Genomic DNA, 72,089 nt, shown 5'->3' on the forward strand with positions numbered 1-72,089 from the left:
GGATCAAAGCCCCTACCCCCTGAGACCCGGCCGGTCGCACACACCCCCGGGAATTGGCGGAATTCCCTGCTGCGCGATAGCCATCTCCTACTGCGGGTAAGGTGGGAACTTCTACTGTAGCTATGTGTGGGATCGGATCTGAGCCGGGGCTTCAGGGGATGTTCTCTCATGCATCAAGGGAATCTCAAGAATGTACTATGTGTAATAAAGCAATAAACCGGTGTATAAGAGACCAGGTCTCAGAGATGCAGTTAGAGCAGCTCGTGACGATACCTTGCTGTCTGATCTGATGTGTTCTGCTCCGACGGAATAAAACTTTGTTTCCTGCCTTCCAGTCTCCGGCGCCTGCCTCTTTCATTGGTAAATTATCGAGTGGTATGAGAGGCGATTACCGCCGGGCAAATACTTGAAAGGTTATCGACTGAAACTGCCGCTACCATTTAACACAACCGCCTGACCTTCTACACTCCCACCCGCCAGCTTTGATCGACCAGCCACGCCCTCGCCACCGTTCCACGCATCCGAAGAACCACCATGGGAGGAAGATCCTTCTCCTACCTGGCAGCCAAGACATGGAACTCCCTCCCCATCCACCTCTGCCAGACCCAAGACCACCTCTCCTTCAGGAAGCAACTCAAGACCTGGTTGTTCGAGCAGTAGCAGACCCCCCCCCCCCCCAAGCGCCTTGAGACCCTCCGGGTGAGTAGCGCGCTATATAAATTTCTTGATTGATTGATTGATTGATTGATTCTCAGTTTTGGGTCTTTTTACCAGTAAGGCTGCTCCATTTTGTGAAGTTGCTCTCTCAATAGCTGTGCTGAGAACTTTATCTGGATAACCTCTCTCCTTGAATCTGTGTACCATGGCGTTTCTCTCTTTCTCATAGCTTGCATTGGTGTTGCAGTTACGCTTTGCTCTTATCAGTTCTCCATATGGAATACTCCATTTAAGTTTATGTGGGTGATGGCTTTTAGCATGTAGGAGACTATTCCCTGCGGTAGCTTTTCTGTGCAGGGTAGTGAACATGGCCAATAGGCAAAAGTCCGATCTCTCACTCTAGCAGGAACATAATCACAAGCATTATCTTGACATTTTATTGATGCCTGAAAGGGGTGTGTGTGTGTGTGTGTGTGAATATATATATAGGGAGAGAGATATCTCTCTCTCTTTACATATATGTATATATATATATATATATATATATATATATATATATATATTGAAACAACAATCCAAGTGCAGGTAATGCACAAAACAAATTTACGGACTCCAATTTTGCTGGTGCTGATAAGTAGAATTTATTTCAAGCTTGTGCTGCCCATGACGTGTTTCGGCCACGCCCTGTGGCATATATATATATATATATATATATATATATATATCCACATGCAAATTGCTCACACAATGAAGCGCCCACTAAACGTTAGATTTCACCTTGTTTAATCAGCAGGCAGCAGCGAATAGCCAACGCACAGTGCAAGCAAAGTTTCTTCCAGCCTTTTGCCTACGCATTTCTGGAAACATTCATCCCTTCTTCAATGGCAGGCTGGGGAGGAAAGTAACAGCTGTCTTGCATTTCTTGCTCTTTTTTAATGTTCGTAGTCCCGCCTACTCGGGCGTGCACGTTGCAAGGCATCGTGGTTAATGTAGTCTTGAATAAGTGAAAACCTTCGTGATTGCAGCTGTCACTACACCTTCCAATAATAAAATCCTTCAGGTTGCATATGCCTTGTTGCGCCGCTTTTCGCTGCTTCTTTTGTGCCAAGCTGAGTAGGTGACGTTGTTCCTCACTGGTGTTCTCCTCTTCAAACACCGGACCTGCACCGAAGAAACCATAGGTTTCAGGGGCGTTATAGTTAGCTGGACATTTCCCTCGTGCAAAACCATTGAAATTCCCCCGTTATAGTTAGTTCAGCTAACTATAACTCGCGCCCGCGCAATGCACTGCTGATGACGTCACATATTACATATAACATCACTCATGACATGGTCAGTGACATCACTGATGACATCACTGATGACATCTCAAATGACATCACTGATGACGTCATCCAGTGACTGTGTGTTTCTGTAAAGTTTAATTTTGTTTTATATATATGCCAAGCTGTATTGGGGAATGAGTGGGTGTATAAGTGTCTGTATGGAGGATTTAGTAGGTGCGCTACTGACTGTATAAGTGAGTGATTAAACGTATCTTACTGAATGCATGGGTTAGTGACTAAACTGAGTGAATGTCTGTATGCGTCTGTCTGTTGGTGTGTAAGCGGCTGCATGGGTTTGTGTATAGCTATATGAGTGTCTATATGAGTTATTTTTTGGTTGTCTGAGTATCTGTATGGGTGCCTGAGTGTTTGTGTGGGTTGGATGTGTGTGACTCTGTGCATAGATGTGTGAGTGGGTGATTCACTGGGTGCATGGTTTCAAGACTTTGTCTGTGATGTACTGTATGGGTGGGTGAATATGTGTATGGTTGTGTTAGTGAGTGAATATATATTTGATTAGTACATGTGTGATTTAGTACATATGTGAACGGCAGTATATATGTATGTTGGAGTACCGAGATGACTATAAGTGAGAGTGTGTGATCGTGTGAGTAGTTGTATGGATGAGTGTGTGGTTGTATCATTGAGTCTAAAAGAGCATAAGAATGTGCTAGTATTTGTATGAGTAATTGAGCCAGTGTGTGTGTATAACTGTATAGGTGAGTAAATGGCAGTGTGATTAATTATTTGCATGACTGAGTACGTGTGTGAGTAACTCTATGGATGAGTAGTGGTGTGTGAGTGTCTATATAGGTGTATGAGTACATATGATAGTCCTGTACTGAGTGACCATAAGTATGAGTGACTGTACGGGTGAGTGCGTGGATGGGTGTGTAGACCTAAGACTCTGTGATGGGGTATGTACTTATTGGTATTGGAGTATCTATGGTTTTGAGAGTGGCAGTATGTAATTTAGAGTGGGTGTATCAAAGGTTATATTAGATTGTGAGAAGATGCATCAAATGATCACATGGATGACGTCATCAGTGATGTCATCAGTGATGTCATTTGAGATGTCATCAGTGATGTCATCAGTGATGTCACTGACCATGTCATGAGTGATGTAATATGTGATGTCATCAACAGTGCATTGCGGGGGCGCGAGCTATAGTTAGCTGAACTAACTATAACGGGGGAATTTCAATGGTTTTGGACGAAGGAAATGTCCAGCTAACTATAACGCCCCTAAAACCTATGGTTTTTTCTGTGAATGTCTAAGGTTTTTTAAATGCTAATTCCAAACTATAACATACCTGAAACCTATGGTTTTTTAAGTGAATTCCAAAGGTTTTTTAAATGCTTATTCCTATCTATAACTTATCTCTAAACCTATGATGTTTAATGATTTTCATAGGGTTTCTAAATCTTTATATTTCAGTGTATCAATTACCTTAAATTATTTTTTTATATTGTTTTTCACCATTTTTATACGTTTTTTTCACTTCATTCTTTTAAAAATAAAAAATATTATTTGTTTTTAATGAATTTTTTGAAAAAAAATATTTGTAAATTTTTTAAAACTATTTTTATCTATTTTTTAAATATTTTTGAAACTATATTTTGAATAGTTTGTTATTTTTTTTTTTTACAAGTTTTTTTGGGATTCACGCACCCTATGCGTAACTTTCTCGATCCCTGCGTGGAACATAGTCGCCATTTTACGATGGTAGTGTAGGATCTGCGTACGGTATGCTTTGGGTACGTATTTTCGTCCTTGATTGCTATGCGACCGGTACACGAATCCAAGCCCATACGCGACACGTACGAAGTACGTTACGCGACACTCACGTGCTTCTGCGTGATGTCATATACGTGCTCGACGCGGTGGATGCACGAATTCCGCGAAATTTCTTAATGTTTTAAATTCTATATATAAGTATTTAACACACATATTAGAGCAAGACATTATCTAAGCTAATCATAAAAATAGTATACTTTTGGTTTTAATAAACTTAAATTACTTTTTATTGCGATTTCGCAAAGTCTTGTAGAGCCGCTCAAGAACAAAACACTTAAGCTTGATGTTTATCTCCCAAAAATTTCAGTTTTTTTTCCTTGGAGTCGTGCACCCAACGTGTTAGGAACCGCGCACCCTACGCGAGAGAAATCGTGCACCCAACGCATTAAGATGCGCGACTCCTAATTTAACCGTAAAAAAAAAAATAGCCCCTATCACTAATTTTTATTATCCCCGGGGACCCCATCCCCCGGGGCTTATAAAAACATGTTGGGGACCGTGGGGGGAGCCCCAACACCCCCACGGTCCCAGCCAGCTCCCCGCGTCCTTCGGGAGCCGGCATTGCTTTTCCACATGGGGAGCTGCTGACATGCAGCTCCCCATGTGGAAAAGCAATATGGTTTGGATTTTGAAAGAGAGAGCAGATTTCCCTGCTCTCTCTTTCAAAATTCAAATTAAGTTTGCTATGGGACGGCGGGAGACTCCCGCCCTCTCATAGCAAACAACAGTGTCCTGGAGGTTGGCACCCCAGGACACTGTAGGAGCTTGCCCTGGGGGGTGGCGGTCCCCAGGGCCCTCGAAGGCTCCAGGAGAGGGGCCACGCAGCCCCCCTCCCTCAATGAATAAAGCCCCGGGGGTGGTGGTCTCTGGGGCGCGGGGCCCCCTTTTAATTTTTTACGCATTTTGCCCACGGGATTTAGCATCCCGGGGGCTAATTATTAAGGAAGCGCGAAAGCCCGCGCTTCGTTTTTGTTTTTTTTCACGGCCGGATCCGCGCACACTGCGTGCATTTTGCCATTAAAAAAAAAAGGGGCCCTGGGAGTTCTTCTGGGACCCCCTAAGCAACACTAGAGGGTCAGAGTATTTCTACCCTGCCCCCTTTACATCTTTCACACACTTATTTCCCCTACTTCTTCAGCCTCGCTTCTACTGAGGCACAAAATGGCTGCCAACAGTTCCTGGTTTCGAATGGTGACAGACACTTGACAGCCAATTAGCATTCAGCGCGTGATCGGGAGAGTGCGCACACGGTTCGCAGAGAGTGCACTCAGGGTGCGCGGATCCTCCGAGGCCATAGATATATATGTACTTTTAACTCTAATTTTCTCAGGAACACCATTTAAGCAAAATGCACGAGTCTGAACTGAGGACTACCTTTTTGCCAAATTTGGTGTAATTCCGTTCAGCAATTCGGGCTGTAGCTGCGTCAAAAGGTCCTACGGGAGGGACCCCCCTTTTTTCTCAGCCCCCGCTTGATGAATCACCCTGAAACTTCCAGGATAGGAGCGGACCGGAGCTGGCCAAAAGATTGGAAAATTTCGCGAAGATTCGTCAACTGGCGCCAGACTTATTGGTAATAGAATGTTGCGTATTTCCTATGGAAAATAGGTCCTAACTATAACTACCTACTGGCGACCGCCAGTGGGTAATATATATATACTGAAGCAAACAAGGTTGGTGCGTGGAAGGGATTCTGGCAGCATCACAGGCTGTCAAGATCGTGCAATTTGAAGATGTCTTTTTCAAATTTTTAACATTTATTTGAGAAACAGCGGCGAAATCACCCTTACCTGACTGTTTAAGAAAATAATTCCACCTTAACATCGTGCTTGTGCAAAGAAATATTACCACCAAGGATTAGAACTTTGTAACTTTCACCGTGTATTATACCAACATGCACAGCACTATGGGAGTAGTAGTTTGACAATCACAGTCACGTGCTGCACTATTTCAAAAGCATACCCAAGCGCACCTGGGCGCTTGTGTTTCCAGTCCGTGAACAAGGCATCATGCCGAAACGTTGGGCAAATGGAAGCGGGCGCCTGAAAATTCTGAAATAAAAGCACTTCAATTGTATTGGGCCTCAACTTGTGTGTTTTCGATTGAGAGAAAGTAATGGGCTTCCCCATGCCCATCTGTGAGGCCGCCCTGAAGGGCCAGAAGCTCCGGTAACTGGGGAACGCCTTTGCGCTTCTTTGAAATGTTAATTGAGGAGCTAGGCTCACTCGCACCTCCCAGCCTACAAAGGATCGCCACTGAAGCAAACAAGGTTGGTGCGTGGAAGGGATTCTGGCAGCATCACAGGCTGTCAAGATCGTGCAATTTGAAGATGTCTTTTTCAAATTTTTAACATTTATTTGAGAAACAGCGGCGAAATCACCCCTACCTGACTGTTTAAGAAAATAATTCCACCTTAACATCGTGCTTGTACAAAGAAATATTACCACCAAGGATTAGAACTTTGTAACTTTCACCGTGTATTATACCAACATGCACAGCACTATGGGAGTAGTAGTTTGACAATCACAGTCACGTGCTGCACTATTTCAAAAGCATACCCAAGCGCACCTGGGCGCTTGTGTTTCCAGTCCGTGAACAAGGCATCACGCCGAAACGTTGGGCAAATGGAAGCGGGCGCCTGAAAATTCTGAAATAAAAGCACTTCAATTGTATTGGGCCTCACCTTGTGTGTTTTCGATTGAGAGAAAGTAATGGGCTTCCCCATGCCCATCTGTGAGGCCGCCCCGAAGGGCCAGAAGCTCCGGTAACTGGGGAACGCCTTTGCGCTTCTTTGAAATATATATATATATATATATATATCAAAACACAAGGTGCCCGGAGAGAAGGAAGCCCACAACAGGTAGGTTTAGCCAAAATTCTTTACTCGGAGGGAACAACAAGGAAACAAAGTTCGCCAGCACAGGAGTGTCGTCCAAGCCGCCTGACGCGTTTCGTGGTATTCACTTCTTCAGAGGCGATGGATTGGTTGAACGTGAGGCAAATCAAATTTCAGGCATTTAAATGTCAATTTCATGCTCCGCCTCCGTGGGCGTGGTCACAGTTCGTGGCATGATGGTAGTTGCAGTGCCTTATATTTCTGCAGTGAGCTGACGTTGCCCCGCATTAAAATAGTCAAATGAAGCCAACAGTGGGGGGTGCCGCAAACCAAATGCCCTCGTTGACGCTGAGTGTCTCCAAGCAATAGGCACCTGTCCCTTGAACAACGGCGTCGATTGGCGTCGCTGCAGGGGTGCAGAAACACCAGTGCTTCCTCCGCGGCTCAGGCGAGACCGCTAAACATCAAAACACAAGGTGCCCGGAGAGAAGGAAGCCCACAACAGGTAGGTTTAGCCAAAATTCTTTACTTGGAGGGAACAACAAGGAAACAAAGTTCGCCAGCACAGGAGTGTCGTCCAAGCCGCCTGACGCGTTTCGTGGTATTCACTTCTTCAGAGGCGATGGATTGGTTGAACGTGAGGCAAATCAAATTTCAGGCATTTAAATGTCAATTTCATGCTCCGCCTCCGTGGGCGTGGTCACAGTTCGTGGCATGATGGTAGTTGCAGTGCCTTATATTTCTACAGTGAGCTGACGTTGCCCCGCATTAAAATAGTCAAATGAAGCCAACAGTGGGGGGTGCCGCAAACCAAATGCCCTCGTTGACGCTGAGTGTCTCCAAGCAATAGGCACCTGTCCCTTGAACAACGGCGTCGATTGGCGTCGCTGCAGGGGTGCAGAAACACCAGTGCTTCCTCCGCGGCTCAGGCGAGACCGCTAAACATCAAAACACAAGGTGCCCGGAGAGAAGGAAGCCCACAACAGGTAGGTTTAGCCAAAATTCTTTACTTGGAGGGAACAACAAGGAAACAAAGTTCGCCAGCACAGGAGTGCCGTCCAAGCCGCCTGACGCGTTTCGTGGTATTCACTTCTTCAGAGGCGATGGATTGGTTGAACGTGAGGCAAATCAAATTTCAGGCATTTAAATGTCAATTTCATGCTCCGCCTCCGTGGGCGTGGTCACAGTTCGTGGCATGATGGTAGTTGCAGTGCCTTATATTTCTACACTGAGCTGACGTTGCCCCGCATTAAAATAGTCAAATGAAGCCAACAGTGGGGGGTGCCGCAAACCAAATGCCCTCGTTGATGCTGAGTGTCTCCAAGCAATAGGCACCTGTCCCTTGAACAACGGTGTCGATTGGCGTCGCTGCAGGGGTGCAGAAACACCAGTGCTTCCTCCGCGGCTCAGGCGAGACCACTAAACATCAAAACACAAGGTGCCCGGAGAGAAGGAAGCCCACAACAGGTAGGTTTAGCCAGTGGCGTAACGAAACTTGAGGGGGCCCCCCTGCAAAGAATATGGAGGGGGCCGCCCCCGCTCCGGATTCAGTCAGGAGTTCTCAGGTCGGGGGCCTGCTGCGCATGCACCAGTGGCGGCTGGTGAATTCTAAAAGTGGTGGAACGAAAAGCTGAGAACCAAGTTGAAGAAGGAAGTGAGTACAGCAAGCACACCAAAGTGAAAGGGGTGTGTTCGGGGTTGGCTTTCCCAAGTGGGCCCTTTAACCACTCAAATTTCAGCTTTAAATAAATTCAGTCATTTGTCTCCAAAATATCAGCTTGTCAGTTTATGAAAGCAGACACGTTTTGCTATTAAATACCAGCTTTGCCTTCTTGAAAAATAATTTCAATTTACATAAATCAAGAAGTTATCTTTTTTGTGAAAAAGTTCAATTATTGTCATGAACCACTAAAACACATGATAGATTCCGCCTTGTTTGTTTGTTTGTTTGAAAAGTTTTATATAGCGCTGGCTAGACCCGGAGGTATCAGAGCGCTTTACATGAAGTAGGACATTGTTTCAGAACATTGTTACATCAGTTGTTGGAGTTACAAAAGTTACATGAATTACAAAAGCATAGCATAACATTAGAAAAAAAAACGGTAAGGGGGAAAGTACTTCAGGTGACACAGGAGAGTCAGGCTGGAAAAGGGAAGGCAGACAAAGAATCACGGAGGGAGGAGGTGGGGGAGGGAAAAGAAACACAACGTGGAGACGAGGAAAACAATGTCCGATGTCCGGCTGGGTAGGTGGCGGCCAAGGGGTGAACCAGAGCCAAACTCCTCTATAGCTGCATAGGACAGCTCCTCCGGGCATCACCCAAAGTTGCTCGGGCACCGCGGTGCGTACAGACAGTTTTGGATTCCACCTTGAATATCTATGTGTCATTGTTTCATGTCATATGCGCCAATCTTATGCCAAGAATTACCGCCATTATGCCGAAGCAAGTATGAGGACTGTGCACCACGCAATCAGACAGGAATTACCACTATTATGCCAGCGCCCGCATTTTACCTGGTTTGGGCTCCATTATACCATGGGTGAGCACATTGGGCCGATATGTGCCACCATTATGGCAGGGCCAACATTATGTCATGTTATTTAATTTATTAAGTACACAATCATGGAACATTGCTGGTGTTGAAATGGGGTAGCTCTGTAGAATCTCACTAGTGGCTGTGACAAGCTCCCCTCTTTACCTAGTGATAGTTTTTTCTACACAAAGGCATGTCGCAGGCACAATGGAAAAGAGAGAGAAAGATATGAACGGCTTCCTTGTTTGTCTCTAACAGTCCACCCCCTCTCGTCACAGCCCTTCCCACAGTACACAAGGACACCCATATGTCCCCTGTACCCTTCTACAGGTCAAATGCATATCAACCATCCTGGAATGGTTACTTATTTAGGGAAGTATGGGGAGAAATTTTAGAGAATAAAAATAGCTTGATCTTTATGCGTGATGCGGGGTATGAAATTGACTATGGGGCACTTGAGTACAGTTCTCTGCAGGACAGCTGAGGGTCACGACTTCAGAGCCCACTGTGTTTACTCCCTGCCCTGTGTTAATTCAAGTCTATGTTGTGCAACCTTATTTACGCCCTGTAGTATTTCATTGTCTCTCATTCACCACTGTCCACCTACTGTATTTACACCCTGTAGTATTTCATTGTCTCTCATACACCACTGTCCACCTACTGTATTTACACCCAGTAGTATTTATTTGTCTCTCATTCACCACTGTCCACCTACTGTACTTACACCCAGTATTTCATTGTCTTATTCACCACAGTCCACCTACTGCATTTACACCCAGTATTTCATAGTCTCTTATTCACCGCTGTCCACCTACTGTATTTACACCCGGTATTTCATTGTCTCTCATACACCACTGTCCACCCACTGTATTTACACCCTTTAGTATCTCATTGTCTCTTATTCACCGCTGTCCACCTACTGTATTTACACCCAGTATTTAATTGTCTCTTATTCACCACTGTCCACCTACTGTATTTACACCCTTTAGTATTTCATTGTCTCTCATACACCACTGTCCACCTACTGTATTTACACCCTGTAATTCATTGTCTCTCATACACCGCTGTCCACCCACTGTATATACACCCTGTAGTATTTCATTGGTTCTCATTCACCACTGTCCACCCACTGTATTTACACCCTGTAGTATTTCATTGTCTCTTATTCACCACTGTCCACCTACTGTATTTACACCCTTTAGTATTTCATTGTCTCTCATACACCACTGTCCACCTACTGTATTTACACCCTGTAATTCATTGTCTCTCATACACCGCTATCCACCCACTGTATTTACACCCTGTAGTATTTCATTGGTTCTCATTCACCACTGTCCACCCACTGTATTTACACCCTGTAGTATTTCATTGTCTCTTATTCACCACTGTCCACCTACTGTATTTACACCCTTTAGTATTTCATTGTCTCTTATTCACCACTGTCCACCTACTCTATTACACCCTGTATTTCATTGTCTTATGCACCACTGTCCACCTACTGTATTTACACCCTGTAATTCATTGTCTCTCATACACCGCTGTCCACCCACTGTATTTACACTCTGTAGTATTTCATTGGTTCTCATTCACCACTGTCCACCCACTGTATTTACACCCTGTAGTATTTCATTGTCTCTTATTCACCACTGTCCACCTTCTGTATTTACACCCAGTATTTCATTGTCTTATGCACCACTGTCCACCTACTGTATTTACACCCTTCATTTCATTGTCTCTCATACACCACTGTCCACCCACTGTATTTACACCCTGTAGTATTTCATTGTCTCTCATTCACCCTTGTCCACCTTCAGTATTTACACCCAGTATTTCATTGTCTCTTATTCACCACTGTCCACCTACTGTATTTACACCCTGTAGTATTTCATTGTCTCTCATTCACCCTTGTCCACCTACTGTATTTACACCCAGTATTTCATTGTCTCTTATTCACCGCTGTCCACCTACTGTATTTACACCCTGTAATTCATTGTCTCTCATACACCGCTGTCGCACCCACTGTATTTACACCCTGTATTTCATTGTCTCTCATACACCGCTGTCCACCTACTGTATTTACACCCTGTAGTATTTCATTGTCTCTTATTCACCACTGTCCACCTACTGTATTTACACCCTGTAGTAGTTCATTGTCTCTCATTCACCACTGTCCACCTACTGTATTTACACCCTGTAATTCATTGTCTCTCATACACCACTGTCCACCTACTGTATTTACACCCTGTAATTCATTGTCTTTCATACACTGCTGTCGCACCCACTGTATTTACACCCTGTATTTCATTGTCTCTCATACACCGCTGTCCACCCACTGTATTTACACCCTGTAATATTTCATTGTATCTCATACACCACTGTCCACTTACAGTATTTACACCCTTTCGCATTTCATTGTCTCTCATACACCACTGTCCACCTACTGTATTTACACCCTTTAGTATTTCATTGTCTCTTATACACCACTGTCCACCTGCAGTATTTACACCCTTTATTTCATTATCTCTCATACACCACTGTCCACCCACTGTGTTTACACCCTGAAGTATTTCATTGTCTCTCATACACCGCTGTCCACCCGCTGTATTTACACCCTTTCGTATTTCAATGATTCCTTCATGTCTTTCTTCTCTCAGCATCCATTAGCCATCTTGGAACAATAAATTCATAATAAACTACAGCAAAAGAAACATACAATGGTACAGCCAATAGTCCTCCAACCAACGTCAGACCTATTGGCTTTGCCAACGCTTATTAGATATGACATCTTACATGGATTCTCCCCTTCCGACCCACAATGTCCTTCCATTCTTATGTGTATCCTACTCTCTCCCATATGACTCTGGTGATAGTTTGCTACACTCCAGTCCCATTCATTACCCTGAATATATCTCTATTGTTTTTAGCATTTCGTTGCTGTTCTGGGCTCATTCTATGCATTATTAGACTTTAAGTACCAATTCATAACCTGCTCTTTATTGGATTCTTCAATAAAAAATATTACCAATGTGAATAACAAGAAATAGAATTCATAGCAAAACAAACATAAAATAAAAAGTGCACAGCATGGGCAGAAACTGGATACCTAAAATGTATTTAAAAAAAAGAAAATGAAGGTTCTGTGCTGTGGAACCTGGGAATGACTTTCCCCAACTCTATAGTACTCTGGAGGCCCCTAAAATGTGAGTTTTTCAGTTAAGCTGGAGTCAGTGGCGTAGCACGAGCCTCACGCGCCCTCAATTAAGGAGGTGAAAGTGCCCCCTGGCTCCTGGTTGGGTATGAAAGACAGCTATAGTCAGTGTGCCCCTCCCATTCCTAGGACCCGATGCCACTGCACATGCTGAACCATTGGTATGTACGCCCATGGCCAGAGTCTAAAAGTAAATAAAGGGCTGATGATAAAGCGAGTTAATAATACTAGGCAGGTGCCTAGGGTGCCAGCACCAGACAGCTCCAAATTGACACCAAAAGCATCAAATATTACCAATTAATTCTAAGGAGGGAGCAAAAAACATAAAAATAGAATTTTGCTGAAGGCTCCAGATAGTTTTGCACTTGGTCTCAAATGTGGCTCAAAAATGTGCAACAACCACAGACATGTTCTCCCTTCCTTTGCAGCTGGGAAGACCACTGATACAAATGGAATGTGGCATAACAGCCAGAGATGCTGGCTTTGGAACTGGGGGATCATGCTCGAGTCTCAGCGTTGGTTCAACATCCTGTGATTCTGGGCAAATCACTTAATAACCCCGTGCTTAAAAAATAAGTGTGGCCTTGTGTAACCCTCCAACAGTGCTCCTCATCTTTACGTAGGGCCTCTCTCATATGCATTTCATTTGTTGTGTAGCGCTACTCATATCAGTGTAGTGTGTGTCAGTACTTTACACCACGCACACATTATACAGAGACAGTGAATCATACAAGTATGTAAATCAGTCTACAGGGAATGTTACATAAGCCAATGAGGATTACAAGGTGTAGGAATCACATGTCATCCATACTGGTGGGCAGTATATTTTAAGAGGGTTTGGTCTGGGGAAACACAAGCTCAGGATTTAAAGAGTATTCCATGGGGGTCAGCTTTACTGATAAAAATGTATATCTGCCCACACTTACTCATTTTAGCAACATTAGAATAATGAAAGACTGGATAAGTTCTAACTATATCACAAAAAAAGAAAGCGAAGTTCTAACTATACCATTCATGTTTGTCTGCAGCTGTTTGATGACAGGTCATTGGTCACTGTCCTATGTTAGGATTGTAACTACTGAACTGCAAGTAGCACAAGGATCTCTGTGACAAAGGCAGTAACCCACTGAGCTTCCACATAAAATACAGCTCATCTGCATTTAAAAACTACTAACAGACAAATGATTTCTCTCCAGCAGGATCATTTAGCACCAGCGTTATCTGGGCATTTTGCATTGTCTTATTGTTGTCCTGCATCAGCCATGATAATGATAAAAACTGTTTAAATGAAGCACACACAAAGTATGTGTCCTGCTGGGCCTGTGCATATTTTAAAAAGAAAAACAAATGGTAACACATTCTCTTACCTACACCATTAGTCAAACTTTGTGTCACGGCCTGATGTGATAAGCAGCTGCAGGGGTCAGGAAAGGTGATAGGAATAAACAAACTTATTTTTTCCTGCGCTGCATAGAAAAAGAAATATCCATGTAATGTAACTGGTGCTCGTGTAAAGCGCTCCAATACCTTGGGGGCGAGCTTACGCTATATTGAACTATTTAAAAAAGTATTCTCTGTCATTTTCTACACTACATCCATTTTCAAACATTCTTGAGCCATTTTTTTTTCTCTCTTCTGTGGAGATCTGGGAACGTTTCCATGTTCACTATCAGCATCGGGGACACTGCAGGCCACAGAGGAAACAAACACTCTGTGCCATCCAGGGAGACTGCGAAGCCAATTGCATTTCCAATGCTTGCTTACCTTCCAATGTGTCCCAGCAGAGTCCTGTCCCTGGAGCTGCAAACCTTCTCCGCCAACACTCTGTTGCCTCGTCCCTTCTCAGAGGCTGTGCCAGTGGGGAATGCTCTCTCGGGGGCCCCCACCCCCATCCCTTTTCCGGCCGGGCTCTGACTGAAGAGAAACAATGTAACTTGTTACTTTGTTTCTCTTCAGTCCTGCCCTGGGTCAGCGCGAGGAGCTCTGAGCAGGCTGCAGACTGCACCTGCTTTTTACAGCAAGCATTTCTCTCCCAGCTCTTTACTGAAGAGCTGAGGGGGCCCCCTTCACCTAACCGAAGACTGGGGGCCCCCCCGCACCGCGGGGGCTGCGGGGGTGTTTGTTATGCCCCTGGGTTTAGCCAAAATTCTTTACTTGGAGGGAACAACAAGGAAACAAAGTTCGCCAGCACAGGAGTGTCGTCCAAGCCGCCTGACGCGTTTCGTGGTATTCACTTCTTCAGAGGCGATGGATTGGTTGAACGTGAGGCAAATCAAATTTCAGGCATTTAAATGTCAATTTCATGCTCCGCCTCCGTGGGCGTGGTCACAGTTCGTGGCATGATGGTAGTTGCAGTGCCTTATATTTCTACAGTGAGCTGACGTTGCCCCGCATTAAAATAGTCAAATGAAGCCAACAGTGGGGGGTGCCGCAAACCAAATGCACTCGTTGACGCTGAGTGTCTCCAAGCAATAGGCACCTGTCCCTTGAACAACGGCGTCGATTGGCGTCGCTGCAGGGGTGCAGAAACACCAGTGCTTCCTCCGCGGCTCAGGCGAGACCGCTAAACATCAAAACACAAGGTGCCCGGAGAGAAGGAAGCCCACAACAGGTAGGTTTAGCCAAAATTCTTTACTTGGAGGGAACAACAAGGAAACAAAGTTCGCCAGCACAGGAGTGTCGTCCAAGCCGCCTGACGCGTTTCGTGGTATTCACTTCTTCAGAGGCGATGGATTGGTTGAACGTGAGGCAAATCAAATTTCAGGCATTTAAATGTCAATTTCATGCTCCGCCTCCGTGGGCGTGGTCACAGTTCGTGGCATGATGGTAGTTGCAGTGCCTTATATTTCTACAGTGAGCTGACGTTGCCCCGCATTAAAATAGTCAAATGAAGCCAACAGTGGGGGGTGCCGCAAACCAAATGCCCTCGTTGACGCTGAGTGTCTCCAAGCAATAGGCACCTGTCCCTTGAACAACGGCGTCGATTGGCGTCGCTGCAGGGGTGCAGAAACACCAGTGCTTCCTCCGCGGCTCAGGCGAGACCGCTAAACATCAAAACACAAGGTGCCCGGAGAGAAGGAAGCCCACAACAGGTAGGTTTAGCCAAAATTCTTTACTTGGAGGGAACAACAAGGAAACAAAGTTCGCCAGCACAGGAGTGTCGTCCAAGCCGCCTGACGCGTTTCGTGGTATTCACTTCTTCAGAGGCGATGGATTGGTTGAACGTGAGGCAAATCAAATTTCAGGCATTTAAATGTCAATTTCATGCTCCGCCTCCGTGGGCGTGGTCACAGTTCGTGGCATGATGGTAGTTGCAGTGCCTTATATTTCTACAGTGAGCTGACGTTGCCCCGCATTAAAATAGTCAAATGAAGCCAACAGTGGGGGGTGCCGCAAACCAAATGCCCTCGTTGACGCTGAGTGTCTCCAAGCAATAGGCACCTGTCCCTTGAACAACGGCGTCGATTGGCGTCGCTGCAGGGGTGCAGAAACACCAGTGCTTCCTCCGCGGCTCAGGCGAGACCGCTAAACATCAAAACACAAGGTGCCCGGAGAGAAGGAAGCCCACAACAGGTAGGTTTAGCCAAAATTCTTTACTTGGAGGGAACAACAAGGAAACAAAGTTCGCCAGCACAGGAGTGTCGTCCAAGCCGCCTGACACGTTTCGTGGTATTCACTTCTTCAGAGGCGATGGATTGGTTGAACGTGAGGCAAATCAAATTTCAGGCATTTAAATGTCAATTTCATGCTCCGCCTCCGTGGGCGTGGTCACAGTTCGTGGCATGATGGTAGTTGCAGTGCCTTATATTTCTACAGTGAGCTGACGTTGCCCCGCATTAAAATAGTCAAATGAAGCCAACAGTGGGGGGTGCCGCAAACCAAATGCCCTCGTTGACGCTGAGTGTCTCCAAGCAATAGGCACCTGTCCCTTGAACAACGGTGTCGATTGGCGTCGCTGCTGGGGTGCAGAAACACCAGTGCTTCCTCCGCGGCTCAGGCGAGACCGCTAAACATCAAAACACAAGGTGCCCGGAGAGAAGGAAGCCCACAACAGGTAGGTTTAGCCAAAATTCTTTACTTGGAGGGAACAACAAGGAAACAAAGTTCGCCAGCACAGGAGTGTCGTCCAAGCCGCCTGACGCGTTTCGTGGTATTCACTTCTTCAGAGGCGATGGATTGGTTGAACGTGAGGCAAATCAAATTTCAGGCATTTAAATGTCAATTTCATGCTCCGCCTCCGTGGGCGTGGTCACAGTTCGTGGCATGATGGTAGTTGCAGTGCCTTATATTTCTACAGTGAGCTGACGTTGCCCCGCATTAAAATAGTCAAATGAAGCCAACAGTGGGGGGTGCCGCAAACCAAATGCCCTCGTTGACGCTGAGTGTCTCCAAGCAATAGGCACCTGTCCCTTGAACAACGGCGTCGATTGGCGTCGCTGCAGGGGTGCAGAAACACCAGTGCTTCCTCCGCGGCTCAGGCGAGACCGCTAAACATCAAAACACAAGGTGCCCGGAGAGAAGGAAGCCCACAACAGGTAGGTTTAGCCAAAATTCTTTACTTGGAGGGAACAACAAGGAAACAAAGTTCGCCAGCACAGGAGTGTCGTCCAAGCCGCCTGACGCGTTTCGTGGTATTCACTTCTTCAGAGGCGATGGATTGGTTGAACCTGAGGCAAATCAAATTTCAGGCATTTAAATGTCAATTTCATGCTCCGCCTTCGTGGGCGTGGTCACAGTTCGTGGCATGATGGTAGTTGCAGTGCCTTATATTTCTACAGTGAGCTGACGTTGCCCCGCATTAAAATAGTCAAATGAAGCCAACAGTGGGGGGTGCCGCAAACCAAATGCCCTCGTTGACGCTGAGTGTCTCCAAGCAATAGGCACCTGTCCCTTGAACAACGGCGTCGATTGGCGTCGCTGCAGGGGTGCAGAAACACCAGTGCTTCCTCCGCGGCTCAGGCGAGACCGCTAAACATCAAAACACAAGGTGCCCGGAGAGAAGGAAGCCCACAACAGGTAGGTTTAGCCAAAATTCTTTACTTGGAGGGAACAACAAGGAAACAAAGTTCGCCAGCACAGGAGTGTCGTCCAAGCCGCCTGACGCGTTTCGTGGTATTCACTTCTTCAGAGGTGATGGATTGGTTGAACGTGAGGCAAATCAAATTTCAGGCATTTAAATGTCAATTTCATGCTCCGCCTCCGTGGGCGTGGTCACAGTTCGTGGCATGATGGTAGTTGCAGTGCCTTATATTTCTACAGTGAGCTGACGTTGCCCCGCATTAAAATAGTCAAATGAAGCCAACAGTGGGGGGTGCCGCAAACCAAATGCCCTCGTTGACGCTGAGTGTCTCCAAGCAATAGGCACCTGTCCCTTGAACAACGGCGTCGATTGGCGTCGCTGCAGGGGTGCAGAAACACCAGTGCTTCCTCCGCGGCTCAGGCGAGACCGCTAAACATCAAAACACAAGGTGCCCGGAGAGAAGGAAGCCCACAACAGGTAGGTTTAGCCAAAATTCTTTACTTGGAGGGAACAACAAGGAAACAAAGTTCGCCAGCACAGGAGTGTCGTCCAAGCCGCCTGACGCGTTTCGTGGTATTCACTTCTTCAGAGGCGATGGATTGGTTGAACGTGAGGCAAATCAAATTTCAGGCATTTAAATGTCAATTTCTTGCTCCGCCTCCGTGGGCGTGGTCACAGTTCGTGGCATGATGGTAGTTGCAGTGCCTTATATTTCTACAGTGAGCTGACGTTGCCCCGCATTAAAATAGTCAAATGAAGCCAACAGTGGGGGGTGCCGCAAACCAAATGCCCTCGTTGACGCTGAGTGTCTCCAAGCAATAGGCACCTGTCCCTTGAACAACGGCGTCGATTGGCGTCGCTGCAGGGGTGCAGAAACACCAGTGCTTCCTCCGCGGCTCAGGCGAGACCGCTAAACATCAAAACACAAGGTGCCCGGAGAGAAGGAAGCCCACAACAGGTAGGTTTAGCCAAAATTCTTTACTTGGAGGGAACAACAAGGAAACAAAGTTCGCCAGCACAGGAGTGTCGTCCAAGCCGCCTGACGCGTTTCGTGGTATTCACTTCTTCAGAGGCGATGGATTGGTTGAACGTGAGGCAAATCAAATTTCAGGCATTTAAATGTCAATTTCATGCTCCGCCTCCGTGGGCGTGGTCACAGTTCGTGGCATGATGGTAGTTGCAGTGCCTTATATTTCTACAGTGAGCTGACGTTGCCCCGCATTAAAATAGTCAAATGAAGCCAACAGTGGGGGGTGCCGCAAACCAAATGCCCTCGTTGACGCTGAGTGTCTCCAAGCAATAGGCACCTGTCCCTTGAACAACGGCGTCGATTGGCGTCGCTGCAGGGGTGCAGAAACACCAGTGCTTCCTCCGCGGCTCAGGCGAGACCGCTAAACATCAAAACACAAGGTGCCCGGAGAGAAGGAAGCCCACAACAGGTAGGTTTAGCCAAAATTCTTTACTTGGAGGGAACAACAAGGAAACAAAGTTCGCCAGCACAGGAGTGTCGTCCAAGCCGCCTGACGCGTTTCGTGGTATTCACTTCTTCAGAGGCGATGGATTGGTTGAACGTGAGGCAAATCAAATTTCAGGCATTTAAATGTCAATTTCATGCTCCGCCTCCGTGGGCGTGGTCACAGTTCGTGGCATGATGGTAGTTGCAGTGCCTTATATTTCTACAGTGAGCTGACGTTGCCCCGCATTAAAATAATGCGTGGAAGGGATTCTGGCAGCATCACAGGCTGTCAAGATCGTGCAATTTGAAGATGTCTTTTTCAAATTTTTAACATTTATTTGAGAAACAGCGGCGAAATCACCCTTACCTGACTGTTTAAGAAAATAATTCCACCTTAACATCGTGCTTGTGCAAAGAAATATTACCACCAAGGATTAGAACTTTGTAACTTTCACCGTGTATTATACCAACATGCACAGCACTATGGGAGTAGTAGTTTGACAATCACAGTCACGTGCTGCACTATTTCAAAAGCATACCCAAGCGCACCTGGGCGCTTGTGTTTCCAGTCCGTGAACAAGGCATCACGCCGAAACGTTGGGCAAATGGAAGCGGGCGCCTGAAAATTCTGAAATACAAACACTTCAATTGTATTGGGCCTCACCTTGTGTGTTTTCGATTGAGAGAAAGTAATGGGCTTCCCCATGGCCATCTGTGAGGCCGCCCCGAAGGGCCAGAAGCTCCTGTAACTGGGGAACGCCTTTGCGCTTCTTTGAAATGTTAATTTAGGAGCTAGGCTCACTCGCACCTCCCAGCCTACAAAGGATCGCCACTGAAGCAAACAAGGTTGGTGCGTGGAAGGGATTCTGGCAGCATCACAGGCTGTCAAGATCGTGCAATTTGAAGATGTCTTTTTCAAATTTTTAACATTTATTTGAGAAACAGCGGCGAAATCACCCTTACCTGACTGTTTAAGAAAATAATTCCACCTTAACATCGTGCTTGTGCAAAGAAATATTACCACCAAGGATTAGAACTTTGTAACTTTCACCGTGTATTATACCAACATGCACAGCACTATGGGAGTAGTAGTTTGACAATCACAGTCACGTGCTGCACTATTTCAAAAGCATACCCAAGCGCACCTGGGCGCTTGTGTTTCCAGCCCGTGAACAAGGCATCACGCCGAAACGTTGGGCAAATGGAAGCGGGCGTCTGAAAATTCTGAAATAAACACACTTCAATTGTATTGGGCCTCACCTTGTGTGTTTTCGATTGAGAGAAAGTAATGGGCTTCCCCATGCCCATCTGTGAGGCCGCCCCGAAGGGCCAGAAGCTCCTGTAACTGGGGAACGCCTTTGCGCTTCTTTGAAATGTTAATTGAGGAGCTAGGCTCACTCGCACCTCCCAGCCTACAAAGGATCGCCACTGAAGCAAACAAGGTTGGTGCGTGGAAGGGATTCTGGCAGCATCACAGGCTGTCAAGATCGTGCAATTTGAAGATGTCTTTTTCAAATTTTTAACATTTATTTGAGAAACAGCGGCGAAATCACCCTTACCTGACTGTTTAAGAAAATAATTCCACCTTAACATCGTGCTTGTGCAAAGAAATATTACCACCAAGGATTAGAACTTTGTAACTTTCACCGTGTATTATACCAACATGCACAGCACTATTGGAGTAGTAGTTTGACAATCACAGTCACGTGCTGCACTATTTCAAAAGCATACCTAAGCGCACCTGGGCGCTTGTGTTTCCAGTCCGTGAACAAGGCATCACGCCGAAACGTTGGGCAAATGGAAGCGGGCGCCTGAAAATTCTGAAATACAAACACTTCAATTGTATTGGGCCTCACCTTGTGTGTTTTCGATTGAGAGAAAGTAATGGGCTTCCCCATGGCCATCTGTGAGGCCGCCCCGAAGGGCCAGAAGCTCCTGTAACTGGGGAACGCCTTTGCGCTTCTTTGAAATGTTAATTTAGGAGCTAGGCTCACTCGCACCTCCCAGCCTACAAAGGATCGCCACTGAAGCAAACAAGGTTGGTGCGTGGAAGGGATTCTGGCAGCATCACAGGCTGTCAAGATCGTGCAATTTGAAGATGTCTTTTTCAAATTTTTAACATTTATTTGAGAAACAGCGGCGAAATCACCCTTACCTGACTGTTTAAGAAAATAATTCCACCTTAACATCGTGCTTGTGCAAAGAAATATTACCACCAAGGATTAGAACTTTGTAACTTTCACCGTGTATTATACCAACATGCACAGCACTATGGGAGTAGTAGTTTGACAATCACAGTCACGTGCTGCACTATTTCAAAAGCATACCCAAGCGCACCTGGGCGCTTGTGTTTCCAGTCCGTGAACAAGGCATCACGCCGAAACGTTGGGCAAATGGAAGCGGGCGCCTGAAAATTCTGAAATACAAACACTTCAATTGTATTGGGCCTCACCTTGTGTGTTTTCGATTGAGAGAAAGTAATGGGCTTCCCCATGGCCATCTGTGAGGCCGCCCCGAAGGGCCAGAAGCTCCTGTAACTGGGGAACGCCTTTGCGCTTCTTTGAAATGTTAATTTAGGAGCTAGGCTCACTCGCACCTCCCAGCCTACAAAGGATCGCCACTGAAGCAAACAAGGTTGGTGCGTGGAAGGGATTCTGGCAGCATCACAGGCTGTCAAGATCGTGCAATTTGAAGATGTCTTTTTCAAATTTTTAACATTTATTTGAGAAACAGCGGCGAAATCACCCTTACCTGACTGTTTAAGAAAATAATTCCACCTTAACATCGTGCTTGTGCAAAGAAATATTACCACCAAGGATTAGAACTTTGTAACTTTCACCGTGTATTATACCAACATGCACAGCACTATGGGAGTAGTAGTTTGACAATCACAGTCACGTGCTGCACTATTTCAAAAGCATACCCAAGCGCACCTGGGCGCTTGTGTTTCCAGTCCATGAACAAGGCATCACGCCGAAACGTTGGGCAAATGGAAGCGGGCGCCTGAAAATTCTGAAATAAAAGCACTTCAATTGTATTGGGCCTCACCTTGTGTGTTTTCGATTGAGAGAAAGTAATGGGCTTCCCCATGCCCATCTGTGAGGCCGCCCCGAAGGGCCAGAAGCTCCGGTAACTGGGGAACGCCTTTGCGCTTCTTTGAAATATATATATATATATATATATATATTCACTGAAAAAACCATAGGTTTCACACATGTTATAGTTAGCGGAAATTTTACTGATAAAAAACCAATGAAATTCCCCCGTTATAGTTAGTGCAGGCAACTATAACTCACGCGACCGCAATCCTCTGCTGATGCTAATACTGTATTTAGACACTTATTTGCCCATGTCTTCTTCCATACATTTTTAGCTATACATATATTACAAATATTTTTTTTTCATAAAGACACATATGTCATCAGCAGAAGATTGCGGTCGCGTGAGTTATAGTTGCCTGCACTAACTATAACGGGGAATTTTATTGTTTTTTTATCAGTAAAATTTCCGCTAACTATAACATGTGTGAAACCTATGGTTTTTTCAGTGAATTTGCAAGGTTTTTTAAATGCTAATTCCTAACTATAACGTGTGTGAAACCTATGGTTTTTTCAGTGAATTTGTACGGTTTTTTAAATGCTAAGTTACTTTACGCCATTCGTGGCGTGCGCGCCCACTTAACGCAGTTCGTTCCGTGCGCACCGTGCGCCCACTTTACGCAGTTATTGCCGTGCACGCACGGTGGGCACGCGGTGCGCTACGCGCACCGCGTGCCCACGTTACGCTAGATGGGCCATGTACGCACGATGCGCTTCGCGCACCGTGCGCACATGGAGGACATATGATGCACTTCGTTTTGAAAGGTAATATTTTAATTTTTCGTATATTTTATAAGCCATGCACAAATGGTGCCCTTCGGGCACCATTTGCACACGGGGTGGAGAGAGTGTGGATAATTTTTTTTTTTATTATTTTTTTTTTAAATATTTTAGTTTATCTCATCTCTAATAAGCCATGCACAATTGGTGCCCTGCGGGCACCAATTGCACATGCGGTGGAGAGAGTGTGGATAATTTTTTTTTTTTTTTAATTTTTTACCGTACGCGTACGGTAAGCGTAATCGGCGAAATTACCGAAAAATAAAAATTCCGTTTTTGGCCTTGGGGGATCTTTGGGGACTCCCTCAACATGGCTATGTGTGTGGGAGCTGTCTAAACAGCCCCTTTACATGTTTTTGGGCTTTATATTTTAGAAATCACTCTCAGTGCGAGAGAGAAAATGGCGGCCGCCGCTTTCTGGTTTCGGCCGATTCGAATGTTTACTAAGATCTAAGAGCCAATCAGAATCGCGCTCGCGCACGCCACCGTACGCGTACGGTAAGCGTACCGTAGGCGCACCGTAAGCTGGCTCAGATATATATATTGATTTAAAGGCTATTTTCTCAGAATCTACTGAACAGATTTACATCAAACCTACAAAAGGCACTTCCTTGTCCTGAGGACTACCTCTCTGCCAAATTTCTAGTAATTCTGTTCAGCCGTTCGGGCTGTAGCCCTGTCTAAAGGTCCTCTGGAAAAATGCATGGGAAAAACGCGTTTTGGGACCCCCCTTTTATCTCAGCCCCCGCTTGACGAATCCCCCCGAGACTTTCAGGGTTGGAGCGGAGCGTAGCGCCCCACCTATTTTGAAAAATTCGCGAGGATTCGTTGACCGGCGCCAAAGTTATTCAAAATAGAATGTTGCGGATTTCCTATGGAAACAGGGTCCTAACTATAACTACCTACTGGCGACCGCCAGTAGGTAATATATATATATATATATATATTACCTACTGGCGGTCGCCAGTAGGTAGTTATAGTTAGGACCCTGTTTCCATAGGAAATCCGCAACATTCTATTTGGAATAACTTTGGCGCCAAAGTTATTCAAAATAGAATGTTGCGGATTTCCTATGGAAACAGGGTCCTAACTATAACTACCTACTGGCGACCGCCAGTAGGTAATATATATATATATATATATATTACCTACTGGCGGTCGCCAGTAGGTAGTTATAGTTAGGACCCTGTTTCCATAGGAAATCCGCAACATTCTATTTGGAATAACTTTGGCGCCGGTCGACGAATCCTCGCGAAATTTTCAAAATAGGTGGGGCGCTACGCTCCGCTCCTACCCTGAAAGTCTCGGGGGGATTCGTCAAGCAGGAGCCGAGAAAAAAGGGGGGTCCCAAAACGCGTTTTCCCCATGCATTTTTCCATAGGACCTTTAGACACAGCTACAGCCCGAACGGCTGAACAGAATTACTTGAAATTTGGCAGAGAGGTAGCCATAAGGTCAAGGAAGTGCCTTTTGCAGGTCTGGTGTAAATCTGTTCAGTATTTCCTGAGAAAATAGCATTTAAAAGCATATATATATGTGGGCGGAGCCTAACCACACATCTCATCCTGAGATCTGATTGGCTGTCAGCACTTCATCCAAGAAGTGTTGGCAGCCATCTTGGGACCAATATACATGATAGCACCTCATTAAAAAGCATTGCAGTTAATAGAAGGTTTTAAGACTTTAGTTACATTATAAATCATTTGTTGATGGTACCATACTCATTTTAGGAATTGTGGTATGTTCTAAGGTGATTTCACCATGTGAAAAAGCCTTCTGCTGGGATATCATGATTGAGAGAAAAATATTTTCTCATGCTTTTACCACAGAGGTTTGGAAGGTGATCTATAGGCTAAACTGAGAGCTTATTTTCAGTAAATTCACATTATCTTTCTCAGTCATGTGAGAATGAAGTCTGACATTCTCAGTAAAACATGTACATCCAACAAGGGCAGAGACTGTCAGTTGATTCCTTTGTGTTCTACTGCAGCTTCCCAGAGTGTTCCAAAGAACTACTAGAGCGCTAACAGTCCTACTTATGATAAACGTATGGCACACCTGAAGCCATCTTGCTTGGATTAAAGTGGTAACTCTTAAAACATTTAATTTAAAAAGGAACAAAATGAGGGGGTTCATTTTTCCATAAAAAGTATGATTAGTGCTGCAGAAAGAAAAATTAGGGCACATTTTGAGTGACTTCTCAAATCCTCTTCTATTTCATTAAAAAATTCTGACATGCAGACTGAAACATGCACTTTCAATACCAGCAGCAGTTTTCCCTGGTGAGCAGTAGCTTTACTACAGTGATCTAATGAGCAAAAAGAGTGCTAACATTCTGAATTTATGGCAAATGTGTGACACATCTGAATGCCTTCTTGATGGAATCAAAGTAAAAAACTGAAAGTATTTCCTACTGAGGAGACTGCAGTAAATGAGGAAGTTAGGAAACTTCATAACAAATAAGTCTCCCAAGATGGCCACCAGAGACAAAAGAGCCCAAATGTAGCCCAAATATCACCCAGATGTAGCCCAAGTATAGCCCAATGACAGAATGTCCCAGAATGTTCTTAAAAACAACTAGAGCGCTTACTGTCTTCATTATGACAAAAGTATGGCACACCTGAAGCCATCTTGATTGGAATAAACTGGTAACACTTAAAACATTTAATTTAAAAAGAAACACAATGAGGAGGTTCATTTTGCCATAGAAATTATGATTAATGCTGAAGAAAGAAAATGAGGGCACATTTTGAGTGACTTCTCAAATCCTCTTCTATTTCATTAAAAAATTCTGACATGCAGACTGAAACATGCACTTTTAATACCAGGAGCAGACTTCCATGGTGCAGTAGTTTTACTACAGTGATCTAATGAGCAACTAGAGTGCTAACATTCAGAATTTATGGCAAATGTGTGACATATCTGAATACCTTCATGATGGAATCAAAGTAAAAAACTGAAAGCATTTCCTACTGAGGAGACTGCAGTACATGAGGAAATTAGGAAACTTCATAACAAATAAATCTCCCAAGATGGCCACCGGAGACAAAAGAGCCCAAATGTAGCCCAAAATCACCCATATGTAGCCCAAATATAGCCCAATGACAGAAGTGTGCAAAACACTTATTATTTTGTGTTTTTGCAGTGTTATATAGTGCAGACTTGTCAGGTATTGGTGTGCTTTACATGAGCATTGGTTACATCACACAAGAACAAATTCATTTTGGTTGTAGACATGGGGAGACTAAGTGATTTGACCAGAATCACAGAATGTCGAGCTGAAGCAGAAACTTCAACCTGGTTCCCCAGTTGCAAAGTCTGCAGTTCTGGAAGTAACACCACATCCTCTCCCCTAAGTGCAACATTTAATCAAGTGGTCAACTGGATAAAAAAACATAAAGATAACAAATAATTTTAAAGTGCTTTGTCGCTATTTGAAAACTCAGAAAATATGTCCTTATTTTAGTCTTTTAGAGCACTAACCATAATTTTGATGCCAATAAGACCCTCTCATATATGTAATTTCTAAAGGAAATGCTCTAGGTATTACAGTTTTGATTACATCAAGATGATGTCAGGCGTTCCACACTTTTGTAATAAATATAGAATGTTAGCAATCTAGTTGTTCATTAGGATACTGTTGAGAGGCAGAGGCCAGGGGCACGGACTCTGAAAATTGAAGGCAGGTAGGAGGGTGCAAAGGCAACAATTTAACCACACTGAGCAGGCAGGAAGGGCCGTGGAAGCACAACAGACTATGGAGGGCAGTGGAAAGGGGGGCAGGGGCAACAAACCAACAATACAGGACTTGCAAGAGAGGCTGTTGGAGGGAAGATCTATTACGGGTCAAGGAAGCTAGGGGCGGTCCCCAGATCCCCGGGAGCCACCACAGAACTGAGCAGGAGAGTGAGTCAGGGACAAAAGGGGCACCTTAATTTGAGCCGGGGTGCCTAGGAACGCTTGCTCCAAAAATGAAGAAAACAGACATATGAGACATGGAATTGGAGGCAGAATACAATGGCAGTTTAATGAGAAGATGCAACTTCAAAGAAACCGCAGAATAGAGACATAAAGTACAAAATACAGAATCCAGATAATCATACAGCTGTCATAATATTCTCTGTATCTCAATTAATGTACTGACAGAGAGAGAGAGAAAACACATCTATAAATGCATCATGGGAAACAAGTTACACCAAGGAAAATGTTACCTAGGAACACTCACGTTTACTCTTAGAGCAAGCATTCCTGCAATTACAATACAAAATCTTTTAAATGCAAAAGTAAAGAGAACAATGGTTAAACATAACATGACATTTCATATAGGTAAAATAGAATAAGATACTTCAAGCAAAGCAGAGCAAGACATTTTAAGCAAAGGAAGACAAGAGCTCCCAGCTCTTGGGGAAAACCTGCACTGCCTGTTAACCTACATACAGACGGCGAGGTAGTCCGTCGATATCTGTGGGTGCTCCCTTTTTATATCATTTTGTGGGCTCCTTTGCACGCTACATCTACCTACGTATGCTACCCAAAAGCTTCGTCTGCAGATTTTACCAGACATTTCGTCATTTACCCACTTAATGCTGACAATGGACTGGGTGAAAAGGTCAGTCTCTCAGGCCAATCGCTTATCGTAAGTTCCATAGAGCAAGCAGAAAATAATGGGTATTGTACGGGAATTCAATATATTCATGTATAAAATCTCCTCAGTTCTCCTAACTTGACGCTCTGCGGTTGCCACTTCCTTAAAAGCGGGAAACCTGCCCAGGAAGCAAGTACCAGTCCAGGATGCAGCCTACTGTATGTCGACAGCTTCAGGGGGATGTTGAACTTTGATACCGAGCACGGAGCACTCGGGTAGGGTGGGGGCTACTAGTTTGGATCAGAAGGCCTCGCAGACCTGCCTTCAGACTACTATACACTAAAATTGCAGAGCTATGGTCAATTTAACAAAGAGGCCTACATATTGAACAGAAGGGCCTACACAGGGGTTTTATGCTGGCTGAGTGGTAAGGATGTCTCAGGATAATTATATAGCAACACAGGACCCGCTGGTCAATTTAATACGGCCTACAAATGCAGCTGGCAGGGCAAGGACAAGGGTCTCATACTTCAGGTGTGGACAGAACGGGCCAGGGGCCCCCTGTGATACAAAATCTACCCTCCTTTAAGGCTGTGGCAATGTAATAGACCATTGTGGGCAGAAGGAAGAGGCAATGGTAGTACAACCATACATGCCAACAGACCCGATTCAGCCAGGAAACGTCCAATGTTTTTAAGCTCAAATGGGCTTTATTTGATCTGTCTCCTGTCTACAATATCCTCTTTTTCAATGTAACTCAAAGGGGAAAATCAATACCCCAGTTTTTTTTCAAAATCTCCCTCTTACCAAGTTCAAAATGTTCGCAAGTATGGTACATTGGATCATGGAAGGAAATGGGATAGGGACATGGACTTGGATAACAGAGGACAGGAGGGACATGGAGAGGTGCACCAAACTGACCCTGCAGGGCAGCCATCAGGGTTTGCAGCAGCACAATACACCACACAGGGCATGCAGGACGGGAGTGCAGCACAACAATCCATAGAAAGCAAGAGGGAGGGGACAGGACCATGCACATGGACAACAGAGAACAGAGGGGCAAGAGGCAATGGTAGCTAGCTGACCATAATGGACAGACAGGAGAGAAAGCTGCAGCATAACAGACCATAAAGGGCAGGAGGGACGGATCAGGGGCATTACAATGGAACAGACAAGCCAGGAGGGAGGGAGTAGGGCTGGGGGCAAGGGGGCAGGGCAGGAGCAGCAAGATAGCCATGGAGGTCAGGCAGGATGGGCACTAGAAGCAAGACACACCATGAAGAGCAACAGTGAGACTGTGATGGCATACACACAGACCATGGAGGGAAGGTGGGAGGGGGTCAGGGGCAGCTAACTGACCACACAGGGAAGGTGGGAGGGGCCATGGCAGCACAGAAGACCATGCATGGCAAGTGGGAGGGTTAGTGGCAGCACAATGGCTATGATGGGCAAGAAGGAGGGTGGAGGGGCATGCACAAAGGACGATGGAGGATAGAAGGGAGGGTCAGGACCTGTGCACAGACAAGAAAGTTCAGGGGAAGGGACGTCACAACAGACCACACGGGGCAGGCAGGAGGAGCAGTTGCAGCACAACAGACCAGGGAGGGCAGAAGGGTGTGGCAGTACAATGGACCATGTAGGACAGGAGGAAGAGGATAGGGGCATGGCATGTGGACAGGCAGGGTGGAGGTGGCAGGGACAGGTTACAGTCATCTGACAATGCTAGGCAGGTGGGAGGGGAGTGGCAGCTCAACAGAACACTCAGAGTAGATAGGAGTGGCAGGTCCATGGGACATGGTGGGCAAAAAGGATGGAGCAGGGGCATGCACAAAGACATCGGAGGGCAGGGGGAAGGAGAATAGGGGCAGCAAGCTAAGCACAGAGTTTAAGCAGGAGGTCAATGATGGGGCATAGAATTGGGCAATGGAGGGCAGGAGGAGTGGACTGGTACATCATACTAAATTGAGGGCAGTGGCAGCACATCAGACCATGCATGGCAGGAGGGAGGAGGCTAGTCCATGGATTCACACAACAGAGGATAGGGAGGAAGGGGATGGGGCAGCAAGCTAACTGTTCAGAGAAGGCGGGTATTAGGAACTTTATTGTTTTTAAAACATTGTGTCTGTGCGAACTACTTAAAATATGAACAAGTATGCAGCATAATCTCACTTTTATTCAGGAAGAAGAGGACGTTTGTGACTGTGACTCCGGGCTCACTTGGCAGAAACACCCCCTGACCCTCCACCCCCTATCGCAAAATGTAATGCCCGTGAAAAGGGTAGGTGAACACAGTGTTATATAGAACATAGTCCTGAGAGCACGATTGAAAATGAAAACTAGATATAGTGTATGGTATAAACTATGCACCAAAAAGTGTGATATAAGATGAACCTGGCGTGAAATATAATATGCAATACATTGTGCGCAATGACAGATTCATTGGAGAGCGCGAGATAGCACAGGCACTAGCGCGTGCTATGCGATATGCGCCTTGGAGTGTAATATGCACAGGGCAGTGTTGTGTAACCTAACTAGTCTCTAAAGTTGTAATATAAAATATGTGCTGGGGAGTGTAACGTTGCATATGCACTGTGACAAAGATATGGATCCCAGATTGTAATATGTATGGCATAGCACTGTGCGTTATAACATAGGCATCGAGAAAGGCACGTTAGATGGGGCAATATAACCCTTGCGAAGACAAGTGTGGCATGACATATTCACGGGGTGGTGTTACAGTGCACATGGGCTAGAGAGTGTCATAGCATATGCACTAGCTAGTGGAATACAACACAGAGGTGTGTGGCACTCGGCAGGCAATGGTGGGTGTAACACAGCATTGGGCTCTGTCAGGAGCACGCTGTGACTCTCAAGTGATGTTCGTCCCCTTTCCAGAGAGTAAAATAAAAAGTATTACACATCCGGCAGTGGATGTGTGTTTTATTAACCGTGAGGGGGGTTTCTTGCATAGTTTTGGTCGAATTTTTGTCGAATCCCCTTTGAATGGCTTGGTGTGCATGTGTATTAAATGTGCCCGTCAATAGCTACCCATGTTTGTATAAATAAACGACAAGGGTGTCTACCAGGATTAGGCACGGTAGGGCATCAGACATGTCAGAGCTTCACTAGTGGTGTAAATACATTCCACGTGGATTCATTGCATGCATAGTCGCCTTTTAATGAATATCACGCAAATCGTCATGGTGATAGGTACGTACGGTTTGTCCAGCATGTCCTAGGTGTGTCTATAAATATATATTTTTTAAAAATAATAAAAAACAGTGGCCGGCCCTGGGGATTGGGGTCAAAAAAATATAATTAGGAGACTGGCCCTGGGGGATGGGGTCATCAGGGCCAATAAATTAGAATAAGAAGGGGAACCAAACAGCCCCCCTTCTTAAAAAACTAAAATAAATAAAAGACTGGCATCGTGCCGGAGGCCATGCCCCCTCCGTGCAGCACTCTGCAAACGCGCCCTCAACAGGCATCTCCAGTATGCGTCAGGGAGCTGCGCTGCAGCCAGGTGTTCTGAGGCCAAGCCCCTTTTTACACCTCTCTGCAACGCAGCTCTGTGGCGCTTACTGGAGGTACCTAGTGGTCTAGTTTGACCCTAGGGACCCTTAGGATTCAAGGGGACTTAATCTCTCAACTTAGAACAGCCACAGGGCGCGTTTACACAGTGGTGAAGGGAGGGGACGGGGCCTGAGGTGACGTGTGCAAACACGCACTATGGCACGTTTTAAATTGGGGATATAATTTCCCTTCAATACTGAGGGCCCCTGGGGGCTAACTAGCCCACCAAGTGCTTCCAGTAAGCGCCACTGAGCTGCATTGCAGAGAGGTGGTCCAGGCCGTGCCACTTTTTACACCTCTCTGCAACGCAGCTCTGTGGCACTTACTGGAGGTACCTAGTGGGCTAGTTGGACCCTAGGGACCCTCAGGATTCAAATGAACTTAATCTCCCAACTAAAAATGGACACAGGGCGTGTTTACACAGTGGTGAATGGAGGGGACGGGGCCTGAGTTAACGTGTGCAAAAACGCCCTGTGGCCTGTTTTAAGAGGTAGTTTTAATCTCCATGCCCTATTATATACTAGGGGCTTACAGAGGAGGTCATGCTAATCACAGGGGGACCCCAACGCATAATGTTCCCTAGTGTATGTAGGTGTTTTCACTGTATTCTAAGTGTCTTTTAACATAGCACTGGCTCTAGGACTGGTTAGTCAGACTCAGTTACCACCAGTATCCGTCTGAAAAAGTTGAGGGTACAGGATGATTTTGCAACAAGGCTTCTTTCTGCTCTTCTTTTTGTTCTTTCTGCACGTTATCCTTCTTCCTGCACTTATCTTCGTATTTGAGGACTTCTGTTGCTTCTTTCTGCACTTCTTTTGTTTCTTTCTGTGCATTTTCTCTTCTTTCTTCACATGTCCTATCTCTGTAGGCATAGTTAGAAATTAGCATTTAAAAAACCTTAGAAATTCACAGAAAAAAACATAGGTTTCAGGCACGTTATAGTTAGGAATTAGCATTTAAAAAACCTCAGAAATTCACTGAAAAAACCATAGGTTTCAGGGGTGTTATAGTTAGCTGGACTTTTCACTTGTACAAAACCATTGAAATTCCCCCGTTATAGTTAGTTCAGCTAACTATAACTCGCGCGCCCGCAATGCACTGCTGATGACGTCACATATTACATCACTCATGACATGGTCAGTGACATCACTCATGACATCACTGATGACATCTCAAATGACATCACTGATGACATCACTGATGACATCATCCAGTGAATGTGTGTTTTTCTGAAAATTAAATATGTTTTATATATGTATATCTCAAGGTCGATGGAAGAATAAATGGGTATATAAGTGTCTAAATGGATGATTTGTTTTTGAAAAATTGATTGTGTAACTGACTGATTAAGTGTATCATAGTGAATACATGGCTTAGTGAGTAATGTTTAAATATGTAAATATCTGTATCAGTCTCTCACTTTGTGTATAAGTGGCTGCATGGGTTGGTGAGTAGCTACATGGGTGTCTATATAGGTTATTAGTTGGTTTTTTGAGTATCAGTCTGAGTGTCTGCATGGTTCGGTGGGGGGTATTACGTAGTGCATAGGTGCATGAATGAGTGGCTCACTGTTTGTATGTGTTGAACACAGCATGTGTGCAGGACTGTATGGGTGGATGAGTGTGTGTATGGGTGTTAGTGAGTGAATGACTGTCTCAATAGTGTCTTTATGAGTAACTACATATGTTTTAAACTAGTATATGTGACTATTGGTGTATATATGTGAGTATATGTGAGAGTGAGAGATTGAAAGAGTTCCTGTATGAATAAGTATGTGTTTCTATAAGTGATTGTTTAAAAGACTAAGTATGTGTAAGTTTCCGTAGAAGTAAGTATGGTGGTGTGTGTATAACTGTATATGCAAGTAAATGTATGTTTGATTCTTTATTAGCATGAGTGACTATGTGTGTGAGTAACTCTATGGATGAGTGGCATTGTGTAACAGGATGTATAGGTGTATGAGTACATATGATGAGTGAGTACATGTTTGAGTGACTGTATAGGACTGTTGGTGAATGAGTGGATGTGTATGTGGATCTTAGAATTACTGAAGAGGTTGTTGTAACTGGTATTGGTATGTCCATTGTTTTGAAAATGTTAGCCTCTATTTTTGAATGTGTGTATCAAAGGTTATATTAGGGTGAGAGGAGGTCTGCCATTCTATCACAAGGATGATGTCATCAGTGATGTCATCAGTGATGTCATTTGAGATGTCATCAGTGATGTCATGAGTGATGTCACTGACCATGTCATGAGTGATGTAATATGTGACGTCATCAGCAGTGCATTGCGGGCGCGCGAGTTATAGTTAGCTGAACTAACTATAACGGGGGAATTTCAATGGTTTTGTACAAGTGAAAAGTCCAGCTAACTATAACACCCCTGAAACCTATGGTTTTTTCAGTGAATATATATATATATATATATTTTTTTTCTGCAATGTGGCTTGAACCGGATCGCTCAGCAGCAGGTGCGGGTGTTGGGCCAAGCCAATGGCCGATTTTTAGTATTCAAAACAAAGGACATCCGCACTCTGGAACCTTGTAGTAGTTTATTTAAGTTGACAGAGCCCTGACTGTCACACCACCAACGCGTTTCAGCCTTGTCGGCCTTGTTCACGGTAGGTGATTTTACTTTCTATGTCTATTATATATAATTTCCTGTTTGTACAAGGTTGGTAGATACCCAATGGGATTCTGGGATCTGTAGTCCTAATTGACATTCAATAGAAAAACCTCGTGACAGTGAAAAACAAATTACAACTTTTAAATTTGTTCATATCGCACATATTGGCATGTAAACTGGTATTAGTGACCGGTTTAAAATTACAATGCGTAGTAAACTGGTTTTTAGTGACCCTAAGACTTAATGTATAGTACATATGCCATAAGATAAGAACAAATGTCACCAGGGGTTCTGAATCAGTAAAACAGAAACATGCATGTCAAACCAATAAAGTCAATTCGAAAAAAAAGACAAATATAATTCTTAAAGCTCGTATGGTTAAGTTCTTTGGTATGCATTAATTTCAAAATAAGTATTAGTGAAGATGATCAGAAAATCCAATAATATGTGATGGGGATATATCTCAGAGATGGACATAAAGTTCTTCGTCCAAATTCATCCCTCTCGGGTTTTTACTTCGCAATCTAATGATGTATTAGGATTCAAGTTGTCGCAACTTTCTTTGGCGATCACCCATCCTTTCATGACTTTCTATTGTGTCAATAGCAAAGAATGACATATTTTTCCAGTTTCCTTCTTGACAGGTTAACATATGTTTGGCAGTTGCATAGGTTGAGTCCTTGTTTTTTACTGCTCTAATATGTTCAAGGATGCGCTTCTTGAGCATGCAGATGGTACTGCCAATGTACATTGAGCCACAATCACATTGGATCACATAAATTACAAATTTGGTTGTACATGTAATTTTATGGCCAATGTGGATGGTGTTTCCTTCTGGATCCTTGATTGAGGTCATGTTTTTCCCAATTTTACAGGCTTTACAGTTGTTGCACTTCCTGAAGCCAATCTTTTGTGATGCAAACCAGTTTAGCCCTTCTTGTTTCTTGGTTTGAAAATGACTTTTTGTGACAAGATCTCGGATCGAGGGTAACTTCCTGTATGAAATTGATGGTTGACATAGAAAGTAAAATCACCTACCGTGAACAAGGCCGACAAGGCTGAAACGCGTTGGTGGTGTGACAGTCAGGGCTCTGTCAACTTAAATAAACTACTACAAGGTTCCAGAGTGGGGATGTCCTTTGTTTTGAATATATATATATATATATATATATTACCTACTGGCGGTCGCCAGTAGGTAGTTATAGTTAGGACCACGTTTCCATAGGAAATCCGCAACATTCTATTTTGAATAACTTTTGCACCGGTCGACGAATCCTCGCGAATTTTTCAAAATAGGTGGGGCGCTACGCTCCGCTCCTACCCTCAAAGTCTCGGGGGGATTCGTCAAGCGGGGGCTGAGATAAAAGGGGGGTCCCAAAACGCGTTTTTCCCATGCATTTTTCCATAGGACCTTTAGACAGGGCTACAGCCCGAACGGCTGAACAGAATTACTAGAAATTTGGCAGAGAGGTAGTCCTCAGGTCAAGGAAGTGCCTTTTGTAGGTTTGGTGTAAATCTGTTCAGTAGATTCTGAGAAAATAGCCTTTAAATCAATATATATATCTGAGCCAGCTTACGGTGCGCTTACGGTACGCTTACCGTACGCGTACGGTGGCGTGCGCGAGCGCGATTCTGATTGGCTCTTAGATCTTAGTAAACATTCGAATCGGCCGAAACCAGGAAGCTGCGGCCGCCATTTTCTCTCTCGCACTGAGAGCGATTTTTAAAATTTAAAGCCCAAAAACATGTAAAGGGGCTGTTTAGACAGCTCCCACACACATAGGCATGTTGAGGGAGTCCCCAAAGATCCTCCAAGGCCAAAAACTGAATTTTTATTTTTTCGGTAATTTCGCCGATTACGCTTACCGTACGCGTACGGTAAAAAATAATTTAAAAAAAAAACATCATCCACACTCTCTGCACCCCTTGTGCAATTGGTGGCCGAAGGCCACCAATTGTGCATGTATTATCACAGTTGAAAAAAACTTAAAAATTTTAAAAAAATAAATAAATAAAAAAATTATCCACACTCTCTCCACCCCGTGTGCAAATGGTGCCCGAAGGGCACCATTTGTGCATGGCTTATAAAATATACGAAAAATTAAAATATTACCTTTCAAAACGAAGTGCATCATATGTCCTCCATGTGCGCACGGTGCGCGAAGCGCATCGTGCGTACATGGCCCATCTAGCGTAACGTGGGCACGCGGTGCGCGTAGCGCACCGCGTGCCCACCGTGCGTGCATGGCACTAACTGCGTAAAGTGGGCGCGCGGTGCGCGAAGCGCACTGCGTGCTCACTGTGCGCGCACGGTGCGCGAAGCGCACCGTGCACGCACAGAACGAACTGCGTTAAGTGGGCGCGCACGCCACGAATGGCGTAAAGTAACTTAGCATTTAAAAAAACGTACAAATTCACTGAAAAAACCATAGGTTTCACACACGTTATAGTTAGGAATTAGCATTTAAAAAACCTTGCAAATTCACTGAAAAAACCATAGGTTTCACACATGTTATAGTTAGCGGAAATTTTACTGATAAAAAACCAATGAAATTCCCCCGTTATAGTTACTGCAGGCAACTATAACTCACGCGACCGCAATCTTCTGCTGATGACATATGTGTCTTTATGAAAAAAAAATATTTGTAATATATGTATAGCTAAAAATGTATGGAAGAAGACATGGGCAAATAAGTGTCTAAATACAGTATTAGCATCAGCAGAGGATTGCGGTCGCGTGAGTTATAGTTGCCTGCAGTAACTATAACGGGGGAATTTCATTGGTTTTTTTATCAGTAAAATTTCCGCTAACTATAACATGTGTGAAACCTATGGTTTTTTCAGTGAATATATATATATATATATATCATGCTCGTGCTTGTTCCGTAAATTGAAAGGCACTCGAACACACACAAGGCTGCAAGCATCAGCCTTTAATAACTGGTACAGAAACGTCTAACTGCCCGCCTTTCACAGTCAGATTCCCACTGTCTGACGCGTTTCAAATACATTCTTCCTCAGAGGCTTGTGTGGAAAAATGGAAGAGCACCAGCTGGTTCTAATCACACCCTTTTCACTGATGGCACGCACCCTGATGGGCTGCTCTGAATGAGCGCTGTGCATTGAGGTTATTGTAGTCCCATTACTTTATCGGCGCTCATTGCAAAATGTTCTGTTGGTAAAAAAGACCTGCAAATAGGTCTCGGCAGCAGGCGCTTCTTAAATCCAAGGAATGTGCCCCACATGCGAGGACCGACAGATGACAACCCTCGTGGCTCCCAGGTTCTTGGGGTGGTGCACTTTCGACGACACGGCAGCCGCCCATAAATCATGCTTGTTCCGTAAATTGAAAGGCACTCGAACACACACAAGGCTTCAAGCATCAGCCTTTAATAACTGGTAGAGAAACGTCTAACTGCCCGCCTTTCACAGTCAGACTCCCACTGCCTGACGCGTTTCAAATACATTCTTCCTCAGAGGCTTGTGTGGAAAAATGGAAGAGCACCGGCTGGTTCTAATCACACCCTTTTCACTGATGGCACGCCCCCTGATGGGCTGCTCTGAATGAGCGCTGTGCATTGAGGTTATTGTAGTCCCATTACTTTATCGGCGCTCATTGCAAAATGTTCTGTTGGCAAAAAACGACCTGCAAATAGGTCTCGGCAGCAGGCGCTTCTTAAATCCAAGGAATGTGCCCCACATGCGAGGACCGACAGATGACGACCCTCGTGGCCCCCAGGTTCTTGGGGTGGTGCACTTTCGACGACACGGCAGCCGCCCATAAATCATGCTCGTGCTTGTTCCGTAAATGGAAAGGCACTCGAACACACACAAGGCTTCAAGCGTCAGCCTTTAATAACTGGTACAGAAACGTCTAACTGCTTGATGAATCACCCTGAAACTTTCAGGATAGGAGCGGACCGGAGCTGGCCAAAAGATTTGGAAAATTTCGCGAAGATTCGTCAACTGGCACCAGACTTATTGGGAATAGAATGTTGCGGATTTCCTATGGAAAATAGTTCCTAACTATAACTTCCTACTGGCGACCGCCAGTAGGTAACATATATATATATATATATATCTCAGGGAGACCTTTCCGGTCTCCCTGAGCGAGCAATTGGCTGGCTTAGTTGTCAACTACGACAAGGTAATGCTGATCGGGGATTTAAACTATTGGTTTAACGACCCAGCGGCAGGGCCCCAGGCCATTGAACTCTCTGAGCTCCTTCTGAATTTCTCTCAATCAGTCCTGATCCCTACTCACGAAAAAGGACACATTCTGGACCAGATTTGGTCTCATAATGTCCCGCTGTCTATCCCGACGGCAACCCCCTGCATTTGGTCAGATCACCATCTTCTCCAATTTTCCTGCACTCTTCACGGCCATTCGAAGGCCCCCATTCCTGTCGGAGGGGTAGTAAGGAAATGGAGATCACTAAACAATCACGACTTTTTGTCTTCCCTGTCAAACTCAATCCCAGCACCCACACATGATATTAATCTTATGGAAACAAATCTCACTGATTGGCTCTTGGCAGTTTGCAATGAGCATGTTCCGCTCTCCAAATTCTCTCTTGCTCGTCGCATGGATGCCCATAGGTGGTTCACGGCAGATTTAAAAAACAAAAATTGGAATTGCGCCAATTTGAGAGGAAATGGAGACATGGGTACTCAGATGAGGACAGAGTGTCATATACGACTGCCCGTAGGAATTATAAAAACTCTATTCTAACTACCAAGGCAGCATTCTTCTCCGACAAAATTTTGAATGCACACAATAAATCTAGAGAAATTTTCAGGGTGGTGAACGATCTCTGCAATGATGTAAGAACCTCCCCTCCCCAAGCCCCCACCAAGAGCTTTGCAATCAGCTCAATAATTTCTTCATGGATAAGATAGCCACCATAAAAGAAAGCATCCCGGAAAGGCCTAGCATGGTGGCCACCGAGGACATCTGCAGAAATCCATCTGAATTCGAGGTCTTCCCCCCGATGGATCAATCTAGGTTAGGGGAACTGATGAATCGTGTGAAGTCCGGCTCACCTAATGATTGTTGCCCCCCGTACGTCCTGAGGGACGTCTATTCAGCCCCCCCACTAGGCATACTCCCCCTTTTGAATGAGTCCCTAGCTCAGGGAATAGTCCCCATCTCGTTTAAAAACGCAAAGCTGGTCCCGCTAATTAAAAAACCGGGTGCCGAACCGACTAATCTCTCTAACTACCGGCCCATATCCCTCCTCCCTTTTGGAGCAAAGATCCTGGAAGCCCACGTGGCTAGCTGCATCTCCAATTTCAGCGAAACATCGGAGTATGTGGAGCCTAACCAAGCCGGCTTTCGCCAGGCGCACTCAACCGAAGCAGTGATCCTCGCAGTTCTGGTCACAATGAGATCCAACGCCGACAGGGGTATACATCAGGCCTTGGTGCTTCTGGACCTGTCGGCAGCGTTCGACACGGTGGACCATACCATCTTATTACACCGTGTCGAACAAGCTGGTCTGCGAGGATCGGCCCTCGGTTGGGTGAAGTCATTCCTGAGCAACCGGACCCAGGCAGTTAAACTCGGGAACGTTACAGCGCCCAAATTATCTACCACCTGTGGTGTCCCGCAAGGTTCGTCATTGTCCCCCCTCCTATTTAACCTATATCTCAAACCCCTTTTACATTTCTTAAAAAACAGGAGGGTTACGATTTATAACTATGCTGACGACCAGCAGCTAATTTTCCCACTGGACTCAACTGACTCCGCCGTGGAATACCAGGCAACCATGTTACATATCCAACGGTGGATGGAGTTGAATCATTTAAAACTTAATCCCGGGAAGACCGAGTTGGTACTCCCGGGCAAAAGCTCGATCAGCTGGGGCCCTCATTTCTGGCCGTCAACAATGGGATCCCCTCCTTCCCCCTCTCCCTCGGTGAAAAGCCTCGGGATTACCATCAACTCTGATCTCTCCATGAATAGCCAGGTAGGAGCGGTGATCTCGTCCAGCTTCCATCAATTGCGCAAAATTAGAAAAATTGCTCATATACTCACTCACTCTGCCCTCATTCATGTGGTACTTGCCTTGGTCCTGTCCCGATTAGACTTTTCAAATTCTATTTATTTAGGCCTCCCCCTGTTCTTGTTTAAACGCTTGCAAACTGTGCAAAATCAACAGCCAGATTAATCTTCAAGAACCGTGGTGGGAGTTCGGCGAAACCATTGCTGGCCACTCTTCACTGGCTACCCATAGCCCAACGGGTAATATGTAAAGTAGGATGTTTGGCCTTTAAGGCTCTTCACGGGAAAAGTCCCATGTTCATTAACAACCTAATAATCAAACATGAGCCTACCTGCAATCTTCGCTCTGCTCATCAGTCCCTTCTCACTTTACCCTCCTTCAAATGGAAGCGTCAAGGCGGGTGTCGATTTGTTTTACTTGCCCCAAAGGTGTGGAATTCTTTCCCCCTGTCGCTCAGGAAATGTACCAATCTTATGGAGTTCCGGGGAGCCTTGAAGACCTGGCTATTCAAGCAAGGTTCGGGATAGGTTAACTGTTTTTCATTCTTTCTTCACTATCAGCGCCATGAAACCTCTGGGTGCCCGTGCGCTTAATAAATTCAGAATAACATAACATAACATATATGACCTCCAGTTCCCCTCCAGTCCCTGGATACCAACACAAGGACTCCGGTTCCAATTAAAAGAGATTCTCTTCAGTTTCGGTTACGCGTTTCGCCTGTGTCCACAGGCTTGCTCACACCATAAACGCCATTGCCATTCCTTCATTTAAAAAACACAAGTACCCGATCACGTGGTTCGCTGTTTCCCTTACAATGGAAAACAGACTCCATTACACACTGTGCTTAATCCAACTATTGAATACATTGCCGTGTTTAACAAGTTAAAACATTTAAAATTCATGTTTTACTTTTAAAATTATTAACTGAGTGTTCACAATACTTTGCTTATGTTCCTTTAAGCTGGGGATTTTAGACAAGTGTCTACTTCATCCTACAACTTGTATCAGAATACACATTACTCCAATAATAAAATGTGCAAACTGGTTAAAAAATCATATACAGTTTTCTCTTTATAAAATACATATTAAAATTCATACGAGTTTTAAATATTTACAAAGCTAAAACCTCTAAAGAAATTTTCATTCTATTGAAAAGAGTTCATTTAACATTCTGAGACAGATCAATTTGGATAAAGTGCCAGTGAGTGCACCATAATCGGACATTTTCGATTTTCATGATTTCAAAGGAATGGGTCTATAATAATAACAAGCATTTACAATGCAATGGTCTCAGCATTGTTAAAGTTAGAGCTATTGGCATTGCTAATGACATTATTTTTGTTTATGTTTTTGTTTTTAAAACATTTAAAGAAACAGCATTGTTATTTACAATGTCAATAGCTTAATCACTCTCAAATGCGAGACCTATTGCATATGCACCCACACAGAGCCACACACACACAAAGCCACCCACACACACAGAGCCACCCACACAGAGCCACTCACATAGAGCAATCCACACACAAATAGAGCCACCCACAGAGCCACCTACACACACACAAACACAAGCAGTAGCCCACTGACCTATTTACATTATGTGCACTTTGTGATCTGCATGGTACATGTTCTTTGCTGCAGGCTTATTAACCCTATGAGCTACCTTTCCAGGAGTCAAAACTTCCACTAGACAAAACTCCGATCTCTCTCTAGGAAGAACATTAAACACCTGAGTCATCATGACATTTTTATTGTTGCCGAAAATTGCTGGAGGCCAGGTAGGAGGCAGCAATCAATCAATCAAACAATTTATAAAGCGCGCTACTCACCCGCTAGGGTCTCAAGGCGCTGGGGGGAGGGGTCCGTTACTGCTCAAAAAGCCAGGTCTTGAGTTGCTTCCTGAAGAAGAGATGGTCCTGGGTCAGTCGTAGGTGGATGGGGAGGGAGTTCCATGTGTTGGCCGCCAGGTAGGAAAAGGATCTTCCTCCGGCGGTGGCTCTGCGAATGCGTGGAACGGTGGCGAGGGCGAGGCTGGCCGATCGCAGCTGGTGGGTGGGAATGTAGAAAGTGAGGCGGTTGTTGAGGTACTTGGGGCCCAGGTCGTGGAGAGCCTTGTGGGTGAGGAGTCTGAACATGATCCTCTTGCTGATGGGGAGCCAGTGCAGGTCTCTCAGGTGGGCGGAGATGTGGTTGTGGCGGGGGATGTCCAGGACGAGTCGTGCGGCGGCGTTCTGTATGCGCTGGAGTCTTTTCTGTAGTTTGGCTGTGGATCCCGCGTAGAGGGTGTTCCCGTAGTCCAGTCGGCTGGTGACGAGTGCCTGGGTGACCGTCTTCCTGGTTTCGGTGGGGATCCATCGAAAGATCTTTCGGAGCATGCGCAGGGTGTTGAAACAGGATGACGAGACGGCGCTGACTTGTTTGGTCATCGAGAGGGAGGAGTCCAGGATGAAGCCCAGGTTTCGTGCATGGTCCGTTGGCTTGGGGGTGGTGCCCAGGGCAGGGGGCCACCAGGAGTCGTTATTAAAACCTTAATTTACTTGCAAACATAATGTCTCCACCCATTGTCAGCGCCCGGTCACACCGGTTGCACTGCCCTAGAGCTGGCCCTTCTCAAGGGTCCTGTGACCTCAGTGACAGAGTCACTGTTGTTCTTGGCTGTGCTGCTTCATAGGCCTGCTAGCAAGACTGGAGGTGAACTTCAGTATGGATTGTGGTGGACAAACCTTGAAGGTTAACCCAGACTTGCCAGTGCTAGGGTCCACCTGCTGGTGCTAAAACACCAGCGCTTCTAAGGTCTTGCGAAGCCTTCTAAGGTCTAGCATGGGATTGTGCTCTCTCAGGAGAGTCGTCTGGTGGACTGGTTATTAAGGCTGAACCTGGTTCCCCAGTTCCAAATTCAGCAGCTCTGGCCATAGTGCAACATCGTCTCCCCCACTGAACACCATACTGTCCCACTGAGAAAAACTCACACTGCTTTCAACTACATCCCAATTGCTGCCGGCTATAAACACCTGGATGAGGCTCAATTTAAATGACGCAATAGACAAGAGCAATATGCGGCCTACAAAAAAAAGTAACATCATCCTGGAAAAAGCAAACACTCATAGGGGAATGCAAAATTTAGCAAACCATATGAAATGCAAGCAGGATCAACATTGTTACCTTAACGCTTTTACACTCACTATTCAGAAATCAGTGAGTGCTTTTGCCTGAAAGGGGCCTTGAATGATCCCATTTCAATGTCCATTGCTGATATCCTTACAAAACGTTAGCAGTATGGTAAAAAGACCACATCCCTGGACGCAGAGCCGCAGTACGAATTTTGTTTTCCAATCCACACTTTGCAGTACCTCCAGGATTGGTGCACTAGTTGCAAGCCCCGGGAAAACAAAGACAAGAAAAAAAAATAGTGCTTCACTGGCAAACTCTGTAAAAGTGGCGCTAATGTGTTTGGGTGTGAATAAAATCAATCTGGCCAGTTTGCTACCACTGTCTTACTTTATTTAGTTATTTTTCATATTTTTAACCTTTTATTCCAGATGCTGCACATTAGAATTAAAATACGACATTTCCAGCAAAAATTATATTCTTTTTTGGATACATTTCACAGGGGAGCAAATAAAAGAAAGTAGAGGAAAGAGAGTTAGAACCCCTTCTTGAAGTCAAGGTTTTCAGTAAGAGAAGAACTGCTAGACAGAAAGAGAGGAAAGAATGAAAGAGTGGGGGGGGCAGCTAAAGCGGCAGAGCAGAAGCGGACACTGTATTTTTCTTCTCTAAGTAAGAAGGAAAAGACAGAGTCCAGTTACTTCTCTGCCGCCCGTGAACCACGGATTTTAAGAGGTCAGGATTCGTGGCATAGCTTTGATTTGCATGAACAAAACACATGGCAAATTATCATAGCTTTAGAGGGCTGGCAACTTTAGACCCGAGGCCTCAGTCTCCAGCACTTTAATCAAAGTTTCATCAGGTCGCCGACAAGACAGTTTATTTTTGTTTACATTGGAATCTTGTAATTTTTTATAAAAGAAATTCCGTGCTGGGAACAGCAGAAAGCACCACTGAGAAATTCAGTGGGACAGGCTTTATATACGGAGGTGTGTTGAGTATAGTTGTATTTTGTACGATTGTGAGTGGTTGTAACATTGTGTGGGAGACACGGCTGCTCTCTTTCTATGACTTTATCACGGCGAGGAGCATATCCGAGCTACACAGGTGAAGTCAAGCATTCTTTCTAAATAGGTGACATTAAATGCTCATCGGTGGGATAAAGTGTCACTCAACGCCACTCATCACCTATTGAAATATCACACATGCGCGTACGAAAATTATGAAGTTGTCACACATGGGCAACCTGAAAACTTGGCAGCTGTGAAAGATTCTCCAGAGAGTGCCAATCCCCGGGCGTGGGCACCAATGACGCGCACACCAAGGACCCCAAACAGATGCCCCGCCAGCACCATGGGGCCCAGAAGACCTTAGCCCTTGGCAACAAGCCCCCCTCCCCCTGCTATCAGGTGCCAGACCCAGGCAGTTCAGGCCGCCACCTCCATTACCATCCAGAAAGTGAAAATGCTCCCCACTGCCAATGCCGAGCGCCAGGAAACGCCGAGCTTTAAGAGATCAGCCTTGCAGCAAGGAAGAGGCGACCCCACATCCCGCTCCGTTCCAACTGCGCACAAAATGGCCGAACCTTCCGATGTTGAAAAAAAAAAAAACACGCCCACCACGTGTAAAAGGGGCAGGGAGTAAAAAAAGAAAAAGACGCGAAAAAACACGCCCCCGAATCCGAAAAAGACGGGGCTTGTTTCGAGAGACAAAGCTCTTCTCCAATGGCTGACCAGCATTTAAGAGGCCAGCCAATGTAGAAGAGGGGAGAAGAGGGGCGGGTTCAAGCCCCACTACTACAAAACATTAAATCTCGCGAGCGAGACTGCGCAAGCGCAGCCTTCGCTAGCCGAGACCTAAAAACGATAAAAAACACATGAGTAAGCAAACACTGTTAAATATATATATATATATATAATATCTACTGGCGGTCGCCAGTAGATAGTTATAGTTACAACCTAGTTTCCGTAGGAAATCTCAAAATTCTATTTTGAATAACTTTGGCGCCGGTTGACGAATCCTCGCGAAATTTTCAAAACTAATGGGGTGCTCCGTTCAGCTCCTACCCTGAAAGTCTCGGGGTGATTCGTCAAGCGGGGGCCGAGAAAAAGGGGGGTCCCAAAACACGTTTTCCCCATGCATTTTTCCATAGGACCTTTAGTCGCAGCTACGCCCGAACGGCTGAACAGAATTACGTGAAATTTGGCAGAGAGGTAGCCATAAGGTCAGGGAAGTGCCTTTTGCAGGTCTGGTGTAAATCTGTTCAGTATTTCCTGAGAAAATAGCATTTAAAAGCATATCAATATCTATACGCGTGCACCGTGCATGCACTGTGCGCGCACCCTGCCGTGCGCGAGCGCAATTCTGATTGGTTGTTAGATGTCGGTAAACATTCGAATCGTTCGAAACCAGGAAGTGTCGGCCGCCATTTTGTCTCTCGCAGTCTGAGGGGGTGAAAAAAAAAGGTGGAGAACATGAAAAGGGGGCAGAGTGGACAGTTCCTGTCCCCCTAGCCTTGGTCAGGGGGTCACAGAAGGACCCCCAAGGGAGAAAAAAACAATATTTTTTTTTTCAAAAATCGCGAGGTGTGCGCACCGCGCGCGCACGGCACGCGAGCGCCCACAGCGCGCGCACGGTGCGCAAAGCGCACCTTGCGCGCACGGTGAAAAACCTGAAAAAAAAATACATTAATAAATACATAACTTAGCTTTTAAAAAAACATACAAATTCACTGAAAAAACCATAGGTTTCACACACGTTATAGTTACGAATTAGCATTTAAAAAACCTTGCAAATTCACTTAAAAAACCATAGGTTTCACACATGTTATAGTTAGCTGGACATTTCACTCGTAAAAAAAACAATGAAATTCCCCCGTTATAGTTAGTGCAGGCAACTATAACTCACGCGACCGCAATCCTCTGCTGATGACGTCAGATATTACATCACTGATGACATGTGTCTTTATGAAAAATAAATATTTGTAATATATGTATAGCTAAAGATTAATGGAAGAAGACATGGGTAAATAAGTGTCTAAAAACAGTGATGTAATATCTGACGTCATCAGCAGAGGATTGCGGTCGCGTGAGTTATAGTTGCCTGCACTAACTATAATGGGGGAATTTCATTGGTTTTTTACGAGTGAAATGTCCAGCTAACTATAACATGTGTGAAACCTATGGTTTTTTTAAGTGAATATATATATATAAATATCATCCACAGTTCAGCTTGTTTTCGCTGACTTTTTTCGGCGCTCTCAGGCGGTGCAGAACCCCAGGGCAGAGTCCAGCCGTATAATATCTGACACACTCTTCCAAAGGAAAAGAATTGGTCGCACTCACTGGCTGGTTCAATTTCCTTTTAATTTTCAATAGTCACATTTTATTGAATTTAAATATGACAAACAAACGTGTTTCGGTCTTGCTGAAACCTTGTTCACGGTAATGCCGGTGATGCATTCTAACCAATTATATACATTGTTGTTCATTACAACCTTCATCATCATTTCCTGTGGCGCATCGCTTGGCATTCTAGGATATGTAGTTTCATGAATTAACTTAGACTAAATAACGTGATTAAAGTGCTATTGTGCAGAAAAAAAAGTGTTAAAAACTAGCCCCTATTGGGACATTCCGCATTATGACTTATTTTATCCTAATATGGCAATGATATTGATTTTTGGTACATTTCATCTTAAATACGCCAGATCCCATCATTAATTCATATTGCTCAACATTTCAGCAATTCTTAAGCCCCTCCAGTGTGTTGGCTGCTGGCTCATCATATTTATTAACATTTCCTTATCTGTTCCTCTAGTGGATTCCTTAAAAATAGCGGGCATGCCTCAGACCCCCTTCTCTTGTGCATTTGTTACGCACACAAAGTTAAGATTACTGTTGACTCATTTCCATACGTTCTCATCCTCTATAAATGCTCTTTTATCACACTAATGATTCATTCCTATGCAGTATGTTATAGGGTCTTAGTAGTTCGTGATTAGTGCTATAGTCAGGTGAAATGAATTAATGTTTTAGAGAAGCAAAAGTTAACTTCAGAGTTGCTTATAAATGTACATATAGTTCTTCACTCTGATTCAATCCATGCGGTGTAAATGTATGCAAGTCCAGAATGTGTCGGGATTCTCTTTGTCTTAACCTCCTTTCCCTGGCTCCGCCTCTCTCATGGCGGTCTACAGTTTTGATTGCAAATAATTTTAATCGTTTCCAATCTCCACCATGGTGTGACTCCATAGGTTTTGCCACCGCATTACGAGTACGGTCTTTGTTTATAGTTGCTCGAATGTGTTCCAGGATGGGTTTTTTTCAATTTGCAAATTGTGCTTCCCACATATTTGAGAGGGCAGGGACATTCAATTACATACACTACATACTGGCTCTTGCATGTAATTAATTTGTGAATTTCCCAAGTTTTATTGTTAGCCAACTTGATTTCTCTTGTGTTTTTTGCAATTTGAAACACTTTGCAATTATGGCATTTTACAAAGCCTTATGATGTTAACTACTGGCACTGAGCTGACTTACTTTTCTTTTTCCGAAAATTACTATGAACTAATTGTTGCTCTTCTAAAAGTCACATTTGGATGTTTACGCATGATTCGAGCTATGGTTTGATCAAGTTGGAGTATTTTCCAATTTTTCTTCAGGATTCCTGTTATCTGTTTAGATTGTCTTGAGTATGTTGTGATCAGCTGAATTGTTTCTGGAATTTCACTGATGCTTAGCACTTTTGTTTTTTGGATTTCCTTTCTTTCTTTCAGGTTTGATTAGTCCCATTGGCCGACACGCACCAAAGGGGTTAAGCACCAGGTTAATACCACCACTTTCTCCACCTTTTACACCCTAAAAATGCTCAGGAAAGTCTTCTCATTTATACCTAACGATCTCCAAAAAACAGTGGTCTCTGCTCTTATCCTTTCTAAATTACACTATAGCATATCCCTCTTTGTCACTCTGCAGAAAGGATTTCTTGAAAAGATACAGGTTCACCAGAATGTTGTGGCCCGACTTTTGGTCAGTACGCCAAACAGGCACCTATCTCCCTACACTTGCTCCCTTTGAAGAAACAAACGCATAGATTTTAAAGCCTTGAGTATCACATTCAGGGCCTCGCACAACTCTGGACCCGAGTACTTAAATCACCGGTTCCACTAGTATGCTCCGTCTAAAAAATCTCTTTGCTCCTCCACAACCAGCCTTGTTGAGGTTCCTAGATTTCGGTTATCAAACTGGGAAGGCAAAAGTTTTATTACCACTACCTCTAAATTGTGGAATACCCTTCTTGCACATTAAAAAGATTCCTCTGAACTGCTTCCATACAGGACGGCCCTCAAAACATGTTTTTTTAGTCTATAGGTAGTTATCTGTAATAAGTTATAGGATTTACCTGTAACTCTTTCTTTCGGTCAAAATACCTTTCCCATGAGGCTATTAGCGCCTCGACGCCACCGAGCAGTAGTTCACGTTTTATAAATAAAAAAATGTAAATCACATAACACAAGTTCGTTCTTTTGTTCTTTTGTTTGTTTGTTTGTTTCTTTCTTTCTTTTCTTTCTTCCCTTCTTTCTCTCTCTCGCTTTCTTTGTCCATCTCTCTCAAGGAATAGAGAAAGATTACCAATATCATGTTGTGCTAAATCGTGTGAACCATTCAGAACCTTCTATGGGTTCCAAGATAGACATGGCACACAATTTATCAAGCTCTTTTTTAAGTTCTTGTCTAAGACATGAAGGTACTTTCCTTAATTTGTGAACTACAGGAATGGCATTGGTCTTTAACACTATGCGATGTTTAAAACCATGCAGCTTGCCCAAAAGGTCACAAAATACTTCCTTGAATTCATTGACCCAATTTGAGCTATTAATGTCTTGTTGACTACCAACCACATTCAGACTTGGATTTATTAAATGATCTCTAGATTTTTTTGACCCATTCTTTACCTCAAATACATTGGTGTTAGTGGAATTATCACTAAACTTTAAATCAGCCTTAAATTTGCAAACGACTTCCTCTTTTTTCCACCATACGCAAATAACTTGATATCAGTTGACTAATACTAGATCATGAAATTTTGCGAATTCATCTTCACATAAAAGGGTAACAGGCGAACCTGAACCCACCATAATATTTACATTATGGCCATTAATTTAGAGATTACAAAACATAGGTTTCCTTTTACCAATTTGTTTGATGAATACACAACTATCAATCAATCAATCAATCATAGTACTTATAGACCGCACTACTTACCCGTGAGGGTCTCAAGGCGCTATGGGGGGTGCTGCTACTGCTCGAAGAGACAGGTCTTGAGGAGTCTTCTGAAGATGAGTAGGTCCTGGGTCAGTCGTAGGTGGGTGGGGAGGGTGTTCCAGGTCTTGGCGGCAAGGAAGGAAAAGGATCTGCCGCTAGAGGTTGTACGTTGGATGCGGGGGACTGCGGCAAGGGCGAGGCTGGCGGAACGGAGCTGTTGGGTGGGGGTGTAGAAGCTGAGTCGGCCATTGAGGTAGGCTGGTCCGGTGTTGTGGAGGGCTTTGTGTGCATGGGTAAGTAGCTTGAAGGTGATCCTTTTTTCGATGGGGAGCCAGTGTAGGTTTTTCAGGTGGGGGGTGATGTGGCTGTGGCGAGGGACGTTGAGGATCAGTCGGGCGGATGCGTTTTGAATGCGTTGCAATCGTCGTAAATGTTTGGCCGGGATACCTGCGTAGAGTGCGTTGCCGTAGTCCAGCCTGCTGCTGACGAGGGCCTGGGTTACCGTTTTTCTTGTTTCGGTGGGGATCCACTTGTAGATTCTGCGGAGCATGCGGAGGGTGTTGTAGCAGGACGAGGAGATGGCGTTGACCTGCTTCGACATGGAGAGGGAGGAGTTGAGGATTCCCAGGTTGCGTGCGTGGTCGGTGGGTGTCGGTGCTGTTCCCAGTGCGGTTGGCCACCAGGAGTCGTCCCAGGCTGAGGGGGTGGATCCGAGGATGAGGACCTCCGTTTTGTCTGAGTTCAGCTTCAGTCGGCTGTTCTTCATCCATTCGGTGACGGCCTTTATTCCCTCGTGGAGGTTGGTTTTGGCGGTGTGCGGGTCTTTGGTGAGGGAGAGGATCAGCTGGGTGTCGTCGGCATATGATATGATGTTGAGATGGTGATGGCGGGCGACGTGGGCGAGGGGGGCCATGTAGACGTTGAACAGTGTCGGGCTGACGGATGAGCCCTGGGGAACACCGCAGACGCCGTGGCTTTGGAGCGGAAGGTGGGAAGGCAGACACTCTGGGTTCTGCCGAAAAGGAAGGAGGTGGTCCAGTCCAGGGCCTTCTCTTGGATTCCGGCTTCTTGGAGGTGTGTCTTTAGTGTGCAGTGGCAGACCGTGTCGAAGGCGGCTGACAGGTCCAGGAGGACCAGGAGGACTTTCATCAAACTGATTTGACTCCTCTCCACTAATCGCTATCCACATTTCCATTATCAGTATCATCTTCACACATAGCACTAACAGCTTGTTTTCTTTGACTACCTGCTCTACAAATACAAGAAAGATTACCTCTACGTCCATATTTGAAACAAGTTTGATTCAAAGCAGGTCAATGTTTAGAAACTTCCCACATGTGACCTACTACCACACCTGTAGCAAACAAAATCCTTATCGCAACTTAATAAGGACCCCCTAGGTACTTTTGCAACTTTTAAATTTTGATACTTAGGTTTATCCCCCCCACTTTTTTATACAACATTCACTTCCTTCGATTCTACCTTGGGGCGACAAGCAGCTGACTCTTTCATACAAATGTCAGATTGTACAATGCTTCTTGCTAATTTCAACGCTACTTCCAAACTAGGATCCTCACTAGCTAAAAGTCATTCTTGGATCCTCCTATTGCAAGTTTTTTCAATGAGTTGATCACAAATTATGTCCTCCTTCAAATCCTGATAATTACCGTTCAAGGCCAAAGTGCGTAAGGTTGAAACAAAATCGTTGATTAATTCTCCAGGAAGTTGTGCCCATTGTAGAAATCTATGTCTCTCTAATGCTACATTCTTTTTAGGAGAGAATCTTTTACCTAGAGTTTGGATTAAAGATGCAAATTCATCAACAATGAGTTCAGCATCTCCCTCACCACTGGGAAGAACACGTACCATTTCAAGCTGTAATGTTTTTTAAATCGATCTACCCTCATGACCTAAATTATACACCAATAACACTTTTTTCTTTTTAGACGTGAAGGTGTCACCATCTATTGCATCAAGATAAGCTTCAAAAGCTTCATGCTACTGTGTCCAGTTCAACGGTGGAGAACCAGGATCTGCTAAAAAGAGAGGTGGCGGAGATATTCTTCCATAACTAAACATACACGCAAATATAGTTGCTGCTAGCAATACAATGTAGACAAAAAAATCTGTGTGTGTTACTGCTACGAAGAGAAAACACAATAAAGCATGTGCTTATCACCACGCATAAAGTATGAAATTGAGAAATGATGTAAGCAAACAAAATGTGTAGAGATGACAGGCAATAATTAAAGGTGTGCCTATCACCGTATGCAAAGTAACACACAAACGTTGGTCATCCAAATACAGCGATGACGTAAAGTGGATAACTTGAAGGTTGACAAGCAATTATTAAAGGTGTGGCTGTCACCGTGAGCAAAATCTAACTTAAAGATGGCCGCCGACATATGGCGGCGACGTCTTGGCATCAGGCGTAGACCTTCGTGAATGAAAGACGCACCGTGGCCGTGCGATCACTCACTGCTACACGAGCTCAATGGCGTGGCATCCGCACGAGCTCCAACATGCGCACCAAAGTACTGCAGAAGTCACGATGGCTCACCCAATGCCAGAAAATGCCACAGACACTGTAGGAAATACAAGCAGGAACCACGAAGAGAGAAGAAGACCGGAGACTTGGAACGCCAGCATAGCAAAGCAACACGCCAGCGCAGAAGGACCAGCACTCCGGAGAAGGCAGGAAAACGGTTCTAGGAAGGGCGCAGGCAGCACAGAGGAGATGGACAGACTGACGGTCACTCGTCAACACTGAAAAGATGCACGAAAACTTTAACTGATAAGAAGGAACTTTATTGACCGTCAGCTATCCACCTCAAACCTAACAACAAAGTTAGTCATGAATTCAAAAAATTGAAAGGAGTATGTTTACATGAGTTTTCAAAGTTTTTTGGTTCACAGTGTAAAATTACCATAGAAACAGGCTGTCAGGTAATTCAGTTAATGGAGCGGCGCACGTGAAGGTGATTTACAGTGACATGGTGGATAAAGTGACAAGGTGGTAAAATCGGTGTATTATACAAATAAGTGACACAATCAGCAATGGACATGTATTTACAAGTGAGAAATTTTGAAAAAAAGGTCCAATTTCGTAATAAACAGTATCTCAGGCTCAAGAATTATATCACAATGATTTGTAAGCTAGGAGACCTGTTGAAGTATGGGCAGATAAAACCCTCGACGTTTCGACCCTGACAGGAGCATTAATGGGGTATTGTTAAAACGGGTCTTCTTCAGGACTAGGAGTTAAGACGGACAGCCGGCTCTTCAGATAATCCGAAGAACATGAGATTCCTAAAGCCTTAGAATAAAGGGAAGCCTGGGTTGAGCAAAATTAAAAAGAAATTGCATGACCTGTCAGAACCAATTGTTGTTTGTATCATAAATGCCCAGGTTCTTCTGAGGGATACTGGGTTACCCCTTCGCTCTTTATATAAGCTATCCACCTCAGGCAGCAACTGCCGCCCACAGAATCCCTGTCATCAATGTTACCATTCCAATCCAGAACCCCACACAGTTGCTTTCCAACAGACTACCAGGGCATGGAAGGAAGCTACTGCTGTTTCTTACCGGGCTTGTTGGTATGGAATCGGTTACAATCACAGATTGGATAGAGCATATGTTTACCCCTTTCCTTTGTTCTCAAACAAGACTTTGTTTGGTCGCCCATCACTCATTTCTTAGATTTATCTGCAAATACATCGTACTTTCATAATCCCCGAGTTGAAGAGGTACCTAAACCCCCATGATTGTATTTATTATTGTATTTCAAACCAGTACCACTCAGTTTTGATTTGACTTCTTCCTCTATGCTTTTTAAAAACAAATAGTAATTGTATAAGCGGTTATGTTGATTTAGATATATGCGATTGTTATTTATTCCCTTCTTTTTTCTTTTCCCATCTTTTTCCTTTATTACCTTAACATTTTGTCTAACCTGATTTTATCTTGTATTTTATTGTATTGTGATGTTTTACATTTATAAATAAAATCTCTCTTTCAACTAAAAAAAAGAAATGTTCATGCCCTTTCCCACAGTTTGTTGCTCAGGTTTTCCTTCTCTAAGGCCACAGGCAAACCAGCTGCGTCTGACTTGATCAAAGGAACCTAAATGCAAAGAAATCTTCCTTCTCCATTGAAGTGGATGTGAATCTGGAACCAGACACACAATACCTGGCTTCCCATGGCTTGTTGGTGGTGTGAGGAGAGGTAGCAGGAGGACAAGTAGGGAAAGAGAAACAGCCTGCTGCTTTGAGCAATCAGTGCCACGTAACCTGGAACCTTATACCAGCAACCTATAGACCTGGGACTGCATAAAGAGAAATGCCATGCTAGAGCACCCCGCCTATCGCGTGTCCAGGTATTCATCATATGCAATGTTCTCATTCACAGAAAGAGGAGCCGATATGACACATTATGTAGATTTCACTTGCAGCTCCAGTAAGCAATCTACGCTGTTGGGTGCAGGGAAATACGTCAGTATCCGACTAGCCCAGCGCCAGGACACCTCAGGGTAACAGAGCGCTTTAGAAGTCTCAGTAACATAACATAACATAACTATCTGCTACCACCAACCGTTAGTTGTATTATGGCTTGGACAATGGGAAGCTCGTCTCCAATGTTAACAGCAGTGTCACTTTCAGTGCAAGGCCTTCACAAGGGGCTCTTTACCCCACACCGTTCTCTCTCAGGGGGCTGACTCGCCTATTACAACATGAATTTATGTAAGGTGAAGGGCTGACCTCTACCTTTGCCATGGAGTGAACACTGCTACACCACAACACACCCCAAATACTGTGCTTTTACTTTCCTAAAGGTACGTCTTCTCAGTTTGAACGGCTCCTTGGACCAAAAATCAAAGAGGGATAGACCTAGAAAAATGTGCATGAAGGAAGGAGACCGAGTTTTAAATCAAGTGGTAAAAGTGGTCAAGATGCTGCTACTAGGGCTTTATTTGCATTTGAACCTCCCTTACACTTACAAAGTAGGCACCTAAAAATTATTTTCTGACACATTACAGTGATTTATTTTTTTATAGTTATGGAACACACTCAACCGTCTCCTGACCTCATCTGGTAAATCAATAACTCTGAAAAGTTTTAAGCAGCTTACATTTCTTCTCGGGTAATTTGTGTAAGACCTCCCTTGCTTTAGATGGTCCTTGCCCTTCCAACATCAGTATGGATTGGTCTCTTGTCCCTCCTATATAACTGCAGAACATCCTGTTCTTTTTTAAGTTATTTGTATCACTGAAACTGCATTATTCTGCGGTGGGTTGCAGTGGTGAGGTACTTGAATGGGGGGAGACTGGATGGCAGGGTCGGCTAGGGTCCCCCGTCACTGTACCTTGCAGGGGGGCACGTGAGTTTTTGTTACGCCACTGGGCTATCGATGTTCAGACATACAATCTGTGAAGAATAACTTTTTTTAAACCAGGCAAAAATATTGCTTCTTGGTCTACAGCAGGGTTCTCCAAATCCGGTCCTGAGGGGCTGGATCCATGCCAGGTTTTTAAGATAACTACATTTATCTAAATGGGGATATGCTAAAAATCTGCCCTCCATGACCGACTTTGGGGAACCCTGGTATACAGTATACTATGAAAGTGCTAACTTCTACTTCTTCGTTGAAGAATCTACCAACTGCAGGTTAGAGGCAGTGCTTAATTTGAGCTGATGGTTTCTGGTGTCCGGTACTTAATTGGTTAACACCAGCGCTTGTGACAGTTGTCCACAAGTTGGCGTTGTCTGGCTGATTTCGAGTTGACACAACAACAGTCAATGATTTATTCAATATACGTTAAAAAGGACTATTGCCTGCCACCCAAGCCATTCTTATATCTTTGGGGGCCTGGAATAGTCCGAATTGTCACACTAGTAGAAGTGTGATGGTCAGTAGTTGTTTTGTTACTATCAGTGACAGTGCTGTCAGTGGCAAAGGGTGGTGCAAGCTGCCGTGGCCTGCTGAGAGAGCGCTGCTCAGGAACGGCCTGTGCAGGTAAGAGAGGTGGGGGCAGTGGGCGGGGTGGGGCGGGAGTCAACAGACGCCAAGAGGGAAAATTATGGGGCATATCAACAACAACCGGCGATAATTATCGCTAAGCGCACTTAGCGCTAGGATAGTTATCGCCGGCTAGCGTGAATTTTTATCGCTGAGATAGCGTGCTATTAGCAACGCTAATCTCAAAGGCGATAAAAATCCTCACGCTAACAGGCTAACGTGAGATTATCGCTGGAAACCCAGCGATAATCTCACGTTAGCTTGTTGATAGGGACAGGCAAATTTAGCCATGATATCCTCCTTCCATAGGATATCATGGCTAAGTCAGAAAAATACCAGACGTAAAAAAGCAGCGTTAACCGCGGTTAGCACTGCTTTTTTTGTCTCTAACTGGGTTAGCGATATTCTTCATAATAGGAGAAATGTCGCTTAGCGACATTTCTCCTATTATTTTACTCTGGAACGCCCCCTTTGCATCTCATTAGAGATGCAAGGGGAAGCGTAGAGTAAAAGGGTGCTAACATGCAAATTTGCATGTTAGCACCCTGTTGTTGATAGGGCGCTAGTTTTATCTCTCCTTTTTTGGCTTTTAAAGCCAAAAAAGCAGAGATAAAGCCCTTGCTGATATGCCCCTAAATTTTTATAAAAGAAAACAACTTACCTTGCACTAGCCGCATCGCCGAGTTGGCAGTGCGGCGTGCGCAAGGTAAGTGTTTTTTTTTTAATGTAATTCTCCTTGCCGTCGTCTGTCAACTCCCTCCCACCACGCCCCACTGCTCTTACCTGCACGGGCCGCTCCTGCTAGCACGAAGAACCAAGTCAACCATTGGAGAAACTCACAGCTGTGCGCGCGCCACCTAATTATAAGAATTTTTTTTACAAATCAAGCACCGTCTCGAGATGGACTTGCAGAGGCTGTCAATTCACTGATCTGGCCAACAAAAGAAGTCTGCCTGCCAGCCACAAGGGAAAAGAGGCCGCACCACCACAAGAAGCCAAGGGGTGCCCCTGTATGCCAGGAGGCACAAGCCCCTTCTGTCATCTGCAAGCCATGATCGAGCTGCAGCCCTGGTCCATGGGTACCAGGAGAGAAGGGGGAGGGCTGAGAGTGAGGAGAGAGCGGGAAATGGAAGCAGAAAGAAGAACAAAGGCACAACAGCCGACACGGGAGTGGACGGGCAGGTGATGGACCAAACAGAAAAGAGACTTTTTACAGGTCAAGTTAAATTTACTGCCCCTGACAGGCCTGCCCGTCTCCAGGGGAACCCGGGGCAGAATGCATAGGATAGGACCTGCAGGGGGCCAGTTGGTGAATTTATGTTAGCATTTTAATCAGGTCTCCGGGCTTCCGACATGAAATCCAACTGGAGGGACATCACTCACAGCTGCCCGCGGACAGTCTCCTGGGTTTTCTGTCTGTAATAGCTTTTTACAGGCCCAAACTCTATTTTAAAGACGCGATTTCTCATCTATCCCGCGTTTGAAGTTACATTCCGCCTAGCTCGGCCCTGCCCCAATTTCATCTTCGATTTCCTGCACCCCTCTGCATTTTGCTGACATCAATGGTACAGGCATGGAGGGATTTTTGTGAGTCTAATTCTCAAATATCGCTTTTGGTCTTGTCTTTTGATGTTTTTTGCTTTTTGACCCACAGGCTGTACTGTTTCTGGTGAATCACTCACGCGACATGTAGCCAAACTGCCCTTGCCAACGAATCGACCCACCGCTACCCCCATGGACGTCACTTATGGACACCCAGGGGCAATACCTGATGCCCCCAGCTCGCCCTTGGTACCCCTGGAATTGGAGTTATAACAGCAGAGGCAGGTACAGAAAGTTGGTTGTAGGAACCTGGCTTCCTTTTGTACTTTCCCATCCTTCACTCCCATCCGACGACCCAGCCGCAGATACGAGGCTGATGAGGGACTACGGATGGGACGGGAGGTCAATCCCGTGATGTCATTTGCAGTCAGAGGGGACGTGATGTCACTTTCACAAACTGGAGCTTTTTGTGAATTGTCAACAGCCCTCCTTCCCTCTGTCGTATTAAAAAAAATCACGGTATTGGGATTTTCCTTAATTGTAAATATATATTTTAAAACTAATGGGCCATGCTCAATTTTCAAAAACGTCTTTCAAAATTAGGAGAAATTAATATGTTTTTCCCTACCACAAAGGGCAGAATCCAGGGGTACCAGCAGCTTCCAGTGTGCATCCGCCTGCAACCCCAATCACCTGCTTTACATCTCCAACGATTTAATAAATATCAACTACTTTTCTTCCAATTTTAAATCTGGCGTTACCTCTTTTAGTAGCTGAAGCGCATAATTTGTAAGAAAACAAACAAAGTGTGGGGGAAGTGTTTTATCATGAGCCGGCCTCCAGCTCCTCTGAATGCTGTGGCTGCAGAAGGCAAAGGATGCCTGGTCTTGATCCACAGTCCTTCCCCTTACTTCTACCACTCTACGGGGCATATTAACAACAGCATGCGATAATTATCGCAAACCGCGCTTAGCACATTTTCTATTATCGCCGACTATCGCTGGTTGACATCGCCGTGTTAGCGGCGTATTAGCAACGCTTTGCACAGAGGGGATGTCAAAACCAGCGATAGACAGCGTAAGCAGAAATATTGTGTGAAATCCTGCGATGATCATGCATCGCGAATGTAAACCTTGATAATAGGCATGTGTGTAGTTAACCATATAATCCACCTCCCATTCAGAGGATGCCTAAGTCAAGTTTCAAACAGGTGTTAGATTCCTGAGATAAACGCGCTTAGCGCGAGTTTTCCTATCGCTTTGCGGGTCCGGGCCAACATTGTTAATAGGGCGAAGTCGTGTTTGGGACTGTTACCATGAGGTTTAGGTGAGGAACGCCTACTTTGCATGTCATTAGCAATAAATATCGCTGACATGCAAAGTAGAAAAAAAAATGGCAGGACTCCCAAGGAAGCAAGCGCTAACGCATGTTAGGGAGTCCTTGTAAATAGTGCGATGGAAAATTAGACGCTTTTTCAGCGAATATTGCCGAAAAAGCGGCGAAGAATCTCTTGATAATATGCCCCTACCACTCTTTATATCACTCCTGCAGCAGCTTTTCCATCCCTGTTGTCTCTCTTCGTCACAGTTTTCCTACATATCTCTTCCCACTTCTGTCTCCCTTTTCTCCCTTCCAGACTCAGTTCCGAGTTAAAGTCTGATGATGGAAGGTAACTCCGAGTCATTAAAACTGAGTGGTGGTGTCCAGCACCTGAAACCTCCGGCACAAGTTAAGCCCTGGGGCATAACAGTGCTGTCGGTCGCAGGACAGGTTTAGAGGATTAAAAAAATTATATGCAAGCACCTTGAGGCCTACTATCATGTTGAGAAAAATGAGTGCCGATCCATGAGTAAGATTCAGATTATGCCCTGGGAATTAGATCACACTTATTTGTTCAAGTGAGGGATGACACTTTTTGGAGTTCCATGGAAACCAGAGGAAGTTAATTGTATAAACAAAGATCTAGAGGGTTTCTCTTGCCCTTCAGGGAGTCCTCAATCGGTATGAATGCAATAACGCCCTGTTGCTGTGAGGAGTAGCCACAATCCCAAGAGGCCAACGGTGCAAGAAGTGCACGGCATGTGCATATTATGGACTTTCCTTACTTCTGCTTTAAAGATGCGAAAATGCTTGAAAAAGGAATCAAATGTTGTAATCACCTTGAAAGGTCACCACGCCGGTGTGAGTGTGTCAGGCCTCCCGTGTGCCCATTCGCGAGAGTGTGGTGTCATGTGAGGGGTCCAGTTGCGGTCGCAGTGAGGGTGCTTGCACTGGGTATGGTGTAGCAGCGCTTGTAGAGTTGTGACTGAAGTGTAAACATTTCATGGCTGTCATAGTATGATGAAAGGGTTGTCAGACAAGGCAGGACCAAGGTGCTTAACCACCGACACATTAGCCATAGGCAAGTCTCTGGTGACCACATTTTGACCACACCCCTGGTCCCAGCCCATCATCGGTGCACTGCCAGATGCTGCTGGAGATGTGGAGGACCCATTGTAAACCCAGGACCACTGGTACGCTATAAGGCGATAAAAGGGCAATGTTGAACGGGTTGTGATCCACAGGCAAGGAGATCCCTGCTGGCACAGGCCAGACCGGCTTCATATCCCAGGGAAGGACCTACCCAGACCATGCACCCAACTTGCTAATCAGGCCTCAGTCTCCCAGTCAGAGAATTTAGGCCTCTTTGATTGCCACGTTTACCCCTCGAGACACAGGTGAGTCCTTCTCTTGGTCATCTTATCCATTCTTGTCATTTGCCTCTCCGTTTGCCATCCATGCTTCTAAGGAAAGGTGATTGAGACACCCTGGGCTTCCAAAGGGAAGGGCGATGGCGGTGGGTAGGCGGGTGGGGGGGTGGAAGTGGGCCAGTTCCAAGTGGAGACTATGAAACATCAGGTCGGTGCACTACCTCATGTCGACAGAAAGTGAGAACTGCTACTGGCCCAGGGGCCTCTGGGAGAGAAGGTTTCCTGGGATGAGTGAGGCCTACTGATGTGACCTCCTGTCCAGTATGCTATATCTGGAAACTGGCTGAATGAAATACCTTTTGGCAGCCCATGAGAAAGGTCCTGGTCCAGGTATACCAGGGAATTATTGCTGCATAATAGAGACCAGAGTCGTTATTTTGCATGAAAGGACATTTGTTTATCTCTATTACCTTTAACGGCACCATTAAATCCAACTATATTTTTCCAATATCGGTACCCTAACATGTTTACAAATGCACCATTTCTGACTGAAACCACGGGTACAACTCTCAGCTCCCATCCTAAACGAGTCTTTCACTCCTATTACATTTTGACCACTGCATTTCTGAAATAAATCTTTGGGGAGAAGCCACAGCTACTCTGCAAGGTAGATTCTAAACCTTACAACGTTTTGCCCAATGTACTTGGCCTGATGTGCTTCCAAATGCACCATCTAACATTACACGTTTCCTCCCTTTCCCCTCTGCAGCTCATCCTGGTCACGACTGATGTTTTAAGACCTTCTGAGGACTTTTAACAACCCACACCTTTCTCCTACTCCACCCATTCTGGTTACACCCACTACAGCTTCTATTACTACGCTATATAGGCGGCTGCCTATGGTGTTCGTCTCTGGTGTAGTGCACTAGGCACCACTAACTTGAAGTTGTGTTTTTCAGTCAGTTTGGATTGACCGCATGAACAACTGGAGGAGAAAGGGTGCAAACAATGTCTGAAGGCTATGGCTTGAGTTGACCATGGATACACCTCTGGATAACACTGACATGGCCTAGCTCTGGAAGTGCATAGCAACTGCAGTGCATACCTCAGCATCAAAGCATCAGCAAAGCCATTCGGTCATGCCTTCTAGGTTTTGTCATTGTTTTCTTGCCAATCCTGCTCAACATTTGCAACAAGAAAAATGGTTATTGCAAATGGTGATCACTATTGGCAAGAAAATAAATATTTTTTTTTATAAACACGTTTTATTGGTTTTAGCAATGGTAAATCGAAATACAACAAAAATAAAATTGGAATTGCTGGTCCACTTTCTCCCCCCGGTCCTCCCCAAGTACAGTAATTAAACCAGAAATCAAGACATCATTCCCAATCTGGAGTTTGTTAGTCCGTAGTAGTCCCACCATTTCCCCAAGATCTTAGTAAATTTCTGTGGACATTCCCGGGCCATAAAATATTTAAGGGCAGATTTTCTAAGTCATTTTTAACATGGGAAAAATAACGCAAACGTGGCGCAAGGGGCTTGTAAATCTGCCCCTTAGAGTAATGATGCATACACATGCATTCATCCTCACACATGTGGGCATATACGTAATTTTAATTTACTGTTCCAAGATGGCAGATGCCCACCTTGGAGTTTAAAATTAAAAAAGTGCATTTGTGCGCATTTAAGGAAAGAAGCTACCTGGCAGCAAATTGCAGAGGCCAAGCTTTCCTAAAAATAATAGGGAAAAAAGGACGCAAGGGATGGGAAAGAAACAGAGGAGTGGGGCAGTAGGCTGGGCCAGGCTGCTGACGAGTGTCAGGGAGAGGTGGAGAAGCAACATTAGAGCCCGGGAATACGGATTCGTCAAAAATAACCAAGCTGGACATGAAGGAGCGGGAGAAGGAAAGGCAAGCAGGGGAAGCAATGGAACAACTGTGGAAGGAGGGGGAGAGCAACATAGAGAGCAGGGATTCTAGAGGGAAAGCAGCATATGAAGGAGACAGCAAGAAAACACATGCACTTCAACTGAGTGCTAAACAAAAGTAGCTCCCTAAATGCAAGCAGTGAAAAGTCACAAGCCATCCAATCAAAACATTGTAAAGAAGAATTGCTCCAAAGGAGACACAAACAAAGAATAAGGAGGAACGCCATTGACTAGGAAGCTTGATAGACAAGCCAGCCAACCAGTCGAGAATAAGGGGCTGATCCAAAGGCCACTGTATGCATGTATTTTAATGTATGAGAAACAATTGGTCTGCAACACAAACAGCTAAAGCTGTCTGTATGCTAGACCTAAAACCAGCTATTTAATAGACAGATAATGAGTGTTACTCTTTCCCAGCAGTACCAAGCCTCAAAAAATGTAAACTGCAGAAGATTACATAATCAAACCATATTGCGGCGCGTTGAGCTAAGGCAGATTAACGGGCTCTGGGATGTTTCTGCCAAGGTTAAATCAATGTCGCGATTTTTATGATGTAATTTACATGCCTTGGCGCGCGTCCAGCTCGTGCTTCACAGGCCCAGTGAGATCAATCTCTCCTTCCTTTCCTCAGACACTGATATTTAAACAACCCTCCATATGGCGCTGACAGCAACAAGGCGAGCCCCGGCTTCTTCAGCCTTGCAGGTGCCGGCTTCTGAATAAATTCGACAAATATGTAAAAATCGTGTTCTGGGAAAATTAGCTACTGACTCAAGCACGTTCTCCACCAAAAAACATAAAAGCATACATTGCCTAAAGTGAGTTTCTAAGAAACAAGAAGAATTAAGTAAAATCATATTGAGTCAGAAAGAAACAAAAAAGAATAAAAGTTCCTGAAAGTGAGTTGCATAATTTGATTTTTCATGAACTCGTAATGAGTCGGGATGAAACAAATAATAAGGTGCCTCAAAGTGAGTCGCACATAAACAAGAAGAATAAAGTGTCTCATTGTGGTAAAGAAACAGATTAAAGTGCCTCCTGGGGGGTGACAAATAAGCCAGAAGAAAACATTGCCTTATGGTGAATCACAAAGCAAGATGCAGAATGCAAAGAAATGCAAAGAACTAAGGGGCTTATTTGCACGCCCACTGCTCAGCAGGAACGTCACTTTTATTGACGTTCAGGTGGCACACTGGGCTTACCCATATCTACGAGGCCACGTAAAGCCACTCTGCGTGGCTTTTCATGGCCTCATTGATATTGTGTGAGGCAACACAGTGCAAGTTGCGGGGTTGCCTCACACTTCCACAGAGAGGCAAACCATGGGCGTTACAGTGGCTGTTATGGCATTGGACATAATCCCAGATTTACATCTTGCTGTAAACCTGGGAATGCGTCATACGCCTGCGCCTCCTCCGGGGTGGCATGAGTTGTTTTTGTGAAAGAAGGTGTCCCTTCCTCCACAAAAACAACCTGATTTCAACGCAGACACCCTTGTGCCATGGTGAAGGGTGCCTGTGTTGGCACAAGGCAGCCATTTGAGCACCAGCGCAGTAAAAGAGGACAGGTATGCCCAGACGTGTTCAAGGGCTCACTGTGCCACTGGATTCAAGCTGGAACAGGATGGATCTAACCCAGATCTCTGGACTGGGGGTGACTGTTTGATTTGTTCTGCATCCCATCCATCATTTGTGTGTCTTTTGTATGTCATAGATACAGCACATTCCTGCCTTTTTCTTTTGACATGTGGCAGCACAGCAGGATGGCTCGAAGGGGCAGCCAGCACGGCTCGCGGGTGGGGAGCTGGTGGGGGGGCACAGGCAGCTTTTAAAAATAAATAAATAAAACTTACCTTGCCGCTTCTGGGTCCCGCGTCTTCTCTCCTGCTCCCCTGTGTCAAACTCCAGGTCGGAACAGGAAGCAGGCAGCCAGGGTGTCACCCCTAAGCCAATCACGTCCTCAGCCAGGGTCTGGAGGGGTGGGCATGTTCTCCATGCCGGCTATAATGAAGCTGGCATGGAGAACAGGGAAATGCGCATGCCTGTTTTGGGCGACCCAAGAGGGCCGAACAAACAGTCACTGCGCACAGGAGTGTTCTACCACTCCTCCCCTGCAGCTCTGCCTGCCTCCTCATGCACTTCCGCAGCAGGAGGAAAAAATGAAATGATAATAACATTCCCTTATTATCATTTTATTTTTTCCTTTCTTTGCTGCTCCTGGCAGTGGGGCGATGCTCCTCTGCCATAGCGGAAGAGTCTCCACTGATGGCTTGCGGTGCTACCCTATGCCAAAAACAAGTAAAGGAGGCCCTAAGGGGCTTATTTACAAGCCCATTGCACTTCCGGTGCATCACTTTTTTTGATGCACCGGCAGTGCAGAGTGCAGACCCATATCTATGAGGTCAAGCAAAGCCAATTTGCATGGCTTTTCATGGTCTTGTAGAAATGGAGCCAGGCAAAGCAGCGCAAGTTGCTGCGTTGACGTACTCTGCGTTAAAGAGGCATTCCATGGGCGTTGTAGTGGGTGTTCCTATGTAACACCCATGGATTTTGACGCATTCCCAGATTTACAAGGACTTGTAAACCTGGGAATGCATCAAAAGCCTGTGCCTCCCCAGGGCAGGAGTAACGAGGAGAAATAACTTTATTTGTCCTCGTTTTTTTTTCTTTCTATTTGTGCTGCATTTTGCAGTGCACATAGGAGGAGAACGCATCCACTGATTTTTTTTGTTCAGTGAGGTGCCCCTTCCTGAACAAAACAATAATTCCCACAATGCAGACACCCATGCATTGTGGTGCAAGGGCGCCTGCATGGGCTCATGGCAGCCAATTGTGCGTTAGTGCAGAGGAAGAGGACAGGAGTGCGCCGTAGATAGATACAGCGCATTCTTCCCCTTTTCTTTTGATGCAGGGCAGCACAGCAAAGTGATTTGCTGCGCTGCTCTGTGTCAAAAACTCGCAAATGAGGCCCTGAGAATGGTAAAGTGCCTTATAAAAAGTTGAAAGGAAACAAGAAAAATTAAGAGCCTCTTCGTAAGTTGAAAAGAAACAAGAACAAGAGTGCTTAAAGAAGCCATTTCTTGCGTTCACTCCTGTGTCTTTGTGGTAGATGACATCACAGGAGTTAGGTGTGATCATCAGCGGGAGTGTGGGGTATGTGACTTCATGCAGATGTGGTGGGGTTGATAGATGAGCTAAAGGAGATTAGGTATTGTTAGGTTGTACGGGTCAGACTCCAAAAAGGAGAGGTGATCTTTAAATTGACTTGTAGAAAATGTGCAGAAAGACATTAATAGAGATTAAGGCAAACTATACATGTTACTTAGAGATGGTGAGGTCAGAGAGTGGTGGCATGCTGTGGATGGAAAGGAAGTTTGAAAGAAGAAAATGGCAGGTGACAATCAGAAATGTAAATTAAAGGTCAGTTTTCATGCTGGTTTTTAGGAATATAGAGGACGCTTTTTCGAGATAGCATGTGATTTGAGGATACAAAACTATAGAAAGAAACATTATTTTCATTTGAAGGGTGGCATCGTGGGTACGTACGTTTGATGGTCACTAGAATCAGGTGAGCTTTCTGTCCTTTTCTAGGCTACTACAAGACTACTGCTTCATCAAGGAGAGCTGATCAGCTTTGGGGTGGGAAGCGTAAAGGAATGGGTGGATACAAGCACTCAAAGGAGATTCTGCACATGCTGTTGCAGACATCCCCTGATGTGCATCCTCAAGAATGAGTTACGGTATTACTTCCAAAGCAAGAGGGGACCCATTTTGGATGGCTTTGGTTTGGCATGGCACAAGATGGAGGGCGAGGACAGCTTTCCCAGACAGTGGAAGTGTGGCGACAGCATTTCTGTGGCTGGAGGGGTGAGATCCAGACAGAGGGGAGAGGAGAATGGTGACAAGGCTCCCTTTTGAAATTCATTGAAGACTTTGTTAGTCGGTGCTGATGATTGAATTGACTTTCTTGATGCACTTAGCAGTGCAGAATATAAGGGCAGAATGAGAAATCTGTGGACGTCCTTGTCCTTTCATTCTAGGGCGCACTCCACTACCAGACTACTTTAGCTGTAGGAGTATGCGAGACACAAACTGCAAATCAGTTCAGAGGTGTATTCTGAGAGCTCTGTGTTTGCATTGCTCCTAGGCCAGAGTTGCATGGCATAGTTTAGATGTGCAATAGTTTTATCTCTGTGAATAATTCAGGACTGGAATGGCACAGACTAGGAAAGAAGAGCTTTGCCTCTACATTAACCCCTTTGCTGCGGGGGTAATTCCCCCACGGTGCGGGGGGTGAGCAGGGCGCCGCGGTGCTCATGACGAGCCTAGCTCGTCATGAGTCACAGCGGAGCTATGCTCATGCCGAGCTGGGCTCGTCACGACTCCGCCCACTCATTCATTCGCCCGCACAGGCGTGGGAATCAATCGCGCGCGGGCGGAGCGCAACCGTTATGACGAGCCCAGCTCATCATGAGCACAGTTCCACTGTGACTCATGATGAGCTGGGCTCGTCATGAGCACCGAAGGAGTTAACAATAGCATAGGAGTGCATAGTTTTCAATGCAGCAATGTTTACTTCCCTCTGTTCGGCGATTGCTCTAGATCGATTCCTTAACAGCGAATGTAGTGCAGAGTAACTAAACAGTTGTTGCCCCATCATTGACCCTGGACAGACAGAAAGGGAACACTGCAGCAGCGTTAAGGTGACCACCTGCCCTGTACTTACAGGTACAGTGCATGAATTCTCACCCTCATAGTGACTCACCAAGCCACAAAGAGAATGTAGTGTCTCATAGTGCGTCATGGATGACAATGAAGAAGAATAAAGTGCATTCTAGCAAGTCACAAAGAAACAAGAAGATTGTAGTCATTGTCATGGATCATGGATGACAATGAAGAAGAAGAAAGTGCCTTATAGCGAGTCACAAAAAAAGAATAATAATAAAGTGCCCCATATAGAGTCTCAAAGAAACAAGAAGAGTCAAGTGCCTAACAGGGAGTCATAAAGGAACAAGAAGAATAAAGGGCCTTATAGCGAGTCACCAGGAAAGAATAATAATAAAGTAACCCATATAGAACCACAAATAAACAAGAAGTGTCAAGTGCCTAAAAGGGAGTCATAAGGAAACAAGAAGATTAAAGTTCCTTATAGTGAGATCTAAAGAAACAATAAGAGTCAAGTGCCTCATAGAGAGTCGTAAAGAAACAAGAAAAATAAAGTACCTTATATTGAGATGCAAAGAAATAAGAAGAGTCAAGTGCCTCATGGGGAGTCACAAAGAAACAATAAGAATAAAATGACTTATAGTAAGTTGAACATAAAAAATAATAAGAAAGTTCCTCATAAATGAGTCATACAGAAAGAAAACTAAGACACATACTGACTGACAAAAAATAATAGGGAAGCGCCTTAAAGTTAGATGCAAATAAATGAGAAGGAAGTAACTTGCAGTCAGTCACAAAGAAACAAGAAGAATGAACAGTCTTACAGTAAGTCACAAAAACAAGAACCATGGGGCATATTTACAGGGGAATGACGGAGCGTGGCTTTAAACACAAAATGCTAACGCTACTCTCCGCCATTCCGAAAACACAGGGCTGAGCCGTATTTACAAAGATACAGCACATCCCTGTGTTTTCCTAGCGCTGGCGCTAAATTAAGCTGCTTAGCGCCAACGCAGGCACCTTTGCACCAGAGTGCAAGGGTGCATGCGTTGGTGAATGATCGTCTATGTGCAAGAAGGTGTCCCTTCCTGCACATAAACTATCACAAATGATGATTTGAAACTTCTGTGTGTGTTGCATTGTGCAGCATACATAGAAGTTGTAAATCGTCATTTTTTTAATGATTTGTTATGTGCAGGAAGGGGCACCTTCCTGCACATAAACAATCATTCATGGAGTTTTGCTGTTCCTATGTGTGCTGCACAATGCAGCACACCTAGAAACAGCAAAGACGGGGAGAAATAAAGCATTTCTCCTTGTTTTGCCATGTTAAGACCGGGTTTTCCCTGCTCTTAATGTTGGCACTGCCCCATATTTACGCCACTATTGTAAATATGGGACAGCATCAAAATCAATGGGTGATGCAGCGGAACACCCATCGCAACACCAACTGCCCACCCCTTTCACGCTGAGTATAGCATGAAAGGGTGCCTTATTTACAAGGCGGCGTTAAGCCACATTAAGTGGCTTAACGCCGCCTTGTAAATAAGGCGAAGCCTATATCGCTAAAGGAACGTCCTTAAAGTGATGTTTCTGTGGCGAAAGGAGCTTGTAAATATGCCCCCAAGTGGCTTACAGTGAGTCACAAAACCAAGAATGAAGTGCCATATAGTGAGTATTATATAGAAACTAGAACAAAATGTGTCTCACAGTGTGTTGCAAAGTAGTCACACATACAAATCTGCAGGACAATGGGGACCCATGATAACAGAGAAGATTTGGTCTCACCCACAAAAACCACTTTAAAACTGACATTTAACCCTACCGTCTCTAGGGAGATGCGTTACGTTGTAAAGCCCTGCGTCACATTATACCTGCGTCAGGTATAATGTATGCAGAGTGGGCGTTCCCGCGCAGGCAAGCCTCGTAAAAGTGACGCAGTGAAATCTACAAGATTTCACTGCGCCTTCTTCTAGGACGCCACTGTGTCAAAACCCTATGCCTGCTTGAAGCAGGCATAAGGAGTGATGCAGTGTCGTGGGAATAGGCCTTAACATGCATTGCTGGAGTTGCGTCGTGCTTAGGACACGACTCCAGCAATGCGTGACTTTTGCGCCAACAGATGTGTCAGAATTTCTGACGCATCTGTCAATCCTTCACAGGCTGGTGCATCTCTACATATGCGTCAGTTTCTTGAAAATCTGCCCCTTCGTTTTTAGATCATGCTTTGAGAAAACATTTGCTTATAATACAGTAATAAGGTTTTGAAGTAGAAAGACGTCATGTCAAGATGGCTTCTGCATTCACCAAAGTGTCCCACCCACATGATCAAAACAATGCACCTCAGGCATTTCAATTGACGATATCTTTCTAAGATGTGGAATTTACATCAGCTCGCCAACAGCACAAGGTGAGTGATTTTTTCACCTCCGTATCTCACTGTAAGTATATTTCTAAACCAGTAGAGACAAAAGCTCTAGTAAACACTTGTGCTTTGAGGCCCGACCTAAAATAGCCTCATGTGAAAATATGGCCATATGTGTGTCTTCTGGCGAAAAATAAACTAGTTCAAGCAGAATGTCATACAGGTGTGGCAAATAAATCCCTTAATTATTAAACTGTACTTCATCAGCAGGAGACCATGCGCGTGTACTCTTCACATTACCGTGATAGCCAGCGCCATTTTGTTTGTCCACGTCATACAAGCAGGTCCAGCTCTGAGATATTTAGCCTCACTCTCATGCTTGGTGGCTCTTAGCGAGGGTTCGACAATAGCCCACTCAGGATCTAGAAGTGACCTATCTCCTTTGAAGGTCAATTGTGCCTTTCTTTTGAGAACCCGGAACACCTCAAATTGCTTTAACACTTCTGTTACTGTCACTTGTGAGGCTTTGGTCCTTGTATGCAACAGCATATTAAAAAACTCCATTCATCAGTGAGGGTCAGCTTTAGATGCCCACTGATTTCATGGAGAAACCTTAGTGTCTTCATCTCATGATATCACGCTTTGCATATTTTTGCTTAATATACATGCTTAGACTTCAAAGAGGCGTGAAAGAGAGGATACTGTTTTATATTTGTAGTGATTTTTCATTAAAGAAGTGCTGAATTTAACTGCATGGTGTGCAGCAGAGGAGAGTCTCACCACTGCTTTTAAGCAGTGTAACTAAAGCAAAAATAAAATGAGAATAACTCAATGTTATTATCATGTTATTTGTTCCTGCTGCTTTGCGGTGGGGGGTGGGTGAGGGGGGCTGCTCTGCTCTCAGAGCAGGACAAGGGAGGAGTGGTTTCAATTGCCCACTCCAGGTGCGCAATTGGAGCAATTGGCCGGCCCAACATTCTAGCACACTTTGCATGTTCCGCACGCAGGCTGCATTACAGCCTGGATGGAGAACATGCTCAGGCCCCAGACCCTGTCTGAGTGCCGAACCACGGCCCTCAGACTCATCACAATGCTGCATTGCTGCGTTGTGATTGGTCAGGGGAGCCTGGGTGCTTCCTGCTTCCTATTCCAGGGTAGACGGAGAGATGCGGCGATAAGGTACATTTTATTTATTTTATTTTTTTGTGACAGGAGTATAAGTTGGGAACACTAGTGACTTGCAGATGAACACCACTGAGAAATCATGGATGGCAGATGTCAAGGACGGTAGTTGCAGAGCTAGCAAGGCATACAGGTACAGCCTGGATGAAGCTCCAAGTGAGAAAGGACACAGCTGCCACCCTGGTGATGACCTCCTTCCATCCTGTTTTCTGGTCCGTGCTTCATGACAGACCACTGGAATGTCCCCCTGTGCACCTGTGAGTGTGAGCCACAGGAAGTGAGACTGGAGACAGCAAGCCCATGACAGTGATGCAGAAGTGCCTTGCTTGCCCCAGCGGAGCTCATATACTGGCATCATGGATGCCCCTTCCGCAGTCGTGGGCATTGCCTGGTTGCTCCCTCTGTAAAGAGCAGCTGCATTCCTGAGACGGACTACAGCTCACATTTAGTAACACTTTGTGCTGGGTTTGCATCACAAAAGTGACATACACCCACTGCAGAGTTTTCGGGTGGGATTGGCAAATCATGATATGGGTTGAAAAGCTGCCCAAAGAAACACAAAGTAGCGCAAGGTGCCACTTAGCATCAAGGGGCCATACCATGGGTGGTACATGATTGTTCCCATGCAGCTACCTTTGAGTTTTGATGTAAATCGCTCCCTGCTGATGTTTACAGACAGGGATTGCCCCAATTTCTCCTCAAGGCAGGCGTAACAGTGGAGCAACTTTTAGGTCTCCATATTTTTCCAACTTTGCAGACAAAGTGGAAAACATATTAAAGCATTATTTGTGTACTGAAAGGGTTACATTTGTGTACAAAACCAATGCCTTACAGAACAAGCACACCTTTGTACTATGGTGGTAAGGTGTGTACATTAGGGCGTGGCAGCATAAAATTCGCCAGCACAGGCAGAGAAGAAATCAGCTCCATAAGATAGTAGATACTGGAAAGGTCACCTTGCAGTGCAGAACCTATGCTTGACAGAACGCACACCCCCTTGCATCATTATGGTTCAAGGGTGATGGTGTTGGCGCATGCCAGCCTAAAGTGCGCCAGCGCAGGGAGAGGGGAAAAGAATGCCATATTTTAGTAGATACAGCACTGTTCTCCTCTTCTTTCATGCATGCAGCGCACCAACTTGGTTGAAAAGTTAGTAAAACTGCCCTTGCATTGTTACCAATCCCACCATTTCAACCTGCACAATATTCCTATTGGCTCATCCAGATGTGGGAGACACTTCAAAAAAGCATTGGCTGATTCAGTGCAAACCATGGCTGTAGGGGGCTGACCCAAAACTCCTCAATATAAATTGTTCATGACATAACACCTTTCGCCGAGCCAGAAAATGACTGTGGCTGAGTGGAGCCCTCTTATTGGGTGAGGACTCCTGCAATGGGGGTTCCTGCCTTATGCATTTGCCTTCAGTCTTAGCTGATTATATTCTTTAAGATTGTAGCTAATAAATAACTATTTGAAAAACAGACTGTAGCTGTGGTCCTGACTTGGTGATCACTGCTCAGTAAGCACAATGCTATTCCTCAAAAGCTAAACCAATGTGAGCATCCCAGTGTGAGGTTCAGAAAAGACTAGAACAACCTGCAACAGTCAAGCAATGTTTTCTTCTAACAGGGGTTGAATTAATAGTGGAATTAAAGATATTGTTTTAGCGTAAATGTATTAGCTGCTGACATTTCTTTACATGTATTGCTAACCAGTGCTGCTAAATTGCGCCCACCTCTGATGTGTAGAGCCTCAATTTCAAGGCAGGCTTCTTAGATGTGATATTCTTGAATAAGTTGCTCAGTACTGAAAGGCTACATGTGTGTGTCAGTATGAAGGTCTATTGTGGACTAGGCCATGGTTTCAATTCCTGCACCTGTAGAGCTCCTTTGGTTCGGATTCGTCACTTCAGCTTCATTAGAGCCCTGTGTATGAAACCATATTGATTTGTGTTCTATACTTATGTGCTTTAGCTTTATGTTCACAGGGTACCAGGGGATGCTATTGTCACCCTGCACTGTGAGTCACAGCTTATTTTCTATTTGTTTATTAACATTTTCAGAATCCAACTTGGCATGAGTGCAAATTTCTGTAACACCTTTAAGTCATGTATTTACATCTTTTCCCTCAGAAAAGCTTTGACTTGGCTTTTTGTTTATTACTCTATTTCAAACTAGGTTAATTTGCATCTCCACTTCAATGTGAGGGAAACCAATGGTTGTAGTTATTTCCCCTTCTTGAGGGCACATACTGTTCTTCCCTTACTCAGGGCAGATAAAAGTTAGGGTGGATGTGATGTAGGGTCTTACCTTCAATGATACGTACCACATAAAGGGCCCGATTCACAAAAGTAATCTGAGACAAAACCCTAACTTTAGTACTCCTAAATGCCTTCTGTGAATACCGAAAGTCGTAAAGTTAGGATTTGGTCTCAGATTAGTTTTGTGAATCGGGCCCTATATTTTTAACGTGTCCACTTCTATAAAGAGCCACATTTAGAGTACCACGGAAATGTGCCTTAGTTGGATTTACCATATATTTAACACATTGAACCCATGCAGAGTTGTGCTGTATCACTGCGTTGCTGGATATATACTGGTATATTTATTAATGTCCTAATACAGCATTCATCATGGAAACAGTGTAATGGCTACCATCAGCAAAAGGCTGGTGGTAGCACTCTGCCTATGAAAGGTTCACTGGTTAATGTAATTGTCACTAATCAATCTCCATTTATTAGTGATTAAAGCTAAATCAGGAAAACAACACATCTCAAGATCTAAGAGTCCTAGTAAAAATGCTGTGAATCAACAGAATCAGGACAAGCAACTA

The sequence above is a fragment of the Triturus cristatus genome, chromosome 4_2 (genome assembly GCF_964204655.1).
Source record: "Triturus cristatus chromosome 4_2, aTriCri1.1, whole genome shotgun sequence".
Taxonomy (NCBI): Eukaryota; Metazoa; Chordata; class Amphibia; order Caudata; family Salamandridae; genus Triturus; species Triturus cristatus.